At 39.6% G+C, this 60,000-nt stretch overlaps 2 protein-coding genes across 3 annotated transcripts; both read left to right on the top strand.

The window, feature by feature from the left end:
- Nucleotides 1–8,147: 8,147 nt before the first annotated feature.
- LOC124276998 lies at nt 8,148–13,447 on the top strand. Its single transcript, XM_046712652.1, has 3 exons — nt 8,148–8,708; nt 11,219–11,309; nt 12,260–13,447. Exons 1-3 carry the CDS (start codon nt 8,148–8,150, stop codon nt 12,445–12,447), a joined length of 840 nt encoding a protein of 279 aa, XP_046568608.1. The 3' UTR covers nt 12,448–13,447.
- Nucleotides 13,448–27,686: 14,239 nt separating this feature from the next.
- On the top strand, nt 27,687–56,702 carry LOC124276996. 2 transcript variants are annotated; one of them, XM_046712650.1, is made up of 6 exons: nt 27,687–27,773; nt 38,419–38,569; nt 39,518–39,600; nt 42,312–42,961; nt 44,310–44,361; nt 56,409–56,702. In XM_046712650.1, exons 3-6 carry the CDS (start codon nt 39,522–39,524, stop codon nt 56,633–56,635), a joined length of 1,008 nt encoding a protein of 335 aa, XP_046568606.1. In that variant the 5' UTR covers nt 27,687–27,773; nt 38,419–38,569; nt 39,518–39,521; the 3' UTR covers nt 56,636–56,702. The 2 variants fall into 2 exon arrangements, with proteins under 2 accessions (XP_046568606.1, XP_046568607.1); XM_046712651.1 differs by lacking the exon at nt 27,687–27,773 and adding an exon at nt 31,449–31,484.
- Nucleotides 56,703–60,000: the final 3,298 nt, after the last annotated feature.

Below are 60,000 nucleotides of genomic sequence, written 5' to 3'. Positions count from 1 at the left end.
TTATATTGTTTTCCAATAAATATTGTCTTCTGACCCCTGAAGATCTTGGGTAGAACTGATTTTCAGTAACCCATGCTTGTCATAAGAGGCGACTAACGGGATCAGGTGGTCAGGCTCGCTGACTTGGTTGTCACATGTCATCGTATCCCAGTTGCGTAGATCGATGCTCATGCTGTTGATCACTGGATAGTCTGGTCCAGATTTGATTATTTACTGACTGCCTCCATATAGCTGGAATATTGCTGAGTGTGGCGTAAAACTAATCTCACTCACTCACTAAATATTGTCTTCTGCTAAATCTTGATTAACGCTCATGTACAGGACTTTATCATGGTGGTTACAATTAGAGAATTCATTAATTGTGTTTTGAGTTACAGTAATTGCTATCGGTAAATCTTGTGAGGTAAATATTAAATTACAGGAAAATTAGAAAATGTGAGAAGACCTTTCTCTGTATTTACAATTTGTGAAATAATATACAATGCTTTCATCAAAATGTAGCGACTAGCTGTCTTATCTTTTCTGTCTCAACCTTTGCTTTCATGGTTGACAACTTTTCTTTGATAATGTGCATTTTTATGAAACATTCAATTATTTTCATGAAACATTCAAATATGAAACATCATGAAACATTCAAATATTATACATAAACTATAGGGCTAGAAATAACAGTCCAGAAAAATCATGTGCACTAGTTCAAACACATTATTTCTTTCACCAGTGAATTGTTTACTTCATCTGGACAGCATTATTAAAATCACTCAAATTTATTGTGACTTAAGGCCAGAATGACATCACACTATTCATATGTTCTGTTTGAGAAATAAGTGTCTGTAAGCATGGAAAGTGATGATACGCCAATATGTTGTATGTTGTGAGCATGGCACCATTAAATGGTTATCTGGGCATCATTTCATCATCTTAAAGTCACATAATACACATACATTCTGGGTATGTTACAGCCACTGTCAGACAGTTGTAAACAAAAGACAAGCATGTATCATTCTAAATTTTTAGGCATAGTTATACTATAGTACTGTCGGAAACTTATCTCTACAATTTATTTAGTTGATATGTGAAAGTGTGAAATATCTGTTAATCTAAGTTCGGCCTAACTACAGTCTCAGTGGTAGAGAGATAGGAAACGGAGAAAAAGGACTTTACTGAGGGGAAATTAGTGCAGAAATGAGCAATGCGGTTTTTTTCTAAGTCCAATAAGACTCATTTGGAACAGACCATGGGTTTATGCAAATTAGTGTGCGACAATACTGTATTACAAAGGACACTTTTTAAATGCCCAATTTGAAATTAGACGTAGATTCATTATAAGCGATAGCTGGCGTAAAAATAATAACTTTTATGCCAAAACTATTAAGGATGTAGCTACCATGCAGTCTCACTGTCACTATAAAATAAACAGATCTGAGGGTCGCCTCAAAAGCAAAACCCAAGGTCGGGCTTGGGGATAGAGATATCAGCTAAGATAAGATAATCATTTAGGGCAATTATACTGGGGAGGTACACGGCACGTCATAACAATTTACAAATAATATCCAGTCCTGTCGATCTTGGTGGTCATGCCACCTATATACTCACGATCGCGTTTCTATGGTTTTCGGGTATCATACTCTCTTACATATCTCAACATAAACTTTTATGAAAAGAAAGACCGTAAGATGTTAATCAGTAGATGAGACATAGTCAACACACATGAAAAAGCACAAAATATCTTTGAGATGACCCCTTGTGCCTGTAGGCAGCCCCTGTATTTTTCCTTATCCTGACTCATGCTCTTTGCTTGTCTTCTTCTTCTTGCTAACATAGTGGAACACTTGTATCTCCTTAATTGAAGCCCCTTCAATGTAAAATCACTAATTGGTACTCACCAAGAGTTGCCTCCCTTGCCCTTTATGCTGAACAGGTGTCGCCACCCTCTGGCCCTCATGCTTCACTCTCTCCTTCTTCTTCCAGTGAGCAGGATGTGAGAGCCTGTGTCTCCTTACACACTATATCCTTTGGTTTTCTTAGTTAGTTACCTCTTATAGGTTACTATAGAGGTATAGCTAGTATCCTTCATTAATTTGTATTGATAATTAATCGTATTTCTACCGTTTATTCACGGAGTTCGCGGATTGTTCAGCTAGTATTACGCTGATGAAAATCTGTACTATTTGTAGATTACGCTTTTCTGTTGCTGACCCGCATGTATTATGCCCTAGTTGTTCTACGCCTTGTGCGCTTGATTCACGCTGCAGTTACTGCATTAATCTATCTAATTCTGCTTTTAATAAATATCATCTTTAAGCCTTGAGACGCACTCGCAGATAGGTCACGCAAACAAGGGTTAGACATGGCCGATACATCGGATTCCCCATCCAGTCAGCTGCTGTCGATCGACCCTCCCGCCTGGTGTTCCGCTGAGACCCCTTCGAGGAGGGGCGGGATGCAGTCCGCCGCCTCCAAGAAGCGCCCTGCCTCCCCAGACGCCCCGCCATCGCAGCCAAAGTCCAAGAGGGCCTCGACGCCTTCTCAACGCAGACTTCGTACTCCCCAGGGCAGCGCCTACCTCCAAGGGAAAGCCCACGGTCGCCAAGAACTTTCTCAGCCGAGATCGCTCCAGCCGCCGAACTGGGCCTCTACGATGATCAGCCGATCATCATCCCTGACGCACGCCACAAGAAGCGGCCGTTGACAGCTACAGTGACATCAGCAGAGATCGCCATGCAGCCTGATGTCTCTACACTGATGTCAGACGACTCCCCTGAGGGCCCAGCCGCTAACATCGCAGAGAGGGCACCGACTACTTCGTCGCAGACCATCCCAGATGAGCTGTTGCGGCAGATCATGACCATGATGGAGGGCCACTACAGACGGGAGAAGCAGCCAGCCCAGGGCCTGAGCAACGCAGACGAGACGACACCCCAGAGGCACCCCCGCCAGCGTAGCAGCCACGACGAAGCCACCTTCGAAGGAAGTCGCAGACCACCTCGACGGCGGACCCAGATGTACAGCCTTCGCTGGCGGCGGAGAGATCATCACCTTCCTCGGCCTCATCCTTAGATGCGACTCAGACCACCAGACCTCACGGAAGCCGCCACGGAGGTCAAGTCGCCGCTCCCAGGTCCGACGCAGAGGAAGCTTCACGGGATGGACGGCCTTCACGGCGACACCTGACCCCAGATCGCCATCGCCCAGAAGGACATCGAGGGACTACACAAGAGCTTCGCTGGCTATCAACATTCTCCTCACAGGTCTCCTAGAAGGTCATCCCATAGACGAGATCACCAAGACGATCTCCTCGCCGCTCACCACGCCGATCTCCTCGTACATCACCACGCCGATCACCTCGCAGGTCACCACACAAGTCTGCACACAGGTCTACAGTCAGGTCTCCCCAAGCCACCACCCGACATAGAGATAGCAGCACACAGTCCACCATCAGAAGAGCATCAACCTCTCATCACCGATGCTGGGACAGAAGATGATGGAGGCATCATTTTCTCAGACGCTGAGATACGATATTGATGGTAAACAACCTAGATCTCTTCACCGGCCCAAGAGTGGCAACTCGGCGCAGACATACCTGATGAAGGAAGACGATGCAGACGCCGGCCACCCTACCTCCGACGACCCGATTGCCGCGTGCCACAGAATCTAGATACAGCCTTCCATAAAGCCACGAAAAGTTCAGACACCACATCTGCCGAACTTTCACGCCAAGAAGTTCTCAACGCACAACATGGACCCTTCCTCAAGGCACAAGACATCGATGACAACTACAAGCTGATCAGCCATGTCAAGAACAAGAACTACAAGATTGACGATCGCAAGTTGGTGCAGATAGAAACCATGACGAGACGCATGTTTTTGGCCTAAATAGATCTAGAACGATCAATGAGACACTTATCACCAGATTTCGTAATACACCTCTGAAGATGATAGGATGATCTACTCGGCCCTACTGATGCAAAAAAAGAAGGACCAGCAGTTCCTAACAGATCATCTCACATCTGTCTCAGCAGCGCTGACCTTAGCTCGTCGCCAAGGCCTCCTCGCTCCCTGCAGCTGGGGTGAGAACTTTACAGCTCCACTCTATACAGCCCCGGGTCTTCCCCATCCATCTTTGACGGAGGAATAGACAAAGTCTCCAAGGAAGTCACTAAGGATTCCAGAGAAGTCCTTATGATTAAGTCGATGGACACGCTTAGCCAGCGCCATCAGGCAGACTTCACAAAGATACTCAGGGAGATCTAAATTCACTGGACTACAGAGAGCACGGGATAGGAAGATAGCCAGCCCAGGGGAAAAGATTCTTTTCACCCATATGGCAACTATAGAGGAGGGTCAGGAAGAGGCAGGACACCCAGAGGTTCCCGCAACTATAAACGCTGAAAGACAGGTTCGAACGACTGGAGTCTTCCACCCCCAGCCGTTCCAGTACAACCGTCACAAGTGGGTGGACGCCCAACTACACTGGGAGAACTGGGGAATGTTACAAGACCCTTATGTCTCCAACATTCTTCAACACGGATTTCAGATCCCACTACAGGCCACGCCCGCTGACAGTCAACCCTCACAAGTTCGACTTTACAGGCACAACAACTACCAAAGTTAAGAGAGGCTGTTACATCACTCCTAACCAAGCAGGCCATAGAAGTACTAGATCAAGTAAACATCGAACCAGGCTTCTACTCCCCAGTTTTCCTAGTACCCAAGAAAAACTCCAAGGAGAAATACAGACTCATTTACAACATGAGCTTTTTCAACAGGAATTATCTACGCAAACCACCAAAGTTTCGCATGATACATCTTCCTCAGTTACGGCAGTTGATTCGCCCCATGGATTACATGGCCAGTATAGATCTGCAAGACGCATATCTACACATCCCGATACATCCCGAATCCAGGAAATACCTACGATTTACACTAGACGGGCTACATTACCAATGGAAAGTACTCCCATTCGGAATATCATCAGCCCCCTGGCTATTCACGAGGATAACGAAACCTATTGTCACCTATCTACATCGCCTAGGGCTACGAGTGCTCTCTACCTCGACGACGGGATACAAGTAGATCAAGATCCACAGCGTCTCAAACTACAGTTAAACTACATCATAAAGCTACTAACACAGCTAGGATGGTTAGTAAACTTACTCAAGTCGGACCTAGTACCATCGCAAGATCTGCAGTTCCTAGGCATTCGATTTATCACTTAATCTCTCAACCGTATCGTCGTATTCAGAAGACCGCTGGCTCAAGATCCAACAGACCATTCCGCCAGTTTCTACTCTCTCCGCTACCACTCACGACATTGGCAGAGCCTGTTGGGTCTCCTCACATCAGCCCAAGACATGACAGTCAGAGGCAGATTACAGTTACGTCCCGCTACAGGTCTTCATCAATGCACATCTCGACGACCTACAACCATTCAGTCTACCAAAACATCTCAGACCTCATCTACTATGGTGGACCAGGAGGTCGAATGTCTCTGGAAGGTATTTGTTTAGCAGAGCAGGAATTCAAAACCCATCTATATGTAGACGCTGCCGCCCAAGGTTGGGGAGCTCATCTCGCCAACCGGACGGCATCAGGGTTATGGAATCAGCAAGAAAGCAAGCTCCATATAAACATGTTAGAGATGAAAGCTGTAATCAACGCCATACTTCATTGGAGCACCATTCTACAGAATGCGACCTAATGATTCATACCGACAACTCGACAGTGGCGCTTCTATGTGAACAAACAAGGCTCAACGAGATCACTGAACCTATTGACTTTAAGCTTTCAACTGTTCGATCTAATCCACGATCTCAACCTACATGTCAGAGCATGTCACATTCCCGAGCCAAGAATGTACTAGCAGACGACTCTCTCGCCACATCAACCGCCACCGACAGAATGGATGCTCAATACAGAAATCTTTGCACAGATAATCAAGCAAATAGGAGCCGCTAGTAGATCTATTCGCCACACGCTTCAACAATCAGCTACCGACATTCGTGGTCACCAGTCCCAGACCCACAAGCATGGGCAACGGACGCTAAGCATATCCTGGAAGGCCTCACGCGCATCGCGCTTCCGCCGCCAGCAATAATACCTCAAGTGTTACAGAAAATCAGACAAACACAGAGCCTCCAACTCACTTTGTCGCTACTCTACTGGCCAGCCAGAACGTGGTTTCCCATTCTAATTCAAGAAATCGGTCAACCGACACTAGAGCTACCCAAGCCAAATCTATTAGTACATCCACACACCAAACAGGTGCACGGAAGCCCAGAAGTATTCCAACTTCACGTATGGACTGTATTAAAATGTGTTTAAACAAGAGAGGATATTCTACCAGGGCGCAAAAGCGTCACGCTTTGCCTTACGCAATTCTACACGAACTTGTACCTACGACAAGTGGCACAGTTTCAAAATTACGCAGCAAATAAGGGATTTACAGCGAGAGATGCTACTCATCCACAAGTGGCAGATTATTTGTGTTACTTACGCAAAACAAACATTTAAAAGGCTCGACATTGTCAACATATCTTGCCGCTTTAGTTCTGTGGATTACTATGAGAACGGGTGTCAAATTGACTAAGACTCCAGAGTTACTGGCCTTACTACGGCTTTCCGATTGAGGACCAAAAGCGAAGTTCCACTTCCAGCTTGGGATCTGAATATAGTGCTACAACACCTCACAAGTGAGGCTTATGAACCGCTGGAATCGACAACCTTTGAATTTCTCTCACAGAAAACGCTTTTCCTGTTATCTCTAGCCACGCAGCCAGGATGTCAGAAATTCACGCACTAGATTATGAGAGGATACAGTTTGATGACAATCAAAACACAGCACACCTGGGATTAAGATGGGATTTCATCGCCAAAAATCAACTACCAGGTCAACCAGACAGGTTATTCCATATCCCTGCACTATCCTCGATTCTCGATCTCAAGATACACTGGACTTATCTCTATGCCCAGTCAGAGCTCTCAAAATCTATTTACGACGCTCCAAAACAAGGCTAAGATTTCTCAAACGATTATTCATCCCCTTATCGGCAACAACTCAGACAGAAGTCTCTCGCACTCACCATATCTATATGGATAAGAACTGTCATACTTCTCACCTACAAGGCAGCAGGCCTGACCCTCCAACAGCATCAAATCCCCATGAGATCAGGGCATTGGCTTCCACTCTCACTCCTACACGGTAACTGTTCATTGAATACAATTATGGAAGGATGCTTTTGGAAATCTAACATGGTGTTTGCTAATCACTATCTGAGAGATATCACCACCGAGGACGCCTCAGGTATTCACCATTTCGTCCCTTGGTCCTCGCGACAGCAGTTGACAGTCCCTCGTGAACGCTAACACATAGTCTTACGAGATTAATATGCATAATTGATACATGCATTATCTAGCTTATAACTCTACGGAGTTCTAGGGCTATGTATATACTTAGCTTAGGTCTACTCAGCCTTAAGCTTTTACTGATGATTATGTTCAGTTGTATAGCTTCTCTATCAGAGTCGCTTTTATATCTTTATTTGATAATATCATAGTATATTATTATTGTAATACCCCAGTATGGCAATATATAAACCTATGGCTTATAATAGAGGAAATATCCTAAGTCTATGCCTTTATGAAGTTCCCAAGTAGTGGTTATTACAGTTATATCTATATAAATCACTAATTTTATAAATCCAAAGTATTCTGTTTTTCCCACCTCCGCTTCCTCGTGAGGATTCTACAAGTAAGAGAGCATGAGTCAGGATAAGGAAAAATATGTAATTTTTAGAGTAAAATTGATATTTTATACTTATCCTGACTCATGAGGTAAGCCCTCCCATCCTCCCCACATAACACTTTGGATTTCCTGTAAATTCAAGTGTTGGGCTCAAGAAAATCAGGAGAGAGTGAAGCATGAGGCCAGAGGGTGGCGACACCTGTTCCCGCCAAGAAAGGGCAAGGGAGGCAACTCTTGGTGAGTACCAATTAGTGATTTTACATTGAAGGGAGCTTCAATTAAGGAGATACAAGTGTTCCACTATGTTCGCAAGAAGAAGACAAGCAAAAGAGCATGAGTCAGGATAAGTATAAAATATCAATTTTACTCTAAAAATTTTATTGTGAGGTAAGGAATTATGATTATGATTATTTTTTTTTCTATTGTAGCCACAGAACCATCAGACACAAGACATGATAGGACTCGAAGGTTCCAAAATCAACTGGCTTCCTTACCTGTCAACACTGAAGTGGTCACAAGTTTGACATCGTTTTACAATGTAAACAACTTTATTGCTATTCATGCAGTATGTGGAAATCCACATGGGGAAGATTTGACAGGAACAACAGATGATGATGATGATGATAATGATGATGATGACTTTAACAGTGACCCGAATTATGGATTCAGTGACTTAGCTTCCCAGGAACATGGAAGTTATAACAGTGGTCCCTCAAGTGACATCAGATTGAATGACAATCTGGACTTGTCACAACTGGATGCTGGTGATGGAGTGATGGGATGCATGGGTGCAGGGAGGGGATGCACGGGTGCAGAGTTGTGCACTTCTGGGAGATACAACCAAGGTCCAAGCAGCTTGCCTGAGGGTGCGGAGTACTGTATGACCGGTGAAGCAAATGAACAGACAGGATTGAAGACAGCAGCTCCATCACGTTTAGCTGAAGAACATCGGGAGGCACAGCAGGTTAGTTTGTATTTGTGTGGTGTTGTGTTTAATGTCATTGTCAGCAGTATAATGTGTTTGTGTGGTGTTGTGTTTGATGTCATTGTCAGCAGTATAATGTGTTTGTGTGATGTTGTGTTTAATGTCATTGTCAGCAGTATAATGTGTTTGTGTGATGTTGTGTTTAATGCCATTGTCAGCAGTATAATGTGTTTGTGTGATGTTGTGTTTAATGTCATTGTCAGCAGTATAATGTGTTTGTGTGGTGTTGTGTTTAATGTCATTGTCAGCAGTATAATGTGTTTGTGTGATGTTGTGTTTAATGCCATTGTCAGCAGTATAATGTGTTTGTGTGGTGTTGTGTTTAATGTCATTGTCAGCAGTATAATGTGTTTGTGTGGTGTTGTGTTTAATGTCATTGTCAGCAGTATAATGTGTTTGTGTGGTGTTGTGTTTAAGGCCATTGTCAGCAGTATAATGTGTTTGTGTGGTGTTGTGTTTAATGTCATTGTCAGCAGTATAATGTGTTTGTGTGGTGTTGTGTTTAATGTCATTGTCAGCAGTATAATGTGTTTGTGTGGTGTTGTGTTTAATGTCATTGTCAGCAGTATAATGTGTTTGTGTGGTGTTGTGTTTAATGTCATTGTCAGCAGTATAATGTGTTTTGTGTGGTGTTGTGTTTAATGTCATTGTTAGCAGTATAATGTGTTTGTGTGGTGTTGTGTTGTTTAATGTCATTGTCAGCAGTATAATGTGTTTGTGTGGTGTTGTTTAATGTCATTGTTAGCAGTATAATGTGTTTGTGTGGTGTTGTGTTTAATGTCATTGTCAGCAGTATAATGTGTTTGTGTGGTGTTGTGTTTAATGTAATTGTCAGCAGTATAATGTGTTTGTGTGGTGTTGTGTTTAATGTCATTGTCAGCAGTGTTGTGTTTAATGTCATTGTCAGCAGTATAATGTGTTTGTGTGGTGTTGTGTTTAATGTCATTGTTAGCAGTATAATGTGTTTGTGTGGTGTTGTGTTTAATGTCATTGTTAGCAGTATAATGTGTTTGTGTGGTGTTGTGTTTAATGTAATTGACAGCAGTATAATGTGTTTGTGTGGTGTTGTGTTGTTTAATGTCTTTGTCAGCAGTATAATGTGTTTGTGTGGTGTTGTGTTAAATGCCATTGACAGCAGTATAATGTATTTGTGAGGTGGTGTGTTAAATGTCATTGTCAGCAGTATAATGTGTTTGTGTGATGTTGTGTTTAATGTCATTGTTAGCAGTATAATGTGTTTGTGTGGTGTTGTGTTTAATGTCATTGACAGCAGTATAATGTGTTTGTGTGGTGTTGTGTTGTTTAATGTCTTTGTCAGCAATATAATGTGTTTGTGTGGTGTTGTGTTAAATGCCATTGACAGCAGTATAATGTATTTGTGAGGTGGTGTGTTAAATGTCATTGACAGCAGTATAATGTGTTTGTGTGATGTTGTATTTAATGTCATTGACAGCAGTATAATGTGTTTGTGTGGTGTGGTGTTGTTTTATGTCATTGTCAGTAGTATAATGTGTTTGTGTGGTGTTGTGTTGTTTAATGTCATTGACAGCAGTATAATGTGTTTGTGTGGTGTTTTGTTGTTTAATGTCTTTGTCAGCAGTATAATGTGTTTGTGTGGTGTTGTGTTAAATGCCATTGACAGCAGTATAATGTATTTGTGAGGTGGTGTGTTAAATGTCATTGACAGCAGTATAATGTATTTGTGAGGTGGTGTGTTAAATGTCATTGACAGCAGTATAATGTGTTTGTGTGATGTTGTGTTTAATGTCATTGTTAGCAGTATAATGTGTTTGTGTGGTGTTGTGTTTAATGTCATTGACAGCAGTATAATGTGTTTGTGTGGTGTTGTGTTTAATGTCATTGTCAGCAGTATAATGTGTTTGTGTGGTGTTGTGTTTAATGTCATTGACAGCAGTATAATGTGTTTGTGTGGTGTTGTGTTTAATGTCATTGACAGCAGTATAATGTGTTTGTGTGATGTTGTGTTGTTTAATGTCATAGTCAGCAGTATTTGAGCTAATTTACTGCAGCTTTCTAAATATATCAAGCCTAGCAGAAACACTGCTGACTGAACAAATGCCTAACATGACTTAACTTGGTGGCATAAAATGACATGCGGTCGACAAAGCCACAAAGGCTGACCTCTCAATCAACTTCAGTGGGCTGTATTACCAACATCCTCCAACATGTAGAAACAATCAAAATGTTGTGTGGATATTTATAATGAACATGCTCTTTCGTCTTAATTTACAAATCTTTTCTTCACAAGATATCCTTCTTGATGAAAAGCAGATATAAGGGACTGTTCATAATTTATGGCAAGGGGGGGGAGGGATGATGATTTTTACGGAGAAGAATGTACAATGTGGATGACCCCCCTAAAATGTATGTACAATATAAGTAACATCCCCCTCTTAAAATCATCACCACCAACCCCCACCCCCACCATAAATTATAAACAGTCCCTAATTAGCTTGATTGTATTACAGCATCCTGCCTCAAACTGTGGCGAGTACTTTCCTCTTCAAACCAACTCGTCCGGCTACATAACAGAAGCAATCAGCGCTGCCAATCTAAGAGGTGAGGGCTCAGTGAGAGGTGAAAGAGTGAGTGAGTGAGTTGGCAATATCACGGCGGGAGGCACCAGAAATGGGCTTTTCACATCGTACCTATGTGGGGAGTAGAACAACAACCTAAAGATTTAGAAATATGAGCATGTTTTGAGAGTATTTATTGTGTAGTGGTGAAATGCATTCAAGAAAAACACACTTTGAGTCAATCAATCACAAATATTTTATAAGTAACAAAGTCAATGGTATTTTTATAATTAGGGCTCCTTGCCTCTAGGCAGGAGACCTATTGTAATCGTTCGGATTATTATTATTTTTATTATTCCACCGATCTTTTTACCAAACATAACTCCTAAACCAATGCTCCGAATCGCTTACCAAAAATCACACAGATGCGCACCGAGGTGTAGATATTCCCCTTAAAAATCTCTAGGCTCTTGGCCCAATAGCAAAAGGGAGATAATTCTTGACAGCAAATATCTCAAGAACTAATTGTTCCAACACTTCCAAAATTCTTGTACAGATGCACAATCAAATTCCCAACAATTTTGCCTTGACGGGTCAAGTCGCTAAAACGTACCGTTTGGCAGTTATTTTTGTTTTCAGTTTTTGGCCATGTTTTTTCAACAGTTTTCTGAGTAGTTTGCTCCCAAAATGTGCAAATTCGGCACAAATGGTAGATGGTGTCTCGGTGATTCCAGAACACTAATTGTTTTGACCATAGACCCAAGAACAACTGAGATACAGCCTTTTAAAGAGGGAACTATTTCTTCTCCGGAACTCCTTAAAAGGTACATGACCCGCGCGACCCCGGCTGTATTTGGGAGATCCGCTCGCCTATCAAAACACGTGTTCTGGCTCCGTTTTGGACGATGATATCTAGCCCTCAGGTACAATAGATAGAAAGTAAAGCCAAGGAGACCTCATTGTTGCCTGCAACTATATTTGTCTTTGTTTCAGATCAACAGAATAGGTTTCGTCCAATACTGGAGGCCTTTCTTGAAGCATTGCAAACTAACCGAAAAAATAACCAGCAGACAACAGGGCAACAGGTGGAAGACGAAGATGAGATTCCATCAACTGTGGCTACTGCGATCAGTCTCCAGCCCCACCCTGTAGTCATACCCCAGCATCTGCACTGGCTGTAGTAGTAGCAGCAGCGGGGAGCAACAGGGATGAAGAAGACGATGAAGTAGCTGGGAGTGATGAAGAGTTGGGACAAGATAGTACAGATAATTAAATGTATGTTGTTAAATATTGAAAACTGAGAGTCATATTGAACATGGTATAACAAAAAAATTCAAATGGTAATGAGTGAGTAAGTAAGTGATCGAGTGAGCGGTTTAGTTTTTTGCCACTTTTAGCAATATTCCAGCAATATCACTGCAAGGGGACACCAGATGTTAATGAATTGTGGTCTGTTTACCTGTATGACAACAATGTAAAGGTATGTTAAACCAGTTTCATTGTATTTTGCCCTGATAGCATAAGACTTCTATACAGGTATAGCTCAATTTTAGTCAGGATTACGAAGTTATTTATTCTGTGAGCATCATGCTTGTATTAAGTAATCAGTTTGTGTATCATCTAATAACCGGGATATCTGTCTTAAGTCAACCAGCATAGTTACAGCAAGCAATTATATCTAAATTCTATCATAGTAGGAAATAATTGTATTTCATGATTTTGTTGGTTTAGTAGATTAGGAGTTCCATGTTGTTAAAGACAACCGAAGAGGACTAAATAAAGTCCAATCAGTAGGACTGCACGGTAACCATTATGGCAACATACCTGTGACTTTCAAATGATATGTCTTGCAATATGTTTTCTGAGAACCAATATTTTGGGTAAAAATACATATGAAGTTATTATCTCTAAAGTTTAAATTACAATCTACACAGACTTTCGTTCACAAAGGATGCTTTCCTTTGTAATTCGTTGACAATATGACATACCTTAATGCTATAAATTGTATAAAAATGAAAATAGAATCCTTAACGATCCAACTGATCAGAACATGTTATTATAGCATCTGCATGTACAATCACTGTCGCTCACTGTCAAACACTTCAGCTCCCAATATATCGCGATACATATCGCAATGCTGGGTACCTGAATTGCAATAGATCACAATATTTACTAATCATGCAGGGTACCTGAATTGCAATAGATCGCAATACAATTTATCTTACCTTATATATAAATGTTGTTTTCTGATTGGCTGAGCCAATCAATGTACCCCGCTTACAAGCAAGTAACATTTTCTATGTTACCCGTCCGGAATGCCTAACTGTGGGAATTCATTTGGTACTTGGTGTTTAAGTAGTGTTTTGGCTGTAGTTGGTATTGGCTAATTGCCTAACTCTGGTACTCCTCATTATGATCCGATACCCGTGCCTCAAACAGTTCAAATTAACATTGAGGTGCTCGGTAAGATAAATAAATAACAATAAATAAATAAATAAATTGTTCACTGGTCCCTTGGGGCCCATGGCTTGATGTACCCTATATACTGACTTATGTTGATAAACCCATGTCCCCCTTGTGACCAGTGAACAACTTATAATGTATGCCATTCCACAACACAGTCGGTACCAAGTTGGCCACTTCCACTTACCGATGATAACTATGTGTCATTCCTATCTCACTTTTGAGTGCATCAATTAACACAGCATTCCATGGGCAACATATCTGTGTAATCATTGTTGTGTTTTCACATGACAAATATGTGTTATCTCAAAGCATCATTTTGCTGCAGTCATGACTGAAAATCAAGCTATAAAAATTAAGAATTTGACCAGTTCTACATGGTTATTGTCTGTTTGCTAAACATTCACAAATCAATGATGAGTTGAAAACATTCCAATTTCTCACCAACAGGTTATCAAACATGCACCAGCTTCCAAACTGTTTTTCTCAGTATTCCTAAAAAGACCTGTTAGAATTTGCAAACATGTGTTAGCAAACTTATGCTAGCTGTGTGGGCTGCCTGTTGAGCTATTAGTGCTTTTGTTGTTGAATAGTTTTACAAAGGAGCAATGATTGTCTGGTCATGAGCTGCACATGCAGTTATGTCTGACATCATAACTACCCTTGCATCATCAGTGACCTGGTAATGCTCTGAATACTCTTGGAGTTTAGATAGAAGTTTTAAGAAATAAGGTTACTATCTGTTAGGCCTGTTTTCATGTTGTTACTTATACTGTCATAATAAGTTTCATGTTGAGGGAAATGAATGTGAACAATAGTAACACATAAGTCTGCAGTAGACTTGACATTCATAAATGAATAATACATGTTAAGAACAAGTAAACATGGCTTAGATGGACATATCAAACTGGACTAAACATGTAACTGTAATATAAAGAATTGCATTGCAAAACAACATTAATTTTGTTGGGGAAAGGGGTTGCACAACTTCTTCACCTCTTGATGCACACATGGGAATCAGTTTGTTTTCTGAGCCATTTTGCTTTAAGCTTTTGCATACATGCATGTGTATTTTTTTCATTGTGTTGTGGATTACATGCATAACAACACGTAACCTGCTATATATCCATAACTGCAGGTAAGTGTTTTGCGTGTTGAGGTATTTGCTCTGTCGATGATCAGTTCATCATGTTCACCATCAACAGTCCCTGTATTGTTGGACTGATGATGTTCATGGTTTCAGTACAATGGTCATCAGATCATAGAATATAAATGAAGTAATATTTATTAATCTAATTATTCATGTTTCTATGAACATGGAACCATGTTAATGCATGCAATTTTGTATGATTCTGAACTCGAAGCTGTCCATGATGCTGCCAATGCTAATGTCAGAGGAAGCAAAATATTTGTTCACAGACAGTTCTGACTTTGTGACATGTTTTGTCAAATCTAAATCTTTTTCAGTCAGGCCATCCATACCTTTTTATATGTTTCTCATCTCCAATCTCAACCAACAAGAGACAGACAGCTAGCCAAAAAATATATTTTAAAAAGTTTAAAAGTTGCCTTACTTATTGTGTAGTTTGTGAAATTTTTGAAAAATTGTATTGTTTGGTAATTTTATTTAAAGGTCACATGGAACGTAAAACACGACTTTGCAGATTCTGATACCTTTCGGTATGGACTTACCGAAACAAATCATCAAAAATGCAAATTCAAATAATGCGATGAAAAAAAACGGGCAAAATCGTAGTTCGAACGATTCACTAATTTTCCCCCAGCGTTTGGGGGGAATTCAAGTGGTTTCAACAGCTGGGCTGCGCTCATAGCACGTGTGCAGTGAAATAGGTTCGCGCAACTTGGAAGCGGGTTGTCCGGTGAATACTCGTTGAAGGCTTTGGTGTGAGCTATTTTTCTAATGTTTTGTTGATATCTCACAGGTGCAAGCTTTTTATATGTTATGACAGTAAATTAACTGTTTATATAATTTCATTTGTCTATTTCACCACATGTTCTTCTTACCGAGTCACTTTCTCAGTTCGATACTTAAAAGCAATGTCATTATGTAGCGTTGACAGAATTTCTAACTGTGATATAGATATGTTGTTGTCACAGACAAAACTCAATGTCTTGTTTTATTGACACCTTTGTGTCTGCCTGCCTGTCTGCTAATGACAATATTCAATACACAACTGCGATCACTGACCACATGCAATTTGAAGTTAACATCAGGCTATACACCATAAATAAAATGCATTGATTTATGGCCTGAGTTCGGTCTCTGTCACATTATGTAATTACATAGACAGGTAGGTGTGATACTTGAACACATGACATGTTATGATGTCTGTTGATTGCAAAATGTTATTCACAAAAAATAAGCATGTTTTTACAAAACCCAACATCTCTATATATACACACACAATGAGCCGTGAGGGCATCTGCAAATGAACCAGCCGTTACACTTGAGTGCACACCTACCTGCTCTGACTGGTTTCGGTATCCCGGCTGCTTCGTTTCTTGGGAAGTAAACCCAAGTACAAAATATTGCACTTTTGATTTGCGATTGTACGCTTATAATTTTGTTTATATGTTTTTTCATAACCAGCAATGTATATTATATGTCATGAATAAGTGATAATTGTGTTTTAATTATGTTTGATATTTTGGTTGCATGTGACCTTTAAATATATATTTGAGTGTGCATGGGTAAGATTATTTTCTTTTGTTGCATTGGGGCATAAATTCCCACAGCAGCAGGGAAAACTACGACAAAAAACATTTGATTATTTCTTGACAGAATGAAAATTCAGGGTAGATAAGAGATGAGACAAAAATAAAAGATGGACAGCCTGAGCTTAAACAACAACTTACCTGTTTTGTGGACTGTTAGCACCTGAATTAGTTTGAGTTGTCACAAATAGATTACTTTCAGAGCATGGATGATATTCCTTCCTATTACCAGCATGGGATAATTTCCACACAATATTACATAAGTGAAATGAAAAGGTATACACTATTGTTGTATTATATTGATATATGCTTGTTATTTGATTCTATGTAGTATTGTACATATTCAGCACGCTCAATGCAATTACTGACTAGATTGTGAAATCCACATTGACTGTGTAAAGCATCAACTGATAACCTGTTGTAGATTGTGAAATCCACATTGACTGTAAATCATCAGCTGATAACCTGTTGTAGATTGTGAAATTCACATTGACTGTAAATCATCAGCTGATAACCTGTTGTAGATTGTGAAATTCACACTGACTGTAAATCATCAGCTGATAACCTGTTGTAGATTGTGAAATTCACATTGACTGTAAATCAGCTGATAACCTGTTGTAGATTGTGAAATCCACGTTCACTGTAAATCAATAACTGATAACCTGTTGTAGATTGTGAAATCCACATTGATTGTGTAAATCAATAACTGATAGCCTGTTGTAGATTGTGAAATTCACATTCACTGTAAATCATCAAACTGATAACCTGGCTAGCTATTCTCGAAACGTTCATGGCCCTACAAACTTCTTAAGCCCATTCTTAACACATTGGCTACTATCGAAGTTAAGAATTCTTAAGGCTACAATCGTTTCGAGAATAAGGGCCCTGTTGTAGATTGTGAAAATCACCTTGACTGTAAATCATCAGCTGATGACCTGTTGGATATTGTGAAATTGACATCGACTGTAAAGAACGTTTTAAAACAGTACTGTTTGGAAAAAGATATCTTTTGAATTTACTAACACTGTTCAATAATCATACTTTCTAAAACACTGTTTAAAATATTTGTCTTAAGAATGTTACGTTTTAAAACAGTGTTGAAAATATTTGTCTTAAGAATGTTACGTTTTAAAACACTGTTGAAAATATTTGTCTTAAGAATGTTACGTTTTAAAACACTGTTTGGAAATATTTGTCTTAAGAATGTTACGTTTTAAACACTGTTTGGAAATATTTGTCTTAAGAATCTTACTTTTTAAACACTGTTGAATAATCGTACTTTTAAAACCCTGTTGGAAATATTTGTAGTACTGTTATCAGTGTATGAAATAAGCCAAAACTCCAGCCAGACATCAGGGCCAGTAACTTCAAAATGTTACCAGCCCCAAATGGATTTAAGCGATGACCCACAAAATCCACCTGGACAAAATCCACCCGGGCAAAATCCACCCCAAAATTGCCACCCCGGACAAAATCCACCTCTTCTTAACCAAAAAATGGACAAAATCCACCCTTCTCAAATTGCTATTGTTAAAAGTTTTAGTGTGTCCTGATGTTTGATCAAGTTGTTTTGCTCAAGCATTTCAAGCATTGTTTTGATAGCATTTTCGTTTTCCTAATTGGCTGTTGTTCCTAGATGTTGTTTCAAACATTAAAGGTTTCTCCATTTGTCACATTTTGATCATTACTTAATCCTCTTTCATGTATCATTAAGTAGTCTCACACTTTGATCATTACGTAATCCCCTTAAGGAATTAAGATGTTTTTGCAAGCCTGATTGGAGCCCTTTATACTCATGTTTTGATAGAACATACTTTTTAATGAGTTTGAACACAACTGGGGGTGATGGGTTAGCCTAGTGGTTAACGCGTTCGCTCGTCACGCCGAAAACCGGGTTTAATTCCCCACATGAGTACAATGTGTGAAGCCCATTTCTGGTTTCCCTTGCCGTGATATTGCTTGAATATTGCTAAAAGCGGCGTAAAACAAAACTCACTCACTTACTCATACACAAATGAAATTGAATACAGGTCAGTTTGTAATTCTTCATAATACTATTATTACGATGCCGAAGTATTTATACATCTCAAAACCGGATATTGCACCACTGCAACAACCCAATGTTAACACATTTCCACTGTACAGTTTTCCAGGGCTTCACGTTCATAGTAATTACAGACAATATTTTTAATAGAACGGGATTAAAGTTTGTGTGTGGACAGATGAAGCTTTCTTGTAGCCTTTTAATATTCGTGCAAATAACAGCGCTGCGCGATGCTGAATCCTAATTTGAAGTATTTTGAGACTGCCTGTAAGATGACTGTCATTACCAATCCTCCTGATGACGGGAAATGAGCTGTAATTGGGATGTGGCAATCATCGATGGCACCAATGACTCCTGAAAGTATGCTGTATGTAGTGAAATACATGTACCCATCATCAATCAGATATCACGTTTAGTAAACTGTTCCGACAGCTCGATAACTTGAAAAATCAGCAGAGTTCATTGTTGATTAGCAAATGTGGGGCCTCAACAGACTAATGACGTCAAGGACCGTCAACGTTCAGATCGACCATGAGGGACAACTCTTTGGGATGATACAGCCTTCTTTGAATCACGTCACTTCATAACATGATGTCAAGTGGCGTATAGTGTATTAACAACAATATCGCTTCCACTTCGTCCTTTGTCCAACAAAACCGTCACTCCGCGGCTGGTTATAGAGCCAGATCAGACAGCCGTTTTCCTCAGAACACAAAGCAGCACGCGAGTCCTAGTTTGGTGCCAAGCTCGACGTCACTAGAATTTGAGGTCATGGGGTGTTATGTGTTAGGAGACACAACTCTAAAAGTCAGCGGGCACCGGTGTCTGTGTTAGGAGATAATGTTCTACAAGGCAGCTGGTTCCTTTGTATGTGTGGAGATAACACTCTACCAAACAATGGGTACCTGCATGTGTGTTAGGAGATAACACTATGCTAGGCAGTGGATACCTCCATATGTGTTTGGAGATAAAACTCTTCAACGCAGCAGGTACATGTGTGTGTAGGAGTTACAATTATGCTGCGGGGTACCTTTAAGAGTTGATCTTTAAGCGAAAGACGAATGACAGCAAATGACGAATGGCCGATATTTCATATATAAAAATGCCCACTGCTCCCTCCCACCATTCGTTATTCATGTTATGGTGTCTCGAAACGCATTGACGCTCACATAAGGTGGCATCGCATAATTCGACTTATGAATATTCTAAATAATCCTGCAAAGATTCTGAATGAAAATATTACAACGTTGAATGACAACAATTTGACATATTTTATTCCAAATAAGGTGTAATATGTTATGGATGACACTGATACAATATGATACAAATCTAACAGAATAGCCTACACTCATACAGGTTGAATGACACTAATAAACACGGCACAACACCGATACAGGTGGGATGACACTAATACAGGTGGAGTAACCTACAGGTGGGATGATACTAATACACGTGGAGTAACATACAGGTGAGATGACACTAATATAGGAGGAATAACATACAGGTGGGATGACACTAATACAGGAGGAATAACTTACAGGTGGGATGACACTAATACAGGTGGAGTAACCTACAGGTGGGATGACACTAATACAGGAGGAATAACATACAGGTGAGATGACACTAATACAGGTGGAGTAACATACAGGTGGGATGACACTAATATAGGAGGAATAACATACAGGTGGGATGACACTAATACAGGAGGAGTAACATACAGGTGGGATGACACTAATACAGGTAAAGTAAGATTCAGGTGGGATGACACTAATACAGGTGGAGTAACATACAGGTGGGATGACACTAATACAGGTGGAGTAACATACAGGTGGGATGACACTAATACAGGTGGAGTAACATACAGGTGGGATGACACTAATACAGGTGGAATAACTTACAGGTGGGATGACACTAATACAGGTGGAATAACATACAGGTTGGATGTACATGTATCTGCCTTTCGGTTTCTCCTCAATTCCAGCACAAACGAAATGGCACCAACGGTCACAACCATTGCAGAGGACCCATTGATTTAACTTTTGCCTCTTTTGGGGATCGCTACAAAATGGTAAGTCGCAAATCGTGTCTCCGTTGTCCTTCATTTTCTTGACAAGTGTAGCAGCTGCAATTCCCCTGAAGTACTCGCAATGACACTGTCGGAATACACAGTACGGCATACCACTGAGTACCGCCACAGCATTCTGAAGCATATGGACAAATATATCAAGATGTGTTTCAAGATTCCACTAATTTTGGTTAGTCCCCTTCACATATCATAATAATCTGTTTTTTTCAAATGTTTACTGAAAAAGTTAAATTATAACAAGACTTCTCAATGGATGTGTTTAAAACAATGTATTGAACATCTATTTTTTTTACTTCATGGTTTCGTAACCTCTTTACCATAAGAACAAATACGCCACAGCTACTTCCATCCGTCTGTAGGCTACAGGACACTTCTTTTTCGGTCCAACCTGCATCCCCCGGATACCGTTTTTTCATAAACTCCCTGTAATATATATAATTTGAAAGGTATGCATGATGTAGACACTCATATAATACCATAGCGTTTAACATTAAATACATTCACGAAGATATATTTTTACATTAAACACATAAATGATTGCGGTGGGTAAAATATCAGGCACTAGACTTAACATGCTCCTAAATGTACAGTACTGTAGTGTGATCTTTGTCCTGTCCACAGTTTGGTTGTGTTTTAGAGATTGTTCCCAAGAACATACCTTACTACAAATGTGGCAGAAGTCTTTAAAAAGTTTTAAATAAGGAACATCACCCAACAGCAAAACTGCATATATTTTTTTTCAATACGCATGTGCAACACATATGAGTAAAGAGGTTGTCTCTGCTGAATCATGGCACTATATTAATTTGCGACAATGGCGACGACGACTAATCATAGTTAGTTGGTATTGTTTCATCAATGCTTAGACTTTTCATGTACGCATTTGCCAAAACCAGTGTCATCACATGAGCTACATCTGTTTTTCCTTCAATGTCAGAGATGTTGTGAAAGTTTTTCTTCAAACGGTTTAGAAGAATTGGAACAACATCTGACTCAAAGTCATTGTTGGGGTAGACCTCTTGAATTTCTGTCTCAAGGGAAAGAACCGGATTGTTGTAGGCCATGCTCATCTTGAATGAACCATCTGTAACTTTGATATATTTGGAATTTTCTGCTGCCTTAAAAAGCTTCTGTAGCTGCACTTCGGTTATCCTCTGGGCTAAAGTTGAGATGGCTATTGATGTACTCATGTTTTCCATTTTCAGCTCCTTTCTTTTAGTTGTAGAGTCTTCGTGGCATGGTCTTTTCCTCTTCAGTCCAAGAGCTGTCTTCCTTTCTGGTGCTTGCCTATTGACTGTTTTCCGCAGCTGGAGTCGCTGTCGAAAGTGGATCTTCTTGTTGGGGTCAATTACTTTTACTTTATCCGATATATGCGACAAAGACTCAGTTGATAACTCAGAGGGAGAAGTTGTGATACTTGAGACATCATGCTCGTGAGAGGCATCTTCATTCCGACGATGTTGTGTGAAAGGAGACTTTGTGATGATGACAGTTTCACCCTGGGCCCAGGCATTGTGCAAGAAGGTCAACTGATCTAACTTCTCTGAAAATTCTGAATTTGTTGATAGTGATACCGTCCCGGCAATTTCTTTTAGAATGGCCATGGCAGATATGTACTTGGAATTTGCAGTTTTTTGGAACTACTGTGCCCACTGAAGACTTTAGTTGTTTTGTTTGAACGTGTTCAGGTTCTGAGGAGGAGGATGAAGAGAACATGGAGTAGGTGGAGGATGACGGTTCCAGTGACGTCGAGGAAGTCTGAGGAGTTCTTCTAAAAGTTCCAGTAGTGCAAGGATTTCTTTTGTGCCACCTCTCTGCTATTCATGACTGTTGTAAAACGATGTCCTTTTTCTGGATGACCATGAATGCGTGCCTGCAAATCATCACCATCGTCTTAGAAAAAGAGCAAGAGCAGGCGCAGCCATTATCCGTTAAAGAAACATTGTATGATTCTGTATCAGCCATAGTCACTGTATAATGCCCGTCCTTCTCGCCATCTTTCATCTCGGCAACAGTAACACGCTTTTTTTGCTTTGTTCAGTTCTTTGGCCATATGGTTTGCAGCATAACCCGTGCTTAGTGAAAACAGTCTGTCAACAAGTGGCGATCTTTCTGTTAGATCATATGACTGAGAGGTCATGGAAACAATGGCCTTCGTAGAACTCTGGTCACTTTTAAATGCACTGTAATCATACAGGAACTTCAGACACCTGTCCAAAGCAGTATTTTCCGAAAGACTGCCCTTCAGTTTTTGATGGAAACTTTCAATATAATTTGTAGTTTTATTGCCAAAATTGGGCAGTGTTTGGCGGATGTAAAAGGCCCATCTGGTTCGACATTGATCCCAATGGTCTGAAGTACACAAACTTTGCATCTTCAACTTCAGTTTATCATACGTTTCCTGTGAATTCGAATAAGTGATTTCCTGCAGAGTTTTCCTAATTTTGATCTTGTGCTCTTCGTCTATCTCCTCTTGATTAAGGCGCCTTTTCATAGCACAGTGGATGTGCCAGATGCAGAGCTGGATTGCAACGCCAGGCATGGTCTCTTCAATGGCACCAATCTCACTAAAGTCCTTGTCGATGAGGATTACTTCAGTTCCTGTACTGCTAAGGGCATTGTTTACGACAAACATGTCCAGAAACTGAGTCATCATGTCCTTCTTCTCTGAGCAGATCAGTCCATGAGCCACGACTTGACCACAACCATTGCCATCGACCACCATTAGAGATGTCAAATGCATATTTTTGTTGTTAACTTTGTAAGTTGTGTCAAGTATAAGTTCCTCCGGATACTTTGAGTAGTTTGCCTTCATAGAAGATGACTGCAGGTAAATTAAGTCTATGATGTTATTTTTGTTGACAGTTAATGTTACAATCGCTTCTGCATCCTCTTCCAGTATTGTATTGATGACATTCAGTAGCCTTGTATCATCTTTGTCTCCTCTGTTTTTGACGTTTTGAATGTCCTTGGCTTGTAAATGTTTTCCGGAAAGAGATGCCAAGTATGTACCTACTTTCGAAGCACGGATGTTGATATCTAACATCTTACTGGCCATTCTCTTTTCTTCTTCAGTCAATCTTCTCTGCTGTGGACGAAATAAACAATGGATAATATATAAACAACCTTTAAGCAAGAAGGTGCTACACATGTCATTTCTGTCATTTTACTACAGATTCAAAGCTGAAGTATACATGGTGTCTAAGAAATTCTTCATCACGTGTTTCACATTACCAGATTTTGAAGTAGGGAACCAGCCATGAAGCTTTACCATGTTAACAATAGCGTACCTCTGGATAGGACTTGAATATAGCCTCTGATGCCTCATGATTATGTTCTTCCACTAGGTTTTTTACCACCAGAACATCCAAGTCACGATTCCCTATGACAGATAATTTAAAGGGAGCAGTCCATCTTGTAATGCTGTACATTATTTCTTAACATGCAATAAATACATGGAATTATGACAAAAATCATTCTTTTTAAAGGGATTTAGTATCAACACATTTAGTATTATAACGGGAGCGTGGTGGGCGAGCTGGCTAAGGCTCGCGATCCAGCAAGCTTGAGGTGTCGGGATCGAGCCCACCTATGCAGACTCTTTCTGAGTTGTAACAACCCCTAGTGTACAGTACACGGTTACAGACCGGGAGAGCCACATTTCCGAAACAGATAGTCTAAATTGATGTGGCTTTCCCGGCAATAGTTATGGTTGCGTGAACATGGAATGTGGCTCTCCCGCCTATGCTGTCAAAATATGATTAGTGAATATGGTATTTAACAAAACAAGGCATGTTTCCTCATAACTTTATTCAGATCACAACAGGTTTTGTTTCTATAATTAGCACAATATAATATACTAATAGGTACATTACATATAATAATAATATCACAAAATAATAATAAATCTTAATCTGTAAAACATAATAATAATGATAATGGTTTAGTTTGCTTCCATGTGTACAAACAGATAAAATGGCGTAAGATCACGAAACATTCTTTTTTACACCTCCTACTGCAGGTGAAGGAGGTCGCCCACATGATCCGTATGCTCCATGTCACTCAGGTGTTGGCTCAGAAGGTTGGTCTTCAGTGATGCAATGCAAGCGTCAATGGTTCTGTATTTCTTTCTCCGTGAAGGTGCTGTCCACTGGTCAGATAGTCTCAGGACAGCAACCTCTGTGAGAGACTGCTCACGCTGAAATAACTTTACTATCTCGTAAATGTTAGGGTGGCACTTCTGGACAAGTCTGTTTACCTTATTGTGCCATCCTTTTAGGTTCTTGTCAGATTAATCTTAATCTAGGAACAGTATTTTACCGGTATTGCGATGTCATTGAACGTGTTCATTTTAAATTCCTTAAATTAGCTACCGGTCTTAGATAAAACACCCCGAACTTTATGGTTTATGGAGAACTTGGAAGACAACTTATTCAGCTCCAAATCTCTAAACGATTAATTACTTATTGGTGCAAATTGAAATTTTCTCATCCAAACAACAATATAGCAGCTTTCATTCTAGAATATAGTATGGATGATGCTCCCTGGCTAAATCATGTGAAACATATATTTTGTAAATGCGGCTGTATTTGTAAACCCCTTTCATTACACTCAATCCTAGTGGATCATATCAAACTCTTATTCAATCCTGAAAGACCAGTTTTTACAATCATGGACCAGTGAAATGAATAATTCATCTTAAAGGATAATATTATAAGATTTTTAAAAAACTCACCTTCACTCGACATATACCATTTTGAGTAATAAACAATGAGTGAAGAAGCTAAACGCCACGCTTGTGAGTAGGAAAGATTATTAGTTTCTTGTGAAATAAAAATTATACATGGAGACACTCTTTTACCGATTACGCTAATCCATTAATTAATTAATCTATTGGAAATGTGGCTTTACCGGCTACAGCCATGTAATTGAAATGTGGCCTTCACGGCAATAGTCATTTATTAAATGTGGCTTTCCCGGCCTGTCACCCAGTACACAACCCTGTGCACCTACAAGAACCCACGAATGCGTTGGTATATGACCAGATGGTGGGCACATGAATACGTGAAAACACCTAGTTGCAGGTACAGCAACGTGCAGTAAATTGAACAAAAGTACTGTGACTCTGTGTCCCAGTCCATTCAGCTGGGAATGGGTACCTCGTAAAGATGAGAAAGCCGCAATAACTCGGTGCACCTATAGTGGCTGCAAGAGTTGTAAGTTCCCCGATAATACGATGTACCGTTGAGATTGCAGTGGATACACTTGTTTTGTACCAGATACCTACTGCAGTGGATACACTTGTTTTGTACCAGATACCTGTGCAAAAAAGATTATTCCCATATTTGAATGCGAAAGCAATAAAACACAACACAGGTAAAGAAAAAGTCATCATTCCTCTAGCCCCCGTCCCCATAACCCCCTGTTGTTACAAGCCACTAGACCCGTGAAGATCCGGGGTAGAAAAGGTCTTCAGTAACCTATATGCTTGCCACAAAAGGCGACTATGCTTGTCGTAAGAGGCGACTAACGGGATCGCGTGGTCAGGCTCGCTGACTTGGTTGACACATGTCATCGGTACCCAATTGCGTAGATCGATGCTCATATTGTTGATCACTGGATTGTCTGGTCCAGACTCGATTATTTACAGACCGCTTGTAGCTGGAATATTGCTGAGTGCGACCTTAAACTCAACTCACTCACAACAAGCCACTAATTTGTACCTCGCTTGGCTGTTCTGTTAGCTGTACTCACTCCCCCGCAACTGGATTAACTGCTACTATCAATTATCTCGTTAGGTTGGGTGTTGGTTTTGATTAGGTGACTCCCGGTACTTAGGGAGATAATGGGCACAATATTAATGTCTGGAGACCATTTCTGGTGTCCCCGCCGTGATACTGCTGGAATATTGCTGAACGCGGCATAAAACTAAACTCACTCACACACACTGAAAGGTTTATCATCCGGAGAAGATGGGATTCAAACAACAATTTAAAAATTTATTCTGTGATTGTATATGATTTATTCATGTTTTTTTTAATCAATATTGTCAAATAAATATAACTAAATCAGTTTTACTACAAAAGGACTTTTGACTTGTAACAACAGGGGCAAGAGGTGTGGAGTCAAGAACACACAACACAAGTGAAACATATTTATGTCATATATTTTTAATGCAACAAAAAATCAATGTCAGGAATGATTGTGATTATTATCCTTTGAGGAAATAAAAGTTAACAGGGCTTCGTAGACTGTGTAAATGGGCATGTCCTTCGCACCCATTTCATCACTGCTATTCCAAACACATACAGAACGAGAACAATAAATATTGAGGGTAAGTAATTAAACTTGGCATTCTGCTTACAAATATGTACGGAATGCCTGAATACATTGTGGATGAGTTCGGTCGATCCTACTATAGGACCACATGACCGAATGTCTTGACTGGGAGTAATATATAAATTAATATATGTATTTAAGCAGAGCTACAGATAACCTTTTGGAGTATGTACTCGCTTATACTCATCCCAATTGGGTTTCCTAATTTTCCTTTGAGTAACTAAAAAATCGTACTCATCTTACTCAAACTCAATTGGGTATTTTACTATTTCCATTAACTTTGAAAATACAATAAAGTTTAAATGTTAATGTTTGTTATTTATATTTGATCTGTATTATGAGAAACGATAAGAAAGACTACAAGTTGCCAAGTTCATGTTCTGAAATAGAATGTCTCAATATCATGTTATTTTATTTATTGACCTTTTCTGTGTGTATACATGTAAGATCACATTTATTGAGTATTTACAAAAAATCAAGCGTACTTATTTACGCAAGAGTCTTAATAGGAATTGAATTTTCACATAGATATTTGCTTAATTTACGCACATACGCAGCTTATCTGTACCTCTGATTAAGACATTCGAGTACCAAATAGAATGCTATATGCGAGACAGGGCCCAGTTTAATGTAACGCTTGTTCTCCGGCGGTACAAGGGTTTGTAACCGGTTTACAAGCAATCTACCAATCACAGCGCGTGTTGCAAACCGGGGTTGGAAATTATCCAGTCGATATAGACGATTCGGCGGAAGTGTGAAGGCCACTATGTTCAACAGTATATACTGGTAGTTTGTCCTTAGTATACTTGGCTTTTATTTATGTGTCAGCATCAGATAAGGTGAGTTTTATTGTAACGATGTTGTGTTTCAATCATTAATTGTATCCTACATCTGCATGGAGACTCTAGATAGTGATGGTTAACCGCTAGCCGAGAGCCGCGATGCGGTCCTATACAGGACCACAGGGGCTTGTAACGCTAAAAACTGCCATCAAGGCATATACTATCACTGACGGGGTCTTAGTACTATTCTTAGTACTATTCTAAGACCCCGTCAGTGATAGTATATGCCTTGATGGCAGTTTTTAGCGTTACAAGCCCCTGTGTACAGGACCACATCGCGGCTCTCGATCGGCTATAGTTAACCGCAAACAATTTCGCCAAAATCACGTCTCTCGTCAGTCAGAGTATACATCTGTAAACAGGCTATTTATGTGGGGGGAGCAGAACAATCCGCACCCACGGCGAATTTTTCCCAAATATTATTGGACAGCCCGTACCACAAGGGGTATTCGACTGTACATGGAAACCGGATATTGCACCGTTGCAACAACCCAATGTTACCATTTTCCACTATTTTTCCATAATGGCTTCACCTGTTCATGTTCATATTACCATGGTGTAACGTGTAATAACACACTAGATGATCATGTAAATTATTGCGTATCAGTAGATTATTGTCCGACTCTCCTATAAACTATGTAACAACAAATTGATAACAAAGTAGAGAACTGGATTTACAAAGGCCAGGTGTGGAAGGCGAAGGCGGATGCAGGGCCAAGCCAAAGCCATTTAATGACCTGCTCTCCGTTGGACCCTGAACAGACGAGACAGGTAGCGGCGATGTTTCAAATGCTATTTTGACCACCTGAAGGTTGGAAGTAGCCTCTATTGGAAAATAGACAGCCTAGCAGCAGCAGCAAAGTATAAATCGAGCGAGAGATTGGTCCCGCATCCGCCCCGATCCTCGCGACCTGACGTCATTTTAATTCACTCTAATTGTACAACAAAGTTAAACCATTTAGGATGAAATCTGTGGGTAAAGAGATTAAGGTTATGTAACATAGAGATAGGGTTGATGACAGTTGTAGTATTTGGACGTTTGAGATGAGAAGCCTGATTTAAGTTACAGGAAAGTGATAGAATAAAACGGTTTGGCAAACATGGGGAGGGTGGGAGGGAAACTGAGAAAAAGATGATAAAATGAAATTGCTAACCAGTGGTTGATAAAATGACGGTTATCTTAAATGGCGGAGGAATGAAAGAAAGTGACGTAATATAAATATTATGATGACGTGTTCAATTGTGTTATGACATAATGTAAGTGGATGTGATGAAATGCACATCTTTGGGTGTTTGTAAACATGAGCACGTGTTTTGTTAAGAGGCATTTGTTGTGTTTGCTGTAAAGAAATGATATGTAATTGTCAGTAGAATGAGAATAATTGTAGGAATTAAGGAAATGCATGGAGCGTACAATAACGACATTTAGCCAAATAATGCTAAATGGAATTATTAAAACTGTAATTCCGTAATAAAATATCATCTAACCTTTCATAAATTTATTGTCAGAATGTTCTGTTGTCCGCTGGTTTCCAGTGCAGGGAACATATCGTGTCTGTCTGCCAGCACGAGTGGGAGAAGTGACGTACCATGTTTTCGGGTTACTCGTCATAGCGCGGGGTCATGACCTTGTACGGATGCCCAGGTGATGCATTCTTCTCCCAAGAAGTCAACAGCATTTAATAAAAAGTCAAGCCAGCTGGTCATATTTTTCTTGATTATTTGAGTGTTTTTTGTGAAAATTGTTAAATATAAACAAGCATACAGGTAAGTTATTCAGTCATGTGCACATTGATTCTTCTTGTCTGCATGGCACGCCATGGCAAGGACAATAAAACATGTCATGTCTGCGCAGTACAGTGACATCGAAGCAGTATTTTAAGTGAACTCAGTGCTCACAAGCCGGGTACATGCATTGACCCCATGTTGTTAATACCACTGACACACATGACTGTAATTCCACTGGCTGGAAAAGTTTACACACGCAACATTTTTCTTCGTCTAATATTTTGTCGTCGCTGATTGGCTCGTCATCGCTGATCAAAAGCCTATCCAACCCTGATGGTCCTGGTCTTCCGGAATCGTCCGCATTAGTAGCTGGTTTGCTTATCTTGACTTTTTTGTTTTGGTTGATATTTCTGCGTTGAATCAGCTGATAACTGAGGTGTAGCTGAAGATGGCTTTTTTGTCGTTTTCTTCTGTTTTGTCTCGACAATATAGATGTTTATGTCGGCGGTGACAGCTGTCTCGCTAATTGCCTTCCAAGTACTTCTTAAATATTGCCAAGTTCGACCATCCACTGTCAGATACAGTTGCATCAGCTCCCGATGTGGCATGATGAAGTAACTCCTCCCTCATACGGGCACCTTTCAATATGAAGAAAGGTGGTATCTGGTGGCCAAGGGCGTTTCCACATCCTATCAGAGTGACAACAGATGAACGCTCGGAAGAAATCTCAATAGATGAACTTGAAATCGATCCAACAACATAGGGTGGTGAATGAACTTGATTACATGCCTTTCTCATCGACATTGTAGATGTTTTCTGGGCGCGATTTCAAATCATATTTCGTCAAAACTTTCTCCAGTTCACAGAAATAATTACCGACTTTTTCTTCAGAAGTGGCATAAGCCCTGAGTTCAGTGAGAGATTTTGGCTTGGTAACTTTTAGCTCTGGCCACCGTCTGAGAAAACCATAAAACCATTGCATTGAGAATGCAGCAGAGTCCGTGCATTTCTTTCCCAAGCTTATGGCGAAGTCAGTTGCAAGTGAGTTGACTTCTGAACTTGTGTAACCATAACCCACTGAAGCCATGTAACTTATGTGCTTTGCCAAACGTGATTCCTCAATTTGACTAAGCAGTGGGGATGGCCCGGAAGTGGTGGAGTCAATGTCAACTTTCGCTGATTATATGCAGTCCCTTATGGTCTGCTCTGGTACAGCAAACATTTTTGATGCTTTATATAAACACTTATTTGATCTTCAGTTACAGCTTTAAATGCGTTGGTTAGATCGTTTTGGCTATAGCTCTGTATTGTCGTGAGACGAATTCTGCAACACGGGGAAAAAATCCGTAAGAGACGACCAATTCGGTTTTCCATAGTTTTTATATTACGTCAGCAACATTCCATTAGAGTCATGTGATGTTTATGTTTAGCTTTTGACTCTAGAAGACGATGGTCCGCTTTACAAGTTACAAGCTTTATTTCAAAAGTTATCATCACATTTATGAAGGTTCTGAAAGTGCATTACGTTCTAGGGTAGAATTTTAGTATTTTTACAGACATTCAGGTCACAACTTACCTGAAAGCTGGATATTTCAAACATTTTGTGTCCCGGTTGCCACGGAAGCTTCTGCACTCGAGACGGTGTTTACAGATGGCGCTGTCATCTCACTGTACGTGAGAAATTACGGGAAAAAGACATACCCCGAAAACATGGTACGGCATGGTGGTAATTACAGACAATATTTTGAATAGAACGGGATTAAAGTTTGTGTGTCGACAGACGAAGCTTTCTTGTACCCTTTAAAGGGCCACTGATCAGGAGCGATATATGTTTCTCGTCAACAGTCTAATTACGAAACCAAGCTGCAGGCTGGTCAGCCCCTGCTCCCTCGACCGTGACGGACACTGGCACTGGGCTACTGATAGCTACTGTCCACCTTGGCAGAATTTCTTCAACCTAAACAGTGGGACATTAGGAAGGTGGATGCCCATCATATGCCATTATTTGAAAATATCCCCAGTACTTTTTGTCTGATTGTAACATAGTATTCCAGCAGTGTAGGCCTTTTCAGATTTTCTAATGCTTGGATGGTATAATGACTGATCCAATTTGATCCCAATTCTGTGTTTTTTACCTTGATATTTAATCATGTCATGTAAAAATATGAAGTCTATTACCTATGCTATGATATTAAAAACACACATTTAATGTATTTGAATCCGTAAACAGTGGCGCAGCTACCATTGTAAAAAAAAGCCAGGGCTTACACAAAGATCGGGCAAACCCTCAATACCATCTAAATATAAAGCTTTGCAACCTATTGGGCTTACAAGAAAAGATTGGCTTGCTACGCGCCTGGAAAACTAAACAAACCCACTTTGCCATTGCTAGAAAATCTGAAAATTGACTTAGGTAAATAGGTATATATACAGTTTTTAAAGGTCACATGCAACGTAAAACACAACTTTGCAGATTCTGATACTTTTCGGTATGGACTTATCGAAACAAATCATCAAAAATGCAAATTCAACTTGAATTTAACGCGAGGAAAAAAACGCGCGAAATCGTAGTTCAAACGATTCACTAACTTTCCCCAAGCGCTTGGGGGAATTGAAGTGGTTTCAACAGCTGGGCTACGCTCATAGCACATGCGCAATGAAATAGGTTCGCGGAGCTTGGAAGCAGGTTGTCCGGTGAATATTCGGTGAAGGCTTTGGTGTGAGCTATTTTTCTAATGTTTTGTTGATATTTCACAGGTGCGAAGCTTTTATATGTTATGACAGTAAATTAACTGTTCATATAATTTCATTTGTCTATTTCACCACACATTCTTCTTACCGAGTCACTTTCTCATTTCGATACTTAAAAGCAATGTCATTATTTAGCGTCGACAGAATTTCTAACTGTGATATATAGATATGTCGTTGTCACAGACAAAACTCAATGTCTGTTTTATTGGCACCTATGTGTCTGCCTGCCCGTCTGCTAATGACAGTATTCAATACAAAACTTCGATCACTGACCACATGCAATTTGAACTTAACACGAATCAGGCTATACACCATAAACAAAATGCATTGATTTATGGTCCGAGTTCGGTCTCTGTCACATTATGTAATTACACAGACAGGCAGGTGTGATACTTGTACACATGACATGTTATGATGTCTGTTGATTGCAAAATGTTATACACAAAAAATGAGCATGTATTTACAAAACCCAACATCTATATATATACACACACAATGAGCCGTGAGAGCATCTGCAAATGAACCAGCCGTTACACTTGAGTGCACACCCACCCGCTCTGACTGGGTTCGGTATCCCGGCTGCTTCGTTTCTTGGGAAGTAAACCCAAGTACAAAATATTGCACTTTTGATTTGCGATTGTACGCTTATAATTTTGTTTTTATGTTTTTTCATAACCAGCAATGTATATTATGTGTCATGAATAAGTGATAATTGTGTTTTAATTATGTTTGATTTTTTGGTTGCATGTGACCTTTAAGTAAGTACACAGCAATTGCTTATGTGTATTTCTTATGCAACAATGAAGTTCCGTTCGTATCCTGAAAACAGTGTTGGCCCATAAGTCTATGCAATCAAACTTCCATGCAATACAGCGATTACTACTTTCTTGCTGTAACCCTTGTTTGGTGGTAAACCTACACATGTTATTTGCCATCATTCACCTGATGGCAAGTTAATGAATTTATGACAGGTATAATTAGTGGTAACACCACTCAGATTACCTGACAAAGGCTCCCATTTAGCATTTCTCGTGCCTGGAATAAATACTCAACATTCTAAATTAAGGTCTGATGTGGCAAATATATTACATCTTATGTAATATGCGCATTGAAGTGCAGCAAGAGGAATTATCAGCTGAGTTACAAAAAACAGACATTGATCAAAGGATTAACCGATAACACGCTGTTTGATTAATTGCTTTTATCTTGCACAGGGGATTTGTCAAAAGATAGGCAGTACCTCCCTGTTTATGCATGTAGATTTACTAATCTATACTGAATACACCCTGTCGTAAAGTGCCTGTGTAAAAACAACGTCCTTCCTTCAAAGGATTAACCGCCAATACATTGATTGATTGCTCATTATTGGCAAACTAAATTACTTTTTTTAAAGAATAGCGGACATCATGCAATTAGTTGTCAGGTGTGCTATCTTGGGTGACCAATGGGACTATACAATGTGAAAAACCTGAAATGATAGATCACTTTATCGCATATAAGACTGTTAAGAGACACATGACATGGAACAGGATTCTTTGTCAGCTGCAGATGAATGGCATCTCATTCCTTTATGTGGATATTGATGGATACATTCCTCGGACAAGGTAATAGCCTGATATTTTTGCAAAACTTTAGTCTGTTTTAATTTCGATATTTGCATTTTGTTCATATTCATTTGTTATAGCATTCAACAGAATCATTTTTATTTCAGCATGAAGTGTAATGAGACAGACAACATACACTAGGTCTCACTTAGGGCGTGTGTGTGTGTGTGTGAAATATGATTCCCATTGGCAGTCGATAAAATGTCTAGATATTACAGTCATGTTATAAATTCACTAAGTATAAGCCCACATGGGTGTAATATGTGAAGCCCATTTCTGGTGTACCCCGCCATAATATTGCTGTATTGCTAAAAGCGGCGTAAACTAAACTAATAAGCAGATCGTGTTCATTTCATTAAGTTTCAAAATGAATACAAATATGATAATAAACTAATTAGGATTATAAGACAAAATATAAAGATGTACATTGACTTTGTTATGTTTCAGTTCTAACATTTTTTACCAAAATGTTTTCATTTGTTATCCAAATAATGAAGATGGAAATATTATCGAGTAAAAGAGATTTCATCTTTGTCGATCAGTCTATACTTATACTATCAATTGCGCATGCGCATGCGGGTGGTGCATCAGAGGTCACGAACCAGTCAAAATTCTGGGATATCATCCGGGTACTCACGGAAGCAAAACAATAACAAAAGCAACAACCAGTCCACGGAAATTGCTCTGGATCAGTGCCCCTTTAACTACAGTACTATATTTATGATGTGACATTCATTCATCCTCTTTATCGGGATGATTTACTGTCGCCTTTCAGATTGCGATATCCTGCCGTACCAAAAAGTATTAAAAATCTGTCAGTCATAGGTTTGTCCTGAAAGTTTATTAAGTGACCACTGAAATTCTCATGAAAATAAAGTGTGCAAACTGTACAGTAAAAAATGGGTTGTTGCAAAGATGCAACATCCTATTCTCATGTACATTTAAATACCCACTGTGCATACCCTAGCCGGGAACCACGATGTGGTCCTTTGTACCTTGTATGCAACATCCTATTCTCATGTACATTTAAATACCCACTGTGCATACCCTAGCCGGGAACCACGATGTGGTCCTTTGTACCTTGTATGCAACATCCTGTTCTCATGTACATTTGAATACCCACTGTGCGTACCCTAGCCGGGAACCACGATGTGGTCCTTTGTACCTTGTATGCAACATCCTGTTCTCATGTACATTTGAATACCCACTGTGCGTACCCTAGCCGGGAACCACGATGTGGTCCTTTGTACCTTGTATGGAACATCCTGTTCTCATGTACATTTAAATACCCACTGTGCGTACCCTAGCCGGGAACCACGATGTGGTCCTTTGTACCTTGTATGCAACATCCTGTTCTCATGTACATTTGAATACCCACTGTGCGTACCCTAGCCGGGAACCACGATGTGGTCCTTTGTACCTTGTATGGAACATCCTGTTCTCATGTACATTTGAATACCCACTGTGCGTACCCTAGCCGGGAACCACGATGTGGTCCTTTGTACCTTGTATGTATACAGCGTTCAAAATACCTGCCTGCCCAACCGCCCAGGACGTGTTATTTTCAACACAGACTGCCAGATTCTCAAATTCACCTGTCAGGTTTAAATTTAGACATGTATGAAGATATTTTGTGGGCAGGTAAGTTTTGATCAGGGCTGGCAAGTTTTACATCTAACCAGCCCTGTGGTCTGGCTGAATTTTTTGTGAGTTTCATACCCTGGTATGCACAGTCAAGACCTGACCCTGCAAAGTCTCATGTCTGAATTGACTGTATAGTTAATTGGTTTTAATTCAGTTCACCAACACAAAACATCTTTGCACGCCATGTGCTTTTACTCGACAGTAAATACATCAAGAACTATGTCTGGTCTGCTCTGTCATGCTATCGATAAGATCTGTCCAACCTTTGATCTGAACATCTCAAGTTCAGACGTGCTCAGGAGTGCTTCTTTCTTTGACATCCCATCCTTATCTATGTTCAGACGAGTTAGGTTTCTCACGCAGTCATGTTGACGCAAGTCATGCCGACATACTTGAAGGTGCTCTCTTCTTCACGTCCAACATTGAACGACTCTCTAATTGATGCAATGACAGTTTCTTCAAACTCTAAAGTACCGCCCCAAACAAAATCATCCACATGGCTAGCAAGCACACCTTGTAGATTTCCATTTGATATGAAATAGAACACTGTGGGGTCAACTTTAGATATTCTTGCCCCACTAGACTGCAAAACTTCACAGATCCTGTTATGCCAATATAGTGACGCATCTGCCAAGCCATACACACATTTCTGTAGTTTCCACAGGACTCCTTTCACATGAGCTTCCCTTGGGGGTCGAAGGAAAACATCTCTGGTTAAAGTTGAGCCCTGTAAGAATGCTGTCTTGATGTCTATGGAGCATGGTGTCCATTTCTGTTGTGCCATAATGGCTAATAACAGCAGTAAAGATTCTGTTGAACATGTTGGAGAATCTTTTGGCAGATTTCTTTACTCTATTTCTTAGAATCCTCTGGCAATCAGATGAGCTTTGGCAAGTATTTTCTCAGAACTTTCTTTCAGAGGGCATATCCATCTTGTTGTCCCCCGCAACGCGTTTTAGGCTGACTCCATAGGCTGATCCAGAGGGAAGTTGGGGTGGGGTGCAGAGGTGCGCACCCCACTTTTGTCCTGAAAGTTTATTAAATGACCATTGAAACTCTTCTGAAAATGAAATGTGCACCCCCACTTTCTCAAGAGTGTGCACCCCACCCCCCTTTTCAAGAAGCTGATTCCGCCCCTGCACTCTCACGCCTCCTTTAAGCTTCCCTTGTTGGTTGTTCTTGTCATACCACTGTTTGCTTCAACATCACTTTCTGTGATGTCATGACAAGTTTCATTGGGGATTGGAATGACAGCTTCATTTTTTTCAGCAGATCATGTTTTCAGCAGATCATGTTTTCAGCAGGTCATGTTTTCAGCAGAACATGTTTTCAGCAGGTCATGTTTTCAGCAGATCATGTTTTCAGCAGATCAGGTTTTCAGCAGGTCAGGTTTTCAGCAGGTCAGGTTTTCAGCAGATCAGCTATTATCCAATCACTGTGGTAATCTTCAGACAGACAAAGATTAAAGTAGCATGAAATGCTTTTGATGACTTCTGCCCAAACAGTGACTATTGCATTATAACTTCATGGTTCCTTTAGTCGGAATCATCTTCTTGTTCATCTGTGTGATTTCATTCCATGCTTATTCAGAGGTTACAAACATGTACTTTGCACTCAAGGAAAACTTTTGTCCCCATGCATAGAAGTCTTTAGAATCCTCTGTTCTAGTTTTGCCTTGCTTGACAGACAATTCAACTATTCTTTTTGCAGTGCCCCCAACCCCATTACATTGTCCCAGAGGTACAGATAAGCTGCGTATCTGTGTAAATTACGAAAATATTTATGTGAAAACTCAATTCATTTTAAGTCTATTGCGTACAAGTACGCTTGAATTTTAGTAAATACTCAATAAATGTGATCTTACATGTGTACACACAAAAATGTCAAATCTTAGCTTGCGTACCGGTGGATAGATAAGGTAACTGAGGTATATTGAGAGGTTCTATTTCAGGACATGAACTTGACAACTTGCAGTCTTTCTTATTGTTTCTCATATTACAGATCAAATGTAAATCACAAACACTAACATTTAAACTTTATTATATTTTTTAAATTAATGGAAAATGTCAAAATACCCAATTGAGTTTGAGTGAGGTGAGTACAATTTATTTGGTTACTCAAAGGAAAATTAGGATACCCAATTGAGATGAACACAAGCGAGTACATAACTCAATGACCCAAAAGGTTATCTGTAGCTTTGATTGTCCATTTCCCTGACCTGCCTCGAAGTAATTCCTGCAGTAGATCGATGTGATCTGATACAATGAAGAAGGTCAACATGTTTCTATACTGTGAAGAGGGTCTGTGTGTCCAGTAATGAAGCATTTTAATGGCACCCAGTGTCTTTTTCTAGTGAACTAGTGTCTTCATTAAAGAAGTAATCCCTGTCGTAGGAACTAACAGGATTGGGTGAATATACTCGCTGACTTGGTTGACACATGTCACCATATCCCAACTGCACAGATCAGTGCTTGCTATGTTAATCACTGGATTGTCTGATCCAGACTGAATTATTTGCAGGAAACCGTCAACTAGCTGGAATACTGTTGAGTGTCGTATTAAACAACTCTGTAATTAAACAACAAACAAGTAAATTGAGGTAGACACAAAGTAGTTCTGGTAAAGAGAGTTGTTTCAATTTTATATTTGGAGATACTCATGATAGATATAGTATTTTATGATTAAATGCATAACAACAACTGGCCTGATTTCAACTAGTTTGTCTTTTTCAGATATTAGTTCCTTCATCAAATGTTGAATCACTTGTTTGCTAAATGTACTTAACAGTTTTGCTGAAACACTGTATCAAAACAATACGCCCTCGTCTCCCATGGTGATTTCTTGGTTGTTTTCAAAATTAGTGTTTTTAATCTTAATGACAGAACAGTAGAATTTGCATGCAATATTTGTTTCAGGATTGAAGAAGTTTCGCCTATGTGTGCAAGATCAGTTCTACCACATCAACCCCCTGCACATAATCATGTAGCGACGTCCTTCCATCGGGACATCTTCATCCTCCGCCTTACAACTCATGATCTGCCCTTCACTCTACCCACGTAATTAAAGGTAGGCCTGTTTTGATTACTTCCATACTGATCACACTTTAAGAAGAATTCCAAACCGGATAAAAAATATGCAAACCAGTTTTCATTATCCTTGTTAAGCATGTTAAATACAATTGCATTTATGTTTATGAAAATTTCAATGTTAATATTGTGAAAATTGTATATATTCATTCTGTAATAGATGTCAGATTTATCAACTGTCTATGAATGGTGTAAATCCTGTGCCTCTTTCTGGACAATCTCGTAGTTGTCATGCATAATATGTATAAAATTATATCACCTAAAGGACAGTGGGGTAGCCTTGTGGTTAAAGCATTTGCTGGTCATCCAAAAGACCTGGGTTCGATTCCCCCCATCGGTTCAGTGTGTGAACAACAACACTTGAACAAATGTAAACACAATGAATACACACTGCATTTTGAAAGTGGTCAGATGTAATGTATCTAATATTTGGGATTACGCTTTCTCAGATTCTAGTAAATGTGTTTGGTTGAGTCCCATCCGGGATTCGGAACCCACACTCAGAGTCAGGCACAAATCATCAAAGTGGTACGTAATGTCAGTGATCTAACCCACGATATGAAAGTCTTACATCTACCAGTTGTCAGTCAGTATCTCAGTTGCTGAGTAGGACACCCATGTTAACCTGAGGCATTGTATCTGGTGGGGCAGTGGGGTAGATTAGTGGTTAAAGTGTCAGCTCGTCACGTCGAACACCCGGGGTTTGATTCCCCACATGGGTACAATGTGTGATGCCCATGTCTGATGTTCGTGTTGTGATATTGTTGGATTATTGCTAAAAGCGGTGTAAAACCATCCTCAATGACTCGTGGTATCTGGCATGCTAGCATTATAAAACCATACTCACTGACTTGTATCTGGCATGCTAGCATTATAAAACCAAGTCTGTATTAGTACTAGCAGCCACACATGTGATCTGTTCTTTCAGCGTGATGAGTGATGGAAGCAATCACAATGATGACGAGGCAGGGCGAGAGGAAGACAGGCTTCATTTTCCAACACCAGAGTCTGGTATGTCTTCCTAAGAACACTCTCGACAAGATGTCTGAAAGGACTAGACAGTTTGCTGACTGGTTTTTGTTTTAGTAGCAGTGCTTGTCTAACTTGATTCTCTGTAAGAATATGCTAGTGGCATGTGATTATTGCAAGAAGTGATGAGATGAATTGGATGACCGAGATAAAAATTAGGATGTCCAGGAGGACAGGATGCTGCTCATTATATCAATCCAGGGCTCAATTGAGTGCTTTGATACTTGCACTGGTGCATCCAATATTACAAAGTGCAACCTAGGTATTAATCTAACTTGCACCAATTTTTGAGAAATAAATTGATAAATCTAACATCATACAGAGGTACAGTACAATATTTTTCCTGAAGAAATCAAGTGAAGTTATAAGCTGACAAAACTCGGAAACTGAGAAACATGCTAATATGAACAAGAGTGATTCCATTGACATTGCTGATGTGTGTGGCATTTCAATATAAAACTACAGATGATAATTGAAACGTAAATTAGAGACAAACGTAAATCCAGTCACATGCAATACTAAACAAATTAAGACTTACAAATTTAATGAGGAATGGAAAAAAACCAGGGATTAGTTGCATTATGATGAGATTGAAAACATCTAAATAATTCAGTAGCATATTTCTTTCATTACATATTGCAGTAAAAGCAGTGCAATTTGAGTTTGGCTGATGCAAGTAGTTTTTTGTCTTAGGTTGCACCTGGTGCAAGTAGGTTAACATCTCTTAAATCGAGCCCTGCAATCAACGGTCTGTCTGGTCCAGACTTGATTATTTACAGCCTGATGCAACTTATATTAACACCATCAAGTCACAATCAATAAGACTAGCTTATCAAAATTTAGACCACAGTGTATTATTTTTATAAGGGGAAACCGCAATACACTTTTCAAATAATTCTTATTGCAACATGTTTTCTGTGTTTCAGAATAGAGGACAAAAAATATAATGAGTAAAATTCACTTAAAGTAATGTTTCCTGTCTAAAATGATTGTTGAAACATTGTAAAAGTCAGAATTAAGTTTTCTCATATGTTATGTCCCTTGAATCTATGACCACAAAATGGCAGCAATGGGTTCTGCTTGGACAATCAGTGGCAGTCATTGTCACAGGGGTGGAAATAACTTTAAAATTGCTAGTGTACTCTTGTACAGTGGCACATGTAAAATCACTTGCCCTGATAATTTTTCCACTATACCGGCCAATTTTCTTGCTGATGTTTTAAATAAGCATTGGAAAGTCAACTAGACACTGGTACAGCATGACATACAAATTTGCTTGCCTGACAGAAAAAACACCTGGACTTATTTCCACCCCTGTTTCAAACGCTTTAGCTTCCAACATTAACAGTACAATACTGTTACAGTAAACTATGTTGACAACGAACACACTTATAACGAACTGACAGATATATCAAACTGTTTTCTTGAAGTACCACAGTTAAAACACACTAAAATTAGTCCCAATCTCTTGCTCCATATTTTAGTCTGAATGCTTGTAATGAATTACAGATATAAGGAAGTAAAATAGTGACTGCTCCGAGTTCATCAATGAATCATCATTACTGTACTTCACTGTACCTGTATCTCAGTACAGTAACCTGTGTTCAGGGCTACAGATATCCTTTTGGGTCATTGCGTTATGTACTCGCTTGTGTTAATCTCAAATTTTCCTTTGAGTAACCAAATAAATTGTACCCACCTCACTCAAAATCAAATCGGTATTTTGCCATTTTCTGTTAATTGTAAAAATATATTTAGATATATGTTGGTTAATATGATTATTATTTGTAAGATGAGAAACGATAAGAAAGACTGCAAGTTTCCAAGTTCATGTGGTGAAATAGAACCTCTCAATTTTCTTGTTATTTTATCTATCCACCGGTACCCAAGCTTTTGACATTTGTATGTGTACGCATGTAAGATCAAATTTACTGAATATTTACAAAAATTCAAGCGTACTTGTATAGAATAGACTTAATAGAAGTTTTCACATGAATATTTGCGTAATTTATGCAGATACGCAGCTTGTCTGTACCTCTGTGTGTTACAACAAACATATTTATAACGAACTGATGGATATAAAGAACTGTTGTTTTTTGTCCCAAACACTTGCAGCCTATTTTAGTCTGAATGCTTGTTACGATCTACAGTTATAAGGAAGTAAAATAGTGAGCCCTTTGAGTTCATTCATCATAACGGTAGTTTACTGTACTTGTATCTCAGTACATTAACCTGTGTTTACAACAAACACACATCTAATTAACTGATAAATAGAACACTTTTTTGGTCCAAGCCAAGTGTAAAACGAACCTCAGTTATGGTGCCTATTTCATTATGACCATAGTTTACTGTAGATTGTAATACAGATGTTTTGGTAATGCCCAGCCTAAGTCATAATTGTTTCTGGTTTGTTTCAAGTACATTAGTTGAGCAGTTGTAACTGAGACACACACATATTTTAGTTACCGTAGTTACCATGGTTACAAGAGACTGATGAAAGGTGTGTCAAACCGGTGTCCACAATCTTTAACCTGCTGCTTCATCACTTCCCAAGGAAGCTGAAACTTAACTAGCTTGTGATACTGATTGTATCATCCCATTCTCGTAATATTTAATCCATATCCAATTTTGCTGACAAAGCCTAAAATCTATCTATTTACCCAACACTTATGAAGTCTGTGTATTATTTCCAGGAGATACCCGACCAACGGATGATCATTTCAGATCACTTGTTGATCAAGAAACCTACTTGAACCTTACAGGCGAAACACAACCGCACAACTCACCTCCTGGGTTATTCTACTCTATTCGCTTGCCACCCTCACAGACAGCCAACAGTGGCTATCATTCAATAAGGCCTCCAAACAACGCAATTCACTTCAGGAATTACAGGCCACACCATTACAGTGATGATCCTAATGCAGGTGGTGGTGCTGCAGCTGCTGCTGATGATGATGACTTTGGACACAGTGACCTGTCAGAGTCACAACTGGGCAGCTACGATGTGGGTATGCTTAATCTCGGGGAGGTGAGCCTTGGACATGGAAACCTATTGGACATACCTGTTGAATCATCTCTACATGAGAATGTTCTCCATTCAGGGGTGAATGATGAGCTGTATGCCATCGGACCTGCATCACTACCATTAGGAGATGACAGCGGTGAACGGGACCAGACATGTAGAAAGTCTATATGCAGTGTTGTGTCTGAAGGACAGGAGGTAGTGGATGAAGAGTGTCATATCGAGCAGATGTCGTTGGTTAGTGTGAATCCACCTGCAGTTGAATCAACTGTTTCTCAAAGAGGTGGAGAGCAGAATGTAGTCATTTTTGAAAATGTAACTGTGAGTATGACTTTTTGTATATAGATGAACCCATATTACACAAACATGACTATGCTGTATTATTGAAACACATCCTTCAGAAAGAAGATATATGCCCTTAGAAGGAACTCATTGAAATAAGGACAAGAAAATATTGGGTTCAAGGTCAGAGGTGAGGTTGATCTGTGGGCTGCCCTAATAAATAATGAGTATGATAGAATGGGCAACTATAGCTGCCAGCAGCAATGGGCACACAATGTTGCTGGCAGCAAATGATAGAACAATCACATTTCTGCTGAAAAGCAGACAATAATGAGGCAAAGCCAAAAGATTCCTATCTGCTGAGAAGCAGAAGGGTAAAGCAGATTCCGGCTGAAGAGCCGTCCTGCCATCATATTGAATATTGCATGAGTATTATCATTGCAGCCCACAAGATGCAGGCCAAAAGCACTAACGTGCTCAGCCCACCTAAGACCATGAAGCAGGAAAATCCTTCCCTCATCAACCCTTTAATAGTGGAAATTTAATACTTACGTTATGATCTACTTACATTACGTTATGAACAGAAGTATCTGCTACAGACTGAAATGTTGAACCTTGTTAAAAGAAGCAATACCAATTTAGATTATGGAAATCTGCCAAACTTTTCACTTTGGGCAATACTTGTATTCATGTGTATCTCTTTTTTACTCAATCACAATATTGCAAAGTTACTGGATCATTCACCTTGGTGGAATTGATACCACATTAGTGTTAGCTATTACTGAAACATGATGTTTTCCAGTGTATCATGACATAATTCCACCGTAACGCCATCTATTTCTTTAAAAACATCATATGTTTCCATTCCATGTTAATATCATATCATTTCAGTGTAACATCATATGACTCCAATGTTACACCATATTATTCCAGGGTAACATCATTTAATTTTAGGGCAACATTCCACCCGTGAAGATCTGGGTTAGAATCGATCTTCAGCAACCCATGCCTCTCGTAAGAGGCGATTAATGGGATGTCAGGCTTGCTGACTTGGTTGACACATTTCACCGTATGTCAATGGTGTAGATCGATGCTCATGATGTTGACCACTGGATTGTCGGTTCCAGACTGCTGCCAACACGCTGGAATATTAAGTGTGATGTTTAATAACAAACATACAAAATCATAGTTTTCCAGTGTAATATAATATCATTGTGTCATTATCTCAAAACTGTTCAAAATTTTCACTGGGATGGAATGCAACAGCAAAATTCACTATTTCCGTCTATATTTCTGAACCTTGTCAAAGTTTCATTGAAGTTATATGTAGTTACCAAGTCTTAACATAAACTTAAATGATCCATATTTTTCTATTATTGTATTCCAGGAAATGGTTCCTAGACAAGCTGCATCAACATCAGGCTATCAAACAGGCACAGGTAACTTGAGATGATACTTTAAAGACCAAATCATATGTAAACGAAATGGCCTATTGTCTCTCCTACGTGAGACGGGTGTGCTCGGCGTGGTATTGAGTGAAGACTGCTTGACCCTAATTAAATCAATCACCGTGGTACCAACTCGACAAGGTGTGAACACGGCGTGCGGTGATTAAACGGGCTAATCAAGTTTGCAACTGATACTGCTAAAGTTCACATCAATATGGACTGTAATTGTTCAGTATTTATCAGAACTTGTTGACCCGGAAGTTTGTTTCGATGCAGTGCTGTATGTTCCAGATACTAAAAGATGTTGACATGGAATTTTCCTTATCCTGACTCATGCTCTTTTGCTTGTCTTCTTCTTCTTGCTTAACATAGTGGAACACTTGTATCTCCTTATTTGAAGCCCCCTTCAAAATAAAATCACTAATTGGTACTCACCACGAAGTTGCTCCCCTTTGTCTCCCCTGGCGGAAAAAGGTGTCGCCACCCTCTGGCCATGTGCTTCACTCTCTCCTTCTTCACCAGTGAGCAGGATGTGAGAGCCTTTGTGTCTCCTTACACACATATCCTTTGATAATCTCTTAGTTTTTACCTCCTCATAGGTTACTATAGAGGTATAGCTAGTATCCTTTACTATTTGTATTGATTAATTATCGATTTCTACTGTTTATTCACGTATTCGTGATTGTTCAGCTAGCTTTACGCTCATGAAAATCTGTACGATTTGTAGATTACGCTTTTCTGCCTCCATCCACATGTAATATGCCCTAGTTGTTCTACTGCAGGCAAGCTTTAAATCACGCTTGCAGTTACTGCATTAATTTATCTCATTCTGCATTTAATAAATATCATCTTTGCGCCTTTTAAGACGCGGCTGCAGATAGATCACGCAAAACAAGGGCAAAACATGGCAGAGAGTCCAGATATTCCTTCCAGTCAGCTGCTAGCGATCGACCCTCTCCGCCTGGTGTTCTGCTAGAGACCCCGCGCAGAGGAACGGGGACGAGTCCGCTACCTCAAGAAACGACCGCCTCCCAGACATCCCGCCATTGCAGACTAAGTCTAAGAGGGCTCCTATCGCCGCCTCAACGCAGATTGAGGACACCCAGGGCAGCGCAGACTTCCAAAGGGAAATCTACGAAGACAGCAAGAACTTTCTCAGCCGAGATCGCTCCAGCAGCAGAGTTGGGCCTCTACGATGATCAGCCGATAATCATCCCCGACTTACGGCAGAAGAAGCGACCGTGTCAGCGACTGTGACTTCTGCAGAGATCTCCATGCAGCCTGATGCTCTCTACACCGACGCCAGACGCCATTGATGTGAACCCCATCGCAGAAAAGACGCCGACGACTTCGGCCACAGATCATCCCAGAAGACATGATGCGGCAGATTATGAACATCATGGAGGACCACTACAAACTGCGCGCTAAGCAGGGTCCGAAGCCTTCGCTGGCGGCTCCAACGTGACAGCACCCCAGAGGCACCCCCACCAACGAGAGCAGCCAAGACGATGTCACCTTCGCTGAAGAAAGTCCCGCACCACCTTTGACGGCGGACCTAGATGTACAGCCTTCGCTAAGGCCTTCGCTGGCGGGAGAGATCATCACCATCTTCGATTTCATCTCTAGATATGGACTCAGACCATCAGACATCACGGAAGCCTTCGCTGAAGGTCATATCATCGATCCCCCGACCGACGCGAAATGAAGCTTCGCTGAAGGCATTCGCGAAAGACATATGATTCCAGATCTTCATCGCCTAGAAGAACATCGAGGGACTGCCAAGAGCTTCGCTAAGCTATCAACATTCACCTCACAAGTCTCCGAAGATCATCCCATAGACGCATCTCCACCCGCTTCATCACCAGGTCGATCACCCATCAGATCTCCACATAGAGCGCGCACAAGTCAACTAGATCGCCACAAACCTCATCAGATATTCAGACAGCTACACGCAGTCCCGAAGAGCATCTACAATTTATTAATGATGATGGTTTTGAGGATGATGGAGGAATCATATTTTCTGATGCAGAGATACGGTATTGGATGGTCAATAACCTAGATCTCACATCACCATCTAAAAGTGGCAATACAGCTCAGACGATTTGATGAAGGAAGATGATCCAGATGCAATCACTCTACCCCTCGATCGACCCGACATGCGCAGTGCCACAGAATCTAGATGCAGCTTTCCAGAAAGCTACTTAAAGTTCAGATACCACATCTACCCAACTTTCAAGCCAAGAAGTTCTCCACGCGATAACATGGACTCCTTCTACAAGGCCCAGGACATCGATGAGAACTATAAGATCATCAGCCATGTAAAGAACAAGATTTACAAGATGGATGATCGCAAGTTGGCTCATATAGAAACCATGACGAGACGATGTTCTTTGGGTTAAATAGATCTAGGACGCATCAATGAGACTCTTATTACTAGATTCCGATTCCACGACGAAAGATGATAGAATGATTTATTCTGCCTTACTTATGCAAAAGAAAGATCAGCAGTTTTAACGGATCATCTTACATCTGTTTCAGCAGCACTGACCTTAGCTCGTCAGCCAAGGCCTCCTCGCCTCCTGTAATTGGGGGGAGAACTTTACAGCCCCACTTTATACAGCCCCGTGGTCGACAACATCCATCTTTGACGGAGAAATCGACAAGGTCGCCAAGGAAGTCTCTAAGGATTCCAGGGAAGTCCTTATGATTAGATCGATGGACACACTAGCCAGCCATTCGTCAGACTTCACAAAGATACTCAGGCAGATCTAAGTTCACGGGCCTACAAAGAGCAAGAGACAGGAAGATAGCCAGCTCTAGAGGTAAAGATTCTTTTCGTCGCCCATATGGCAACTATAGAGGAGGATCAGGAAGAGGCAGGACACCCAGAGGTTCCCGCAATTATAGACGCTGAAACACAGGTTCGAACCACTGGAGTCTTCCACCCCAGCCGCTCCAGTACAACCAGCTCAAGTGGGTGGACGCCCAACTACACTGGGAAAACTGGGGAATACTGCAAGATCCTTACGCCTCCAACATTATTCAACACGGATTTCTCAGATCCCTACAGGACAAGCCTCCGCCATTGGACAATCAAACCCCCAAGTTCGATTTACAAGCTTAAATAACTACCAAAGATAAAGAGGCTGTCTCATCACTCCTATCCAAACAGGCCATAGAAGTAATAGATCAAGCAAACGCCGAACCAGGTTTCTACTCCCCAGTTTTCCTAGTTCCCAAGAAAACTCCACGGAGAAATACAGACTCATCTACAACATGAGCTTTTTCAACAAGAACTATCTACGCAAAACCACCGGGTTCGCAGATGATACATTTACCCTCAGTTACGCCAGATGATTCGGCCCTATGGACTACATGGGCAGCATAGATCTACAGGATGCCTACTTGCACATCCCCATTCATCCCGATTCCAGGAAATACCTACGATTTACTCTAGAAGGGCTACATTACCAGTGGAAAGTACTCCCATTCGAATATCATCAGCCCCTGGCTATTCACGAGGATAACGAAACCGATTATCAAATTTCTACATCGCTAAGGGCTACGAGCGCGCTTTTACCTCGACGACGGGATACAAGTAGATCAAGATCCACCGCGCCCTCAAACTACAGTTAAATTATTATCATAAAGCTACTAACACAACTAGGTTGGTTAGTAAACTTACGCAAGTCGGACCTAGTACCATCGCAAGACCTACAGTTCCTAGGTATTCGATTCATCACAAATCGCGAACCGTGATATGGTACCAGAAGACCGCTGGCTCAAGATACAACAGACCATTCCACCAGCTCTACTCTCTCCGCTACCACTCGCGACAATGGCAGAGCCTACTAGGTCTTCTCACATCAGCCCAAGACATGACTGTCACAGGCAGATTACAGTTACGCCCCCTACAGGTCTCATCATCAACGACATCTCAACGATGTACAACCATTCAGTCTACCGAAACATCTCAGACCACATCTACTATGGTGGACCAAGAAATCGAATGTCTGCGAAGGGATTTGTTTAGCAGAGCAGGAATACAAAACCCATCTGTATGTAGACGCTGTTACCCAAGGTTGGGGAGCTCATCTCACCAACCACACGATATCAGGGTTATGGAATCAGCAAGAATGCAAACCCATATAAACAGTCTAGAAATGAAAGCTGTAATCAACGCCATTCTACATTGGAGCACATTTCTACAAAATGCGCTACCAATGATCCATACAGACAATTCGACAGTGGCGCTCTACATAAACAAGCAAGGCTCAACGAGATCGATGAACCTTTTGAACCTAAGCTTTCAACTGTTCGATTTAATACAAGATCTAAATCTACATGTCAAAGCAGTGCACATTCCCGAGCCAGAAATATACTAGCAGACGCCTTCTCGGCCTCATCTACCATCACCGACAGAGTGGATGATCAACCGGAAATTTTGCACAGATAATCAAGCAATTAGGAGCGCCGCTAATAGACCTATTCGCCACGCCGATTCAACAATCAGCTACCGACATTCGTGTCACCAGTCCCAGACCCCAAGCTTGGGCAACGGACGCCTAAGTCTATCATGGAAGGCTCACGCGCACGCGCATTCCACCGCCAGCAATAATACCTCAAGCATTACAGAAAATCAGACAAACACAGAGCCTCATAACTCACTTTGGTCGCTACTCTACTGGCCGGCCAGAACGTGGTTTCCCATACTAATTCAAGAAATCGGTCAACCAACACTGGAGCTACCTGCCGCCAAGAAACCTGTTAATTCATCCTCACACCAAACAAGTGCACGGAAACCCAGCAATGTTCCAACTACACGTATGGACTGTATACAAATGTGTTTAAACAAGAGAGGATATTCTGCCAGGGCGCAAAAGCAGTCACGCTTTGCCTTACGCTACTCAACTCGTAACTTGTACGACGACAAGTGGCACAGTTTCAAAAATTATGCAACAAAGAAAGGGTTTACAGCAAGAGAGGCTTCACAACCTCAAGTGGCAGACTATTTGTGTTACCTACGCCAAAACAAACATTTAAAAGGTTCAACGATATCAACATATCTTGCCGCTTTAGCTCTGTAATCACCATGAGAACGGGTGTCAAATTGACAAGATCTCCAGAGTTACTGGCCTTACTACGAGCTTCCCGATTGGAGGACCAAAGCGAAGTTCCACTTCCAGCTTGGGATCTGAATGTAGTGTTACAACACCTCACGAGTGAGGTCTATGAACCCTTGGAATCGACAAACTTTGAATTTCTCTCACAGAAAACATTGTTTCTGCTATCGCTAGCCACAGCAGCAAGAATGTCTGAAATTCACGCTTCTGGATTACGAGAGGATACAGTTTGATGACAATCATAACACAGCGCTCCTCGGATTAAGATGGGATTTCATTGCAAAGAATCAACTGCCAGGTCAACCAGACAGATTATTCCACATCCCGGCGCTATCCTCTATTCTCGGATCACAAGATACACAAGACCTATCACTGTGTCCGTAAGAGCTTCAAAGTTTATTTACTTAATTTCATCCAAAACAAGGAGAAGATTTCTCAAACGCTTATTCATCCCATTATCGCCACTTAATCAAACAGAAGTGTCACGGACCACAATATCTATTTGGATAAGGACTGTCATTCTCCGTGCCTACAAGGCAGCAGGCTTGGACCCACCAACAGCATCAAATCCACATGAGATCAGGGCACTGGCCTCTACCCTCAGCCTCTACACGGTAACTGTTCCTTGAACACGATTATGGAAGGATGCTATTGGAAATCTAACATGGTATTTGCTAATCACTACCTAAGAGACATCACTACAGAAGATGTCTCTGGTATTCACCATTTCGACCACTGGTCCCTCAGCAACTGACAGTCCCTCAGAGGGCTTAAAATATTAGCCTCACAAGATTAATATGTATTTTATACATACTCATCTAGCTTATAACTCTAAGGAGTTTTAGGGCTATGTATATATGTTCAGCTTAAGTATTCTACCTTAAGCATATACTTGGATATAGTCAATTTCAGTGCCTCTATCAGAGTCACCTATATATATATATATATAATTTATATGTATTGTTCAATATATTCATAATGTAATTCCCCTTAATGGCTTTATATAACCTATGGTTTTCTTTATACAGGAAACATCCTAAATCTAAGACTTCATGAAGTTCCCGTAGGGGATATTACAGTATATCTATACAAAATCACTAATTATAAATCCAAAGTATTCTGTTACCCACCTCCGTTCCGTAGGATGCTACAAGCAAAAGAGCATGAGTCAGGATAAGGAAAAATATGTAATTTTTAGAGTAAAATTGATATTTTATACTTATCCTGACTCATGAGGTTAGCCCTCCCATCCTCCCCACATAACACTTTGGATTTCCCTGTAAATTCAAGTGTTGGGCTCGCTAAATCAGGAGAGAGTGGAGCACATGGCCAGAGGGTGGCGACACCTTTCCCGCCAGGGGAGACAAAGGGGAGCAACTCGTGGTGAGTACCAATTAGTGATTTTATTTTGAAGGGAGCTTCAAATAAGGAGATACAAGTGTTCCACTATGTTCTCAAGAAGAAGAAGACAAGCAAAAGAGCATGAGTCAGGATAAGTATAAAATATCAATTTTACTCTAAAAATTACATATTAATAACGTTGAGAATAGGTTGATCCCATCAACGCTGAAAATAGATTGAAAAATAGGTTGTATATGAAAGTTTTTTGACGAGATATCCATGACGTTAATCAACGCTGAAGTTTGACCGATTATCAACGCTGAAAAAAGGTTGATCCTCAACGCTGAAAATAGATTGAAAATAGGTTGTATATGAAAGTTTTTGACGTAGATATCCGACGGAATCAACGCTGAAGTTTGACCGATTATCAACGTTGAGAATAGGTTGATCCTCAACGCTGAAAATAGATTGAAAATAGGTTGTATATGAAAGTTTTTTTGACGTAGATATCCGACGTTGGAATCAATGTTGAAGTCTTGATATATTTTTTTATTAACGCTTGAAAAATGGGTTGTTCCGTGGTTGTGTCTGGGAGGTATTACGCTTCCTGTAAATAGACTCGCATTTCATCTTTAAACTACAATAAAGTAGCACCAAACTCCTGCATCCAGCTAAAATACCCAAAAAGCTACCTGCAATAAACAGTGTTCAAACAGAAAATTGCAGTAAAAATATTTACCTGATAAAATACTTGGTTAAAATTCCACATTCAATATAATGTTCATTTAAGTTTTATGTCAGTTGGACGTATAATTCCAGTAAGAAGAAAAGAGTATTCCAAATTAAGAAAAACTATTTACTGTTGTATTGTTACCTTGAAAAGGTGAAAATTGTCCCGAGAAGACATTTTGTCTGAATTTCAGCTCTTAGACAGACCCCTGAATAAACACAATGCAATTACTTTCACCATGAAAGGGATCCAAGATGACCAGGAACTATACCTGAAGACAGCACATAAAACAAGTCACTTTTCATGAAATCTTTATGAACACACACGCACACAGAAAACGTGGTTTAATGCATAATGTAAAACATCACACATGACATAGTCTGTAGGTGATCTCTGTTGTGCTAATAACACAATATCATCTGCATATAGCATCAAAGTGACATTTACGCCACCAATTTCAATACCACAGTTCAGATTTTTCAACACAATTACAACTCCAAAATCACAATTATCAGCTCCTCTTCTTTCTGCCACTCCTGCCTGGCGGTCAGGTGGATACTTCAGAAACGTTCCTAACTCTTTCTTGAAATTTGCTTCGATGCATTCCCATCTCATTCCCTTTGAGATAGGACACATTCTGAAATTTTATATTTAAATACATGAATAAGTTATATGGAAGATATATTGTCTTAAATGATTCAAGTATTTGTTTAATCAATCACTTGAAAGGTTCATTTCACTGCTGTAACTTGGCATGTGAACATATGAACAGCATCAATACAAAATATGACGAAAAGTGTAAACAATTTATATTTTCAACCGAAGGAATGGAAGTTTTCTTAAACATTTTCAAAGAAAATCCTCAATTGCAAGTTGATTATTTAATTAGACTATGAATTACTGGTAGGATGAATTAGACGATGCTTTACTGTCATATATTATTTGCTATGGTCATGATGAAAATGCTGCACTTGGTAATTAACTTACCAGAGATGATTGAATACAACCTTGTACTCTTAAAAGAAAACTTGCTGTTTTGCCCATCAACATTCATTCTTGACATCAAATTGTTTGACATCGTCCTGCAAAATAATGGAAGATTGTTGTTATTCTGTCAGATTTAGTTTTCTTTAGAGATTCTCGGAAATGATTATTTCAAATTAATAGGAGTTGAACTGATGTAGCAATTTTGCTACCAGGAGTCATAAATTGTAACAAAAGCCATTTTACATTAAATGATAAGAAAACAAAATGGGTGGTGGTTCACAGGTCAAAGAACAAGTCTATTGTGGGAGGTCTCCCAACACCATTTGTTCCCAAACACAAGGAAGTATGGATCATGGAGTTCTGAAAACAATAATGAGCTCTCATAAGTATACAATATATTCTCTATTATCTACTCTCTCTCTCTTTGTCATTTGTACACTCATAAAACTCAGATAAATAACTTTTTTATAATTCATAAATGTTTACACTTAATCTCTTATAGGAACGCTTAGAAAATCTCTCATATAATGAATTATGTGTATGTATTATCTATGACGTCATAACTATGCTTCTCTGAATCATGAACAATACAATAATGAGATTAAACTCTACATTGCCAGAAATAATCTATCATACCATGAATAATAAGACATTGAATAACATCTCTTACAACTCCAATCTACACTCAAAAGACTTAAATGTACTCAGAACAAACATCGCTGGCTAACGCAAATTCTTGGAAACAGTGCATCTCTGACTCTCAATTCCAAGAAATGGAAGTCCTACTCTATTTGACCAAAGGGGTGACAGGTGGCCAAAACATATTGAAATGTAGGTCATACACTGAAAATAACTCTGATTTAAAACACTACAAATATACACCTTTTCTCTAATATACTCGATAGATGATCTTAAAAAGGGAAAATGTACATAAAATGCTGATATCTAACAACACCTGTACTTTAAATAATGCACTCTTCCAAATCTCAGTATGTTTCACTGCACACATATTAGATTGCAAATAATGAAAAACCTACCCTTTGACAATAATAAAAAACATCATATTCAAATTCTACAGCTGACTAAATACCTGAAGAGTGTGTTTCCCAGCAATAAACATCTCTAATATCTATAAATGTATGACTTCTGTCCTCTCGCAAGGCTATCTTGCATCCAGCTGTTTACACGGCGAAAACAATATGGCCAAGCAAGGGAGTGCTCATTAAACTAAACATCTCCGGGAGAAATCATTGTCATTTTTTTCTCTTAAATGATCAACCTTAATATATAAATGAAAATAAAGACCAACTATTATCACCAAAAAAGAGCAAACATTATCACAAATATTCAAAACAGGTGGTAATGAAAGAGCATTATCATCTTTCTCTTAAACTTTGTGGTGGATATACTGGAAACAAGTGAAATGTTAAAAACGTGTTACCTTAGCCTTGCTCCTTTTATGTGATCCACAAAATTGCTGCCACCCGGTCTTCGGAGATGAGATTTCTGCAAATTCCATTAAAATAATCTTATTTCATAATTAAATGTTCCTTACATTAAGATTACTTCTTTTGTATGTAAGATTTTAACCTTTAAGAGACATGAATTATCATATCCCTTCCAAACAAGTGTAAGAATGAAAGTCTGTGGGTGCAGTTTTGTTAATTGTCCCATCAAAGAATCATTAGTGAAGTTACACTTTTTGTAAATAGATAAAAGTTCAAATAAATTATATACAATTTCATCCTTAACAAAGACTTTCACAAGACATTTTAAAGTGAAAATTTTCGTTGCATTACCTTACGCCATTCTCCAACCCCCCCCCCATATGTTGATAGGGTTCAGGGCGTGCTCAATGCATCAGTTACTGATAGATCTATTCAAACGAACAAATGTTCATAATAATGGGATGCAATATAAAATGTTGATTAATCCTATCCGATTTTGTATAGCTGCCCTTAGGGACCGTTCATAATGTATGGCTTTGGGGTAATGTTGATTTTTACGCATGTACAATGTGAATTACACACACACACACACACCCTCCCCCCCCAAAAAAAGTGTATGAGTATGTACAGAATAAGAGACGGCCCACCCTGCATGTCATGTACATTATCTATGACGCCCTCTCCCCTTCCCATAATTTCTAAACATAGTGCGTGTGTACAAAAATGCTGACCCCTTAGCTCCCCTGAACAAAATGGGTGACACCCCACCCCACCCTCCAACCCTTACAATCAACACCCCCACCCGCAGCCATATATTTAATTATGAACGGTTCCTTATATTGATGTACTTCATTGATTATTTGAAAATGTATGTTTGCAAAATTCAAATCAGGTGATGGGTAATGAAGGAAATCTTATTCGATGATATAATAAAATGCCAAATATATGCATGCAAATATATTGAAAAATAACAAAACAAAATTTTGAGAAACATGTACTGTGACATACTGGTAACCTTGTGAGATAAAACATGAGCCCTAATTCGAGTTTCTTGCTACTGCTAGATTTAAACGGCATTCCTAATGCTTTCATTATACATGAAGGACATACTTACCAAATAAACACCAGCTTGCCGTGGAAGATGGTGAAAATAGAACGATATTGCGCTGAACTTCGCCAAAGTGAACTGACAACGATCAGCTGCCTTTGCGCTACTGATAATTGTGCGCGATGTCCGATATGGCCAAACGAGGCGATCGAAAGGTCAACATCTGGCTTGTGTTTGAAAGCAAATTGTCGGGAATTATACAATTTTCACAGTTTTGTGGGAAAATATCAAATGTAATGCAATTTGATAACTGATGACTTTATACCTAAAACTGCGATTTACGTAATATTTCCGTCCGCTGATCGATGCACAATCAAATAATATATAAGATTATATCTGTCACTAGCTCGATCTTGATCTTTTATGAAAATAATGTTCCGAAAGGATAGTTGCTAAGGCGGATACCTATTACCAATATGAATTATGTGTCAAATTTGCCAAGGAAACAATTAGTTGACATTTTGTTGGTTCCTTACGTTGAAACAACGTTGACAACTAAACGAATCTCGACTAACTTTCTTTGGTCGCATGATAAACGTTGAATCAACGTCTATGAAAGGTTGATCAACCAAACAACCAAAATTCAACGTTGATTCAACGTTGATTCAACGTTGTGTGCCCGCTGGGTATAAACCATGATGATATACCAAACCAAAACGTTGGCAACCCAACCACTCAGCCACTATGGCTTCGAGTTGTCAGACGTCCATTTTTGTGGAAGCCAAAGCGGCTGAGTGGGTTGGATCGCTGGCTTTTGCTGGTGATTAGGTGCTTCACTCTGTAAGTGTGGCTTCTAATCCTGCATGGTACTCAACCGACCTAGACGGGATTCAACCCCTCAAAGTACTGAAGTCTGTATTTTACATAGAAAGTGTAATCCCAAATGTAAACCAAAAGTTACTGCGTTCTTTTAATCTGATTGGTTGAAAAACATGATCAAATGGTATTCGATTCTCTGAAATTGCAAGACTATTCACTGCGTGTTAATATGTACAAATAATGACACTTCACTGCTGTACCCATATTTGATGTCAATGAGTGCAGACAGTAAAACGCTGCGGTGGACATTTTGGTTTACTTTTTGTGTTAACAATGTCGATAAACACCATGTGTTGGCCAATTTCCGGGTGTTATTGAGTATTTTGAGGCAGGGCAATATTTCATTTGAAACCTCCAGCTAACGTTGTCGGGCCGTTGGTTAAAAATGAATTCCTGTTCTTCAAATTTTCAATAACACCTGGACATGGGGCAACTCATGTTTATGTCCTAAATTAACATGTTTCCATTGTTTTTGCCTGTAGATGCAGAACAAGGGAGAGTACAACCTGTCGACAACTTGCAGACATTGGTAAAGGGTGACAACCAGGAACCCACCCAGCACCCTGAGCAGCACCTTCAGTCAGGCCCAGTAGGCGATCTGCAGGTTCACCCCCCACTCTCTCCAGTCTCAGGGCTTCTATCCCAAATGGCACTCCAAGAGGGCCAGCCTGGAGAGGAAATGGATGAGGACAGTGATGTCAACAACTGATAGTTGCTGCCTTTGTTGCAGTAACCAACAGCATCTTGGGACATTCCTCCGTAACCTGTCCTATGGATCATGAGAATTTTTACTTTTTTCTTTTAAAAAGTTTTGGGTTAGCTTGCATGATTGGTTGGTTACAACTTATGCAATCATGTTATAAATATCATTTTATTCGACATATCCTTCTGAGCATTTGTTAAGGAGCACACAACTTAAAATCATATTTTGACCAGTTTTGGTCGTATAGCAATATTGATTTATAAATGAAGTAAAGTAAGATTAGTCTGGGGAGTTATCTGCCCTACTTGCATAATGGTGTGAAACAGTCAATAAAACATCAAGACATCATTGGGGTGTTTATTAGGGGTGAAATGGTATACTGCGTTATTAGTAGAACCCCGGTATTTTGCCTTCGGGTCAGTATACAGTATTGCAATCCAAATTTTTGGGTATTTTCAGTTTTTCTACCGTCATTTCTATCTAATCATAAAATGACAGTTTTGTTCATTCAAAGTAACAGAATATGGTTATTTTTTTCCATGTTTTTTAAACAATGTAAGGTTAAGCTCTTGTCAATTTTCTGCATTACGATCATGTCTCATATACCGATGTGAACCAAACCAAAGGCCTAGTGCCACTATACGTCCTTTACAGTGGTAAGAGTGTACCTTTTCACCCCTGTTTATTAAGTATTGTATCGTCAGGTATTGCAAAGCATAGATACTTTGTGAAATGAGACCTCAAAATAATGAAAATAGCAATAATGATCTTGAGATTTCTATGTGCCTTGTAGCCAGGATGCTTGCCATTTGATGGTGAGTGATCACTTTGAGATATTTCATTTTTTATTTTTGTTTTGAAAAACTACATGTATAAATAGAAAAAAACATCATCTTTAATATGTCTTTGGTATATATTTATGTATATTTTTATCACAACACTCAAAGTGTAAAGGGTAGGTGTTTCTGAATAACAACGATTCTTGAAGGCCGCAAATCAACCACTCTATTGAGAGCGTTTGATTCCTCGTCTTTTTTTTAACGTGTATTTGATACACTCTAAATAACTTCCCACTGGTGCCATATCACATTTGAGTTAAGTGATTTCATATCATATTTTGATACTGGATTTTATTCTTGTTATGACTGTTAGACAGTATTGTTAATATCTTCACAGATACCAGAGGTCCAGTGAAATCCTTGTTGTAATCATGTTTTAGAATTTTATTACTGTTTGGATGTATGTTTGACAATCACCAACATATCCCAATGTTAGAGTTAACTATATATTCAGCAGCCCACAGAATGTTCAGGTACAAATTGAATAAGGAACAGTTTACAAGCAAATCCCGTTCGTGAATGTTTTGTGGTAAGCAGACATTTGAAGTTTTAATTCTGCATCCTCTTAAATAAGAATATGGAAATGCAGTTTGCTAAACAAGTATAGGATGGCAATAGGTCTTCACGTCTTGTGCTTGGCAGTTCGCTATGAACTGCAAGAAGCCTATGGTTAGGCTTCATATTTAATATTCATGGTTTTGTCAGAACCGCACCTTCTGTCGTGGGCTCCCTGTAGCGAACACTGGCATGCATTGAACTAAAACCAAATCGGCTCACTGACTCAAAGATGCTACTAAAAATGTCATTTGGGCCAGTTGAATGTTAAACCTTTGCAGAATACTTTCATGTTTTTATAATTCTACTTATAAATTAAGGCTAAATCAGTTAATCAAAGAACCAGTTAATTAGCCTGATTTTGAGAAGTTAAGTACTTAAGAGGAGAATTTGCTCATTCTTAACCCTGCCTAGTCTAGCGGAATTTTATTTTGAGTATATTAAGCAAGATGCCATCTGTTGTCATGGTGATAATTTTTAAGACGGACCAAGATGGTATCAAGTATCAATTGACCTTGTGATCCAGTTTGTGCTCAAATCCTGGGAAACAAGGATGTTTAGTTTCTACTTAACACTTCTGTAGGCAGAAATTTCATCAATTGCTCAATCCAAGGGAGGTAACTGATCTCATTCCTGTTCAAACATATCAGTTGAAGGATACATATAAGGGAGGCAACTGATCTCATTCCTGTTCAAACATATCAGTTGAAGGATACATATAAGGGAGGCAAGTGATCAAAATGTTTTACAGCATGTGAAACTTGGTTGAAGAGATATGATATAGCTTGATTATTCTACAGTTAGACTGAAATGGCTTTTAGTTATTTTTCAAAGCATTAAGTTAGGGTTAGTAATATCATCAAATATTTAATTGCTTTTAAGTCATGATTTGAAATGACAGAAATCCACTATCAGATATTGTATGTATTATATACATCAGTTAAAAGAATTTTCAAGATAGATGCAACATTTTAATTGAAGATTAGTGTTTGCTGCAATTCAGTTGGTTGAAAACATTAAGTTTGGATGATTGGTTGAAAACGTTTAGTTCGCATGATTGGTGAAGTTTTGATTCGATTTTTTCTTTCAGAATGTTTTGTTTATCTCAATCATAAAGTTCTTTATGACTTGGATACCGAATTTGTGAAATAGTAAGTTTGAGTATTGTTTAAGCCTTCATGTCAAGCTAAGATACACAAGGTTAATGAAACTGACATGTTTTGCTTCAGCATTTTGCAGAATACAAGAGTTGATAACCAAATATTCATGATGTCACACACAAGCTTGTACACAATGAGAATCTCTTACAGCATAACAAACTCCACTATGAATCCACTTTACTTAAACAAGGTTCTGATTATTAATGTAGATCTGAACGAATTCATGATGTTGATTTTTTATATTTATTTCAAATTCATGAGTGAGAAAAAAAAGGATCTTGTGACATTAAGAATTTTATTACAGCAAGTTAGCTAATTTTTTAAAAGTCAGAAACTTCTGCTTATTTAACTGACTTGTCGCAGCAAAATGATTTGACTTTGGATTTGGTGAATATTCCACTATGACATCATGTAAAGATTACAAAAACAAGGTGTCACCTTTACACAGTGCAGTATCTTTTTGGTCAAGTAAGCTTTTGCCCATTCATTAACACTAAGTTTTACCAGACTGGTAAACTCGAACATTCTTCATGTTTTCAGCACAGATTACTTTTGTTGAAAGTTGTATTTATTATTTTAACCATGTCAACATGTTTTCTTTTAATGATTGGTAATAACTGCAATTAGATGTCATGTGCAATTAGATGTCATGTGACTTAGAGGCTAGACAAGTGAATTTCTGAACCTGACAAATCAATAGGATTATTTTTTCTTGCATTAATTGCCGACTTGCTAGTTTCTGACCCATACTGTATGCCTGTATCAGTCTTAATGTGTAAACACTGCATGTATGTCAATATACTGCCACCTTCATGGT

Source organism: Haliotis rubra, unplaced genomic scaffold, assembly GCF_003918875.1.
Source record: "Haliotis rubra isolate DU_JTF1 unplaced genomic scaffold, ASM391887v1 Scf2162, whole genome shotgun sequence".
Classification (NCBI taxonomy): domain Eukaryota; kingdom Metazoa; phylum Mollusca; class Gastropoda; order Lepetellida; family Haliotidae; genus Haliotis; species Haliotis rubra.
The sequence above is the reverse complement of the archived record's forward strand: the minus strand, read 5'-3'. Positions and strand labels throughout refer to the sequence as shown.

Coding starts and splice junctions, on each gene's coding strand:
- LOC124276996 (XM_046712650.1), top strand. CDS start 39,522: ATGAGTGATGGAAGCAATCACAATGATGACGAGGCAGGGCGAGAGGAA. Junction 42,962..44,309: donor TCATTTTTGAAAATGTAACT/GTGAGTATGACT, acceptor ATTGTATTCCAG/GAAATGGTTCCTAGACAAGC. Junction 44,362..56,408: donor AGGCTATCAAACAGGCACAG/GTAACTTGAGAT, acceptor TTTTGCCTGTAG/ATGCAGAACAAGGGAGAGTA.
- LOC124276998 (XM_046712652.1), top strand. CDS start 8,148: ATGATTATTTTTTTTTCTATTGTAGCCACAGAACCATCAGACACAAGA. Junction 8,709..11,218: donor AACATCGGGAGGCACAGCAG/GTTAGTTTGTAT, acceptor ATTGTATTACAG/CATCCTGCCTCAAACTGTGG. Junction 11,310..12,259: donor CAGCGCTGCCAATCTAAGAG/GTGAGGGCTCAG, acceptor TCTTTGTTTCAG/ATCAACAGAATAGGTTTCGT.